General features: G+C 36.8%; 1 protein-coding gene and 1 pseudogene across 1 annotated transcript; both read left to right on the top strand.

The window, feature by feature from the left end:
* Positions 1-24,688: 24,688 nt before the first annotated feature.
* NRPC2 (nuclear RNA polymerase C2) lies at positions 24,689-47,044 on the top strand. The gene is made up of 39 exons (XM_016333461.3): positions 24,689-25,170; positions 26,476-26,627; positions 26,795-26,921; positions 27,090-27,211; positions 27,427-27,519; positions 27,719-27,788; positions 27,860-27,950; positions 28,071-28,123; positions 28,494-28,558; positions 29,164-29,269; positions 29,369-29,479; positions 29,635-29,694; positions 29,894-29,932; positions 30,061-30,111; positions 30,282-30,380; positions 30,991-31,050; positions 31,142-31,234; positions 32,224-32,328; positions 32,492-32,602; positions 32,732-32,848; positions 35,458-35,574; positions 35,676-35,756; positions 36,432-36,536; positions 36,617-36,697; positions 36,793-36,924; positions 37,069-37,113; positions 38,113-38,190; positions 38,259-38,398; positions 38,500-38,587; positions 39,668-39,795; positions 39,892-40,021; positions 40,113-40,243; positions 42,213-42,338; positions 42,420-42,475; positions 43,045-43,115; positions 43,347-43,431; positions 44,017-44,120; positions 45,680-45,808; positions 46,631-47,044. The coding sequence occupies exons 2-39, from the start codon at positions 26,575-26,577 to the stop codon at positions 46,679-46,681; spliced, it is 3,504 nt and encodes a 1,167-aa protein (XP_016188947.1). The 5' UTR covers positions 24,689-25,170; positions 26,476-26,574; the 3' UTR covers positions 46,682-47,044.
* Positions 47,045-57,692: 10,648 nt separating this feature from the next.
* On the top strand, positions 57,693-58,247 carry LOC148570397 (uncharacterized; annotated as a pseudogene).
* The last annotated feature ends 13,842 nt before the right edge of the window (positions 58,248-72,089 follow it).

Below are 72,089 nucleotides of genomic sequence, written 5' to 3'. Positions count from 1 at the left end.
GAGCCTCAGAGCATTTTGGGGCCGGAAACCATTAGTGCAAGGAATGAGTGTATCATTGAGTATTTAGTGGAAGCCATTAATCGGAAGAAATTGATGTCAGTGTTTGATCTTTTGCAATGGGATGAAAATAGGCAGGCAGTAATAGATTATATAGGTGAGCCCCTTAAAAGCTGTTATGTGAGTAAAGTCGAAGAAATTGCGTTAACTATTTGATCTATTTGTTTTCGGGAGGAAAATATCCTGGGGTTTTTGCGACCCTTAGAGCTCGGGTGAAGAGCAAGAATTTGGATAAGGAAGGGTCGACATCTAAAGTCAAGAAAGTCGCTGGTGCTGGCGAGGTAAATCAGCCCAAGCCGAGAAGGGTAAAAGTCATTTTGAAGAAAAGAAAGCATGACGTGGTGGATTTGTCTGGGGAGTCAGAAGATGTCAAGGATGAGGTCCCAATAGAGGAAATTCAAGGGTTTTTGAAAACCAGAGGAAGTTGCATGACGTTGCTGATCAAAGTGATGGTTCGTCACTGTGGGGGAAGGACTTTCCCTACATGGTTGTTGCCGACGAGGTGTGTCAGACGTCAGCTGATGTGAATCTGGTGGACGAGGTTGGTGATGTCGCTATTGATCAATATATGCAGGTATTAGTGTGTGTTATTCTGTGTTAATGCTTTATGCAGCCAAGAGAAAAACATTGGAAAGTAGCTGAGAAAGAATTGGACCCAATATTGAAAGAGGAGTTAGAGGCAAAAAATTCTAGGATTACTGAATTGGAAACCAAGCTGGCCGAGGTTGAAAAACAGTTAAAGTTGACTGAGGAAAATTACGCAAAGGAGGTTGAAGATGTGAAGAAGGAAGCCGACCTATCTAGCATGAGTGCTCGGGTAATTAAGGTTACATCGAAAGTGAAATAGATGGAAAAGAGCAAGGAGACGGCGATTTTGGACTCCTTTATTGAGGATTTTTAGTGAGCTTCTCTTCAGGCTAAGTTCCTAGCTCCTGAGGTTGATTTCTCCTAGATGGATCCAGGAAAGATCATTCGAGATGGAGTGTTGGTGGAGGATGATGGAGCTGTTGAAGAAGCAGATGAAAATGTTGAGTAGTTTGTTATTTTTTAGTAATAGCTGTATGTTTGTTTTGAACTATTTTATTGTATTTAGTTGACAGATGCTTAGCCCTTGTTGTGGCTGTTTGAAACTTGTTTTTTGGGTATCTAAACACAATGTGATGGTTTAGATGTAACATTTAAAAAATGTTATTGGTATCTGTTTGTTTGATAAAGGCGTTTGCATTAGGTGCCTGATAGTAGTATGTTTTGCTATATGTCTGCTTTGACCTTAGTCATTTAGGTGTCTGATAGCTATATCTAAGAAAGATATAATTGAGGAGATAGGATTGTCTGATATAGATCAGTAATTTGGTTATTTGATCAGTGAAGTCCGATTTATTTGATATAGATTGGCAATTGATTTATCTAATTTGTTTGGTTTTGGATAAAGATTGGAAATTGGTTTATCCAATTTGTTTGATTCTAGATAAAGATCGGCAATTGGTTTGTCCGATTTGTTTGATTATAGATCGGCTAGCTGTTTATCCAGTTTGTTCGATTCTGGATAAAGATCGGCAATTTGTTTATCTGATTTGTTTGATAAAGATCGGTAATTTGTAATTTGATCGGTGGAATCTAAAGAGTTTAACTCTGAATAGAAGTCGGCAGAATGATATATTGAATTCGAAAAAAGATTAAAATGCTAAATGAAAGATAGAGTAAAGTAGAAGATATAGAATGTTAAATGTATGGATGGACCTTTGATTACAAAGGTGCAGGTTGGCAAACCTCGTTAAAACTTCTCCAAGCAAAACCCTTGTGGGAAAAATCTTGTGAGCAGGAAAAAGAGTACTTGCCTATCCCTGGCTTTTAACTGTAATATAACTTTAGAGATGATACATTCTAAGTATTTGGGAGAGTGTTACCATCTAAGGTTTGCAGTCTATAGGCACCATTGCCGAGTACTTCAATAACTCGGAAGGTACCTTCCCAGTTTGCTGCTAGTTTACCATGTGTTGGAGGTCTTCTAGCTTGTTCGGTTCGTCTGAGCACCAAGTGATTTTTCTGAAAAGACCTTGCGTGGAGCTTTTGGTTGTATCGGCGGCTATATGCTGTTGCATAGCTCGGTGTGTGATTACTGTCGAAGATCTTATTTCTTCAATAGTTTCTAGGTCGTGTTGACGAGCTGTGTCTGCTGTAGTGTGGTCGGCCATTTGAGTTCGGAGTGAGGCTTGTGAGATTTCAACTGGTATCATTGCATCCGAACCATATACTAGGCGGAAAGACATTTCTTTGGTTGTTGAGTGTATTGTTGTGTTGTAGCCCCATATAACCTCTGGTACTAATTCGGCCCATAGACCCTTGGCATTGTCAAGCTTTTTTCTCAAAGCATGTAAGATAACTTTGTTGGTAGCTTCGGCTAAGCCATTTGTCTGCGGGTGTTCTACTGATAAAAAATATTATCTGATCTTTAAATCCTGCTAGAAGGAGGTGAATTTATGATCGGCAAACTGGTGACCATTATCAGTGATAATGTGTCGAGGTATTCCGAATCGACAGATAATATTTTTCTATACAAAGAAAACCATTTGTTGTGATGTGATCTTTGCTATAGGCTGTGCCTCTATCCATTTGGAGAACTAATTAATTGCTACTATTAAAAATTTTACCTGGCCTACTACTACAGGGAAGGAGCCGAGGATGTCGAGCCCCCATTGATGGAAAGGTCAGCTTAACTCGAAACTGTGAAGGAGTTCGGCCAGTAGGTGTGTGATCGGACCGTGCTTTTGGCAATTCTCACAGCATTTTACCTTTGTTTTACAGTCTTGTTGCAATATCGGCCAATAAAAATCAGCTCGGAGTATCTTTGAAGATAAACTACGAGTTTCGAGGTGTGTGCCACAAATTCCTTTGTCTGCCTCGACAAGCGCAAGTTCAGCCTCCGACCTGGAAAGGCATTTAAGCAAGGGACGAGAGAATCCTCGTCTATAAAGGCAGTTGTTATATATTGTAAAGAAGGAAGCTTATGGGCAAAGATGCCGAGTATTTTCAATGTTGTCTGGTAGTATTCCAGTCCTCAAATAGTTTATATAGGGTACTCTCCAATCTGTATCCTATTCCACACTTAAAATTTCTGTTAGATCTATACTGGGGTTAAGTAGTGTGGATTGGTAAAGAGATGATGTGGTTGTTTGAGTATTGTCGAGCTTAGATAGGATATCAACTCAGTTGTTGTTCTCCCAAGGTATATGTTGAATTTCACATTTAGAGAATTTTGAAATTAAGTTTTGAACAACAGCAAGGTATTTGAATAATTAAGGATCTTTTACCTGGTACAAGTCGTTTACCTATTGAATAACGAGCAAGGAATCACAGTATACCTTTAGTTCGGTAATATTCAGGTTGGCGGCGAGTTTGAGGCCGGCGATGAGAGCTTCGTACTCAATTTGGTTATTACTTGCTTTGAAGGAAAGGTGCAGAGATTGCTCTATGACGTTACCATCCTCATTTTTAAGTAAAACTCCAGCTCCACATCTTTGTGGATTAGAGGAACCATCAATGTACAAAGACCATTAGGTTGAGTCTTCGGTGGAGATTGGGATTGTGAATTTGGCAATGAAGTCGACCAAATACTGATATTTTATGGGACCTCGTCCCTGATATCTGATATCGAACTCGAAGAGCTCAACCGACCATTTGACTAGTTGGCCAGCTAATTCTGGTTTTTGAAGAACTTGTCATAAGGGTTGACATGTGCGAACATTGATGACATGGCTTTGGAAATATGGCCGAAGCCTTTGGGCCGAGAACACCAAGGCTAAGGCAAGCTTCTCGATCTTTCACTACAAGAAAAAGGCGTATTTGTAACAAAAAATTGTTACAAAACGTCAAAATTTTGAAACAAAAGTTTTTTGTAACAAAAAAAGGGGGCCATTGCAGTAAGTCCCATTACAAAAAGTTTTTGTAACAAAAAATGAAACTGTTACAATTCAATACGATATTTTGTAACAATTTTTTCTGATACAAAAAACCAGAAGCCGTTATAAAAGTGGTAACAAATTTTGATCTTGAAGGTATTTTTCGTGACAGTCTATTTTTTTCCTATCAAAAAATTTTGTTACAAAATGTAACATGATTTTGTAACATTTTTTCTTTAGTTACAAAAGTAAATTAATTATTTTGTAACAACTTTTTTATTACAAATTACATGCATAAATTACTAAATTATTTTTTAAATTAACTAATATATTAACGATTTTAATAAGCAAGTTTACATGTGTTTAATATGCAAAAACATACATAAGTCAAGCAAGATCCTTTTAGCTAAAATTGTTTTGAAACAAAATAACATTAGTGAGTACATTGATTAGTTCAACCAAAACATAAAAGTTCTAACATAAAAGTTCAACCAAAACATAAAAGTTCTAACATAGATTAGTGTCTCTATGCATCAAAACATTCTTGAGCCCTCAAGGTAGCATATGGTCACCATTTCAGCACTCCTGTAAATAAGAAAAACCGAAACAAAAAAGTTAGAAACAAGATATAATACTAATTATAATTTTTTCACTAAGTTTTATTCAAAATGTTTAGAAAAATTTCGGCAGAACCTCCCCTAAAACTTGGATATTTCCACCGTCTATGGTTCCAACAAACACAACCAATTCACAACTTATGTCTCAACCAATACCCAACCAAATTTATCAAACCAAATAATAGGACATTTATCATTTTTCAACCATGACACAAGTAAAATGTGATAAATAGATCCATATACAAATTAAAGTATACTAATATAAAATGGGAATCATCTACAAAAATGTATTAAAACCATAAGCAATTTTAGGAGTACCTTTAGAGTCTAGTTTGTTTCATTGTCAAAGTGCACTATGAGAGAGTTCACAACAACTTGTTGAGCTTCCAATTGAGCTTTCATTTGAGCTAATTCTTCCTCTTGCCGTGTTCGTTGCTCTTCAAGGTTTTCTTTGAGCACATCTATTTCCTTTGTTAGCTCCTCACGGTCTTGCATTGCCTCTTGAAATTGTGTTTGAATCCTTAACTTAGACTTTGGAGCCTTTATGCCATAATTTGCACCACTTTTCTCACCTCTCACAAGTAGAAAAGCTTCATTTGGAGTGAGAGAATTTTCCAAATCATAGGATTCATCGACCATACAGCTAATATCATCCTACACAATCCAATTTGTGATTTGAAAATGAAGATAAAATTTAACTTCCATGCAACAGAAAAAAGAAAAGGTTAGTAATGTTACATCAATTTGTTTAGCTTTTTCATTGACCCATTCTCCATTATTCTTTTGATGAGTAATTTGCCACAATTCTTGAATGTCAGGCTTGACACCGGTTCTAGGATGGCGCTACAAATTTTTTGGAAGTTTAAAATATAACATGTAGTTAAGTGCAAACGTGACATAGCAAAAAATATAAGACCAAATTAAAACTTTAAGACTATTTACCCGATCACGTCTAACAACTTGAAATGTCCTTCGACCAACAATATGTGGTACAACATGATGCTTTCTATTATCTTTGTTTCTTAAACTTTTTTCCTATAGAAGACCAAACTCATAAAAGACAAAAGGAGGTAAGGTATAATTATTTGCATTGACCTAAAATAGCAAAACAACTTAAGAACACCTCAATGGTTGTCACAATGAAAAATTCAAACCTGAAAAGAAAGACTTCCAAAGTAGGACACCAAATTCTCCCATGTCTCCGGTAGAACATTGTTTGGTGGATTTTGAAGGCGCTCCTCATCAGTTTGATACAACTCATAGTGCTCACGCAATCTTGAGCGCCAACTTCGATAACATATGTTAGCCTTAGCTAAAATCATTTTGCGCATTACTTGCGTATCTGCTATATCAAACTTTTCCTACATATGATTTGTCAAAGTTAGTTAGCAGAAATAAACTCTATAATATACGTAATAGTAGAAAATATAAATATGTATTACCAAAACAAGGTCGCATATTTTTTGCTTGACTTCATCTCCAACTTGGCTCCATTTCTCTATATCCAAAGGAGCATTTTGTCTTGTAACAATACCCACTTCAGATGCAAACAGATCAGCATGGATGCCATTAGGAGCTAAGTTCTCCAAAGAGATCGGCAATTCCAATTTCTCATTTGTCTTTGTTTTGATAACCCTATTTGTTGCAATCCCACGTGAAGGTCCCCTTTTACCAATACGCCTATCAACAGGGGCAGTGGATGGTGCTGAAGTAGGGTCTGCTGGGGCTGGGGCAGGGGCTGCCAGGTCTGGGGCAGGGGCTGCCAGGTCTGCCGGGGCTGGGGCAAGTGCTCGTGGTGTATAAGTAGATGCAGCAGCCCTTGTCAATCTCCATGTAGCCATTATGTTACGCAATCTACAATAAAGTTAACAGAGATAAAATTAAAGAAATGAAATAATAAAATATCTACATCATTTAATATACAATTACACAAAGGAAAGCACATCAATAAAAGTTGGACATGATTCAAAATATATTATACTTTTCAAAAAAGTTAAACAAATAGAACAAAGAGTGAATAACTTAGCAATTGCAAATATGATGTGAATTCCTAAAGTTTAACTACTTTAAAGTCAATCACCATCCTATACAAAAAGTGGATAAAATCAATCACCATCCTATACAAAAAATGGATAATTTAGCAATTGCAAATATCTTGTAATCCCCAAAATAAAAATACTAAAAAGTCAATCACTATCAACACTTGATCCCTCTATGTCACCTGTACCCAATTCCATCAACAAATTGATATCACTTGAAGATGATACTTGATTAAAGATGATCGGAGCAGACCGGTAGCAGACCAACGAAGCACGGCTGAACCAGAAAGGAAAAAGAACAAACAGAACAACATATTGAATCATTTAGTTTTACATACAGATACAGTTAGGAATTAGCATCAATTTTTCTCTTCTAAACCTACAATAAAACAGCAAGAATGAAGTCCACAAAATTAATATAGAATAACTACATATTAGAAAATAAACTCACCTCTACACTGCAGAATGTCAGAAGCAGAACCAAACTCAGCACTCAGCGACGGATTGGGGCCGTTCCACCGTCGAAGACGCAGGCCACCGGTGAGTAGAGGTGACCGCACGAGCAGAGCTTCGATAGGAACAGAGCACAGCCAGCAGAGGAGTCAACCAACAAGACGACGACAGAAACGGAGGTAGCAGATACAGAAGAGGCACGACGCAGAGGCAGAGAAGGCAGAACGTAGCGGAGCCAAGACGGCCAGGATGACACAGACGGAGGTGAGTAGTGGCGCAGACGAAGCAGATTCGAGGAGCGACTGGAGGCACTTGCGACGGAACAGACACTAAGGAGGACCACGACGCCGCCGGAGACGTTTCCCAGGGGTTACGCCAGTGACTCTTCCTCTGACAGCAGCTCCATCTTCCCTCGCAGATAGGGTATGTAGACGGCGCGATGAGGGTTGAGAGTGACTGAGTGAGGCTTAGAGTGAGGTGGGGGAAACTTAGGGTTTTTTTACAATTTTACATTCACTATCAGCCCTTGGATTTTTACAGATCTGCCTTTAGTTTTTTAATTTTTTTTTGGAATATTTTTAATTATTGTTATTTATATTTATAAATTAATAAAAAAAATTTAAATTTCACAAATTAGTTTTAAGTTACCTTAAAATTCTGATTATTAAAAATTATATACTAATTTTCTAAAGGCATATAAATTAATATTTACATCATTTAAAAATTAATGAATATGTAAAAAATAATATATAAAATATATTTTAAAAGAATTATATGAACAATTTTTTTAATTTCTAAAACAAAATAAAATTATTTTAAAAAATTATATAGACAATTTTTTTAATTCTTAAAGTTTTTAACATTTGGAAAAAAAGTATAAATTATATATTTTGTGACACAAAAAAAACTTGTTACAAACAATGTTAAATTTTGTGACAAATTAATTTTTTGTTACAAAATAATTTGAGATTTTCACACAAAAAGATATTTTGTTACAAAACATTTGGAGTTTTTGAAACAAAAAACTATTTTGTTACAAAATACTACGAATTTTTGAAACTACTTTACTTTTGTTACAAAATATTACAATATTTTGTAACAATACACCAGCGCGTTACAAAAACTACCATAATTTGTAACAAAATAAAATAGATTGTTACAAAATATCTGGATGTTTTGTAACAACTTGTAATGTTGTTACAAAACCTAGTTTTTTTGTAACAATCAGCAATTATTATTACAAAAAAATGGTTTTTTGTAACCATTTTAAATTTGATACAAAATTTTTGTTACAAATGTTCCATTTTCTTGTAGTGTTTGGATATCGAAGTTCGGCATGTTGCAGCGTCTTGCTAGTAAAATAGATCGGCAGTTGCTGAGTTGAAACCCATTTTGGCCCCTGAAATTTTTTATTGGCCTTAATTTCGACCCCTAAATTTATAGTTACCCAATTAACACCCCAAAATATTGAATCATGCCCCACGTTTGCCATTGTCACTAGTTCCGTTAACGGAACTCTGATGTGGCACGTTAAGTCGCTAGAGTGTGTATCCATGTGTCACCCAACTTGCCAGAGTAGATTCGTGATGAGTGAATAATGTGGCAAAATTTGAATGAACTCAATTTAACCCCTCCATAGATGATAAAACCCTAATTTGCAGCCCTCCTTTCCGAATACGTTGAAGATTGTGCTGGAGAAATGATGAGTTCAGGAAGCCAAGCTGCAGTGAGTTCTGCACGATCACGTTCTCATGGGGCTTCCCTAAGGAACCTTAATGGTGGGAGGTTGGGGAAGATTCCTGACTGGTGTGATTGTAGAATGTGTCCAGTGCTTTGATGGTCTGGGACAAATGCCAATCCTGATAGACCCTTTATGGGTGTCCAAATTATAATATAAGTTCTCAATGTCGTCTTCTTCTTCTTCAATGTGTTGCTACTGCTATTTGTGTTTGATGAGTAATATTAAAATTTTTTCTTTTTGTTGGTTGTTGCGAAATTGGCAGAGTTCTGGGAGAATTTAGTGTGGTTTCTTTATGTGGGCAGACGGTGAAGAAGAACAGAGTTTAGTGGGCAAAACATAACCTACAAGCAGTGATGATAGTTGGAAGATGAATTTAGCATGGAGAATTACTTCAATGGAAGTTGAAATTAGGTGTTTGAAAATATGGATTAGTATTTTAAGTTTGGTTATTTGTTTAGTTGTGTTTCTAATTGTTATGTATGGTGTAAGTATGATTAAATTTTGATTAAAAGTGTGGACCTGAAGGTGTGTACTCTGAGGGTGAATGAAAGCATTGTATTCAGATTTCCATGAAAAAGAAGCATGGTGTTAGCTCCTCTGGTACATATGTCATGTTGCAATAGTGAGGAAGGAAAGCTAAATATTAAACATACTGGTACCATTCATAAACCTGAAATAAAGTGTCTACATTTAGTGAATATCCAAAAGCATTACTTGCCAACAACTGAACAAATATCCAAAAAGTCATGAACAAAATACATCTAGAAATTCTTTAAAAAAATAGCCAAGTATTTGGACACACATAACCATGTTCCAGTGACACAAGATAAACATAATTAAGAAAACAACTACCCTAACTATAATAGTCTATCACAACTAAACATCATTCATTTCTTCCTAGGAGGTTTGAATGATGGCTTCCTCCTGGTGTTGGGACAAATTTCATGAATCCAGCCATCCTTGAAGATATTCCAACACTTACTCCTTGCAATGGGTCAACACTTGATGATCCTGGGGCTGGAGATGCTTTCCTCTTAGGTTGTAATTTGTCAGACCTCGTTGCAGAAGTTACCTATAGTTGCATGAGTAGAATACAAGTCCCCGTCAGTCAAAGTAAAAATTAATTAAGAAAACAACTACCCTAACTATAATAGTCTATCACAACTAAACATCATTCATTTCTTCCTAGGAGGTTTGAATGATGGCTTCCTCCTGGTGTTGGGACAAATTTCATGAATCCAGCCATCCTTGAAGATATTCCAACACTTACTCCTTGCAATGGGTCAACACTTGATGATCCTGGGGCTGGAGATGCTTTCCTCTTAGGTTGTAATTTGTCAGACCTCGTTGCAGGAGTTACCTATAGTTGCATGAGTAGAATACAAGTCCCCGTCAGTCAAAGTAAAAATTAAATTAAATAGATATTTAAAATAAACGTTAAAAACACAAATAATAGGACATATTGGATTCCAGGTTATGGCTTCACTCCTATTTTAACAGTTGATCTAGGGTTACTTTTCAATAATGTCTCTGCATAGTCTCTGAGAAGTGTGTATTGTGCTGCCGCATCTCCATATACAATGTTCCTTGCATCACTTAAGGCTCTAGTCAGAGAGGACTTATTCAAGTCAAGATCACACTTCCTCTTGAAGTAATCAGATGCTTCTCCATGTTTCAGGTTAGGGTATTTTCTTATTTTCTTTACCAGCTTTGAGGCTAACCACTTCCTGTTTGCTACCCTATTTTTAGTCCTCCTTGCACATATGTGGTTGTTGTTGAATGTTTTCATTTGCCAACAAGTCTCTTCATGATCCATAGAGGCATATGCAACCCACTTACAACCCTCCTTCTTGTACTTGCAAACAGCTCTTACCCTATAACTCTCATTTCTTCTGAAATTGATTTGCCTCCCCTCTTGTATGGTGAACTCTCTCACTGCCTCAATAAAATCATGTTTGCTATTGAACTTCAAGGGGTGTGTCTGGAATACATGAAGATGGATTTGAGGTGGTGTCAGATACCATGATTTTTGGATTGGGGGTCATAGGGACCAGTTATGGAACCTCATCACCTTCATGTTCAGAATTTCCATGCTCAAGGTACACATGCACTACACCTTCATTATTCTTTGCGTGAAAGCACATCTCCAAGAGCTCCTTGTCATGTGACAGTGCTCTCAATCCAGTCTTCAAGGGCCTCCCAGGAGCTAACCACCAGCACTCCTTCAAGTTGTCATATCCTAGAATCTTGTAATAATTTCTTATTGAGAACACGTCCAATGTATCTTCCTCAAGTCCAAATAACTGTTCAATTTGGTCTCCGACATACACCACTTCTCCATCTTCTTTTGTCTCAAAACTTCCTCTATGGTGGATGACAATTGTTATATCATCATCCATCTACATTGCAAAATAACAAAAATCTCAACAATAATTTTAAAAAAACAAAGCATACTAACTTAACTGACTTCAAACTCCAAACAGGACAATAGGTTATCATTCATTTTAAAACAACAAATTTTTTAAACACAAGCAATAACACACACATAATAACATTTTTCCACAAACAGTAAAAGATAAAATCGACATTCTCTTCTTTAGCAAGGAAAAAAAAACCCTAGCATCATTCACATACAACAATTTCCAATGCCCTAAATATAACCAGCACCTTGCTTCGACAATAACAATGCAATACAAAAACCCATACAAAAGCCAAAAACAGAGTATTAAGAAATTTGTGAAAAAAATAAAACTTCACTTCCTAACCTGATCTTCTTCGTTTCTTTCCGCGCCCATTTTAGTTCGTCAGCAACCTCACCCAGTAGTCCAATACACCACCAATGTTACTCTGATTCTCCTTTTTCACAGTCAAGCATGCGAGAAGAACAAAAACGTGGAGAAGAAGAATAGAAGACAAAGAGAAGGAAGAAGAAGGGTCAAGTTACGTTTGTGTCTTCATCTACATGTTGGCCCAACTTTTTTAACCCAATGAAGCCCTTAAACGACGTCACATTGAGTTAAAACTGGGAGGAAACATAAAACGACGTTGTTTTAGGGTTTCCTACGTGTCAATTTAACGTGCTACGTCAGATCTCTGTTAACGGAGATAGCTACGGGGGCAAACGTGGGTGACGATTCAATATTTGAGGGTTTTAATTGGGTAACTATAAATTTCGAGGTCCAAATTGAGGCCTCTCAAAAATTTTAGGGGCCAAAATGAGTATCAACTCGCAATTGCTGTTTTTTCTTTTTGCAATAAGAACAGAGCTTATAGCCCAGTAAATGATAGATAAATACAAATAGAGTGGTTCCCTTTGAAGAGGTGTTTGTAAAATAGGTGGTTTTGAAAGAGTTTCTTTTATAGTCGTGAAAACTTGTTCACATTCATCAGTCCAATGAAAAGCTTTTTTCTTTTTTTAATGTTTGAAAAAAATAGAAAGATTTTGAAGCTAGGCAAGGTAGGAATCTGGAGAGAGCAGCAAGTCTCCCTATTAATTGTTGGACTTCTTTGATAGTTTGTGCGCTCATCATATCTAACACAGCTCGGCATTTTTCTGGATTGGCCTCAATTCCTCGGTTGGTAAGCATGAAGCCGAGAAATTCCCCCCTTGTACACCAAAGACACACTTCTCGGGGTTTAGCCACATGTTATATTTTCGGATTTAATTGAATATTTCTGCAAGGTCGTCAAGATGGTTGTGACCGAGCTTTGTATTGGCTACCATATTGTCGACATAAACTTCGAGGTTTCTGCCAATCTGTGCGGCAAATACCTTGTCCATAAGGCGTTGGTATATTGCACCTGCATTCTAAAGACCAAATGGCATAACTTTATAACAGTAATTTCCATAGTCAGTAATAAAAGCAGTCTTACTTTGATCGGATGGGTGTATTAAAATCTGATTATAACCAGAATATGCATCCATAAAACTTAAGGTTTTATAACCTAAAGCATTATCTACTAAGGAATCAATAGATGGCAACGGGTAAGAATCTTTTGGGCATGCTTTATTGAGATCAGTGAAATCAACACACATGTTCCATTTACCGTTGTTTTTCTTTACAATGACGACATTCGCCAACCATGTTGTAAATCGGATCTCTTGTATGAGGCCGGCGTTGATTAACTTCTTGGTTTCCTCCAAGGAGGCTTGCTTTCGTTCAAGGCTGAGGTTTCTCTTCTTCTGAGCTATAGGTCAGACAGATGGGTTCAGTGCCAACTTATGAGAAATTACAGAGGGATCAATGCCTGGCATATCTCCAGGGGTCCAATCAAATAAATCGGCATTCTGTTTAATAAGTAATAAATACCTGGTCAGACAGTTTTATTTCAGGATGTAATCTGTTGGGTCTGATTGTAATGTATAATGCCGAGTTATAACATAACTGCCGATTATAATGTAACTACCGAGTTATGGTGGGTAATGCCGAGTTATGACATAGGATTTGTAATGATCGTATCACTATGTATTACCTTTTTGCTTATTAGATATTATATGCCAACCAAATAATATAGATGCCTCCAAATCATCAGCTAGGCAATTCAAAAACCACCTCCAATTATCTGTGTTCTTAGCCCTGGCCACACCATAGGCTATCACAAATACATGATTGTTTGCGTCTTGTGCAACAGTGGACAGTAGCTGACCTCCATAACAACCTTTCAAAAAACATCTATCTAATCCTATAAGTGGCCTGCACTCTGCTTTAAAGCCTCTCTTACATGTATATAATATGATGTACACGTTCTCAAACAATGGTAAACTTTGTGGATGTGGGTTCACTCTCATGTGAGCAGTATTTTCATAGTCTCTACCAAATATAGTTTCATTAGATAGTCCTTCATTTTTTCAAGTTGTTCATTTTCGTTTCCAAGTACAATGTCTCTAGTAGCCTTTAAACGTCTTGTTATTATTTTGCCATTCAGTTGCACGTTGTAATCTTGCTTCATGTGTTCTATGACCTCCTTAGGTGTCAATTTTGGTTGAGTCTTCAACCTCTTCACTAACTTTTCACAAACCCATTTTCTATTAGTCAGATTGCTCCTATAATCTCTACCACATGTATATTCATTGTGGAATGTCTTAATTTAAAAGGCTTTGCTCACAAAATTTTTAGAAACATAAATTAGTCAAAGACAATTCTCCTCTGCACATGGGCTTTAACTCTTTCGGGTTCATTCTTGATATACATGCAATTCTTTCCATCCAAAACAAACACATCCTTCAAATCATTTTTAAACAGTTTCATAGTAGCAAACTGCATCCCAAACTTAAATTTAACATTTCCATAAGCAATATCCTCATTAAATCTAGAGCAAGTGTACCTTTTTTCCTTATCTGAAGATACAAAGGTGTCAAAGTCCTCAAATTTGTAGTCAGACACTTCATCACTGTCAGAGTCCATAGCATCAGCCATTGGATCTCTCATAATAGTCCCTTGAGACCTATTTTCAGCTACATTGTCTTGGACTTAGTCTAATCCATTCCCTTTACTCACATTAATATTGAGTTCATTATCAGCTCCATTGTCATTTCTAGTGCCAACTCCACTTCCATTCTCACCATTTAAAACATGCTTCTTCTTCCTGGCTTCAGGGTATCTCCTTGATAACCTCCTTTTTTCCATGTTTATTGGTGACTTAGATTTTTATTTTTTCTTGCTCTTTTGAGATCTTGAAAATTCTTCACTACTATCACTCTCATACTTAGGAGGAGGAGGCTTAAAAGCTTCATCTTCAGCACTCTCGTAGGAATCATATGAAGATGATGATTAAGTCTCCACCAAAGAATCATCATAAAAAACACACTTTCTCATTCACAAAGTCTTCTTCAGAAATATCTTCTACAACTACATTAGCTTCAAGATTACAAGGCTAATCCACCGGATGCTCAAAGTACAAGTAGAATTCTTTCAGGTTATATCTCAGAGTAAAGTCATACATATCATTTATTTTCTTAGCACTAGCGTAGTTGGATCATGCTAATACATAGCATTATACTCCAAATATTTCAACCTCTGAACAAATCCTCCGCATCCTTTTTATTCACGAAGTCCACATTCATTAGGAGAAATTTCTCTACTTTTTCATCTTTATAGTATAGCTCACCTTTCAAATATCTTTTGAACCTTCCACCATGATTAAACATAGAAATAATAAAAATGGACATCTACAAATATAGTACAAAATTTTATTTAAATTGTCAAAAATAATTTCAACAATGTATAACAACAAACATAAAACACCTAGTATGAGAAACAGAGCATACTAGTTAAATCATATATTTCATTGTAGTTTTTATACATAACAATAGACGAAACCCTAACTTAGCATAGAAATTTGCGAAGACATCATAATCATATAGTTTACTTAGTTTTCAACAAAAAAAGTCATCAAAACAATGCAACAACACTCTCCAGTTGATCAAACAAGTTCATTATAATGCAATAAAAACCAAAATAGGAGAATATGAATGCGGGAAACTAATAACTAAGCTTGTTGATCCTTATCAACTTCTGTCAACGAGTCGTTTTGAGAACTAACACTTACAACGCTGTCACTGTATTTTGGAAGAAAACAAAGGAGGAAAATAATGTTTTAGGATTTTTCTGTGATATATGAGTAAACGAAAAGAGATTAATAAAAAAAGCAAAAAATTCAGAATCTATTAGACAACTTTTTTTGCAATGATATTTTATATTTGGAGAAGAGACTAATTAGTCATTTGAGTAATTCTCCAATATAATGTGACACTAATATTTGTCACCTCACTCAAAATTGACACATCATATGGATAGTTTTTTGTTAACAGATTACAAGAGTCAATTTTTTTAATTCGTCTCTAGGATAAGAGTTATTTGAGGATTTTCGAATGATTGGAGTGTGTCATGTTCTATAAATAAATGATTATGGATTAAAATGAGTATTCACTCAAATGAAGACTTTTTTTAAAACTTTTACATATTTTTTGAATCAAAGGAGTTTGAAGGGAAAGAAAATGTAGGAAAAGAAAATAGATTGGAAAATAATTTTTTCCTTGTTTGAATGAGAAAAGAAATTGAGTGGGAAAAAAAATGATGTGGGACCCATATAAAACTTTTCTCTTCAAAGTTGAGAAGAAAATTAATGAAAAATGTGCAAATAAAGATAAAATTACAAATTTACCCTTTACAATTACATTAATCAATTACAAATTATATATAATGTAGATAAAAATATTAATGTAATTTTATTTTGTTATAATTTTTTTTCTTGTTACTTTTTCTTTCAACCAAATAAAAGAGTATTTTTTATTTTTTTTATCTATTTTCTCTTCATCCAAACAATAAAAAAAATTATTTTTTCTTTTATTTTCTTTCTTCTCATTTTTTTTACTTCTATTTTTTTTCTCTCATTCTCTATCTTATATCCAAATAATGCATTAATAAGTCTAAGATACACGTAAACATTTTTGTTAGATAGACAATGACTTTTGTAAACAATGTGAACAATGATTAATACTTCTTACTAACTACTTTAATAATAAATGATTCATTCGATGGCAAAGCTGTAAGTGATTAAAGCAAGGGCCAGTGGTCATTAATCTCCTCTGATCCAAACCAAACGCCAGGGTCAGTGGTCATTCAACCTGGACGAGGGTGAAGCTCACGCAATTCAATCTTTGGTGATCTTACTCAAAATGCCACAGACAAGGTCGGATCTTCCGGATCGGAGAATGAAGCTCTATGATTCTAGCCTTAGCGCCACAGAAACCTCAATTACCCATGACTAATGAGATTTTATGTCACATATTTCAATTAGCTCATATACTTTATTGGGATCTGATGCATTCTCAAGTTCTAGCTCAATGCTATCCTGCTAGGGATTCGCAAGAACTCATGTATAATAAAAGGTCATACTCCCGTTCTACCCCAGATTCATAAGGATGAAGGACGAAAATGCATCATAGAATAGAATCAAACATATATTAAAGTAGAAAAGTAATGATATTAATCCATAGGAATGAGCAGAGCTCCTATCCTTAACCTAGGAAGTTTAGTTGCTTTCGTTATTGTTTTGTTTATGTGCCTACAACAGCAGGCCATGGATTCCTTACTCCCACTTTTATGAGGGAGTATCATTAGCCAACATTAAAATAATTACAAAAAGAACCCCATTTTTTATTTTTGGAAAAACCAATAATTAGATATTGACCCTTCTAATTATTTTTTTTACACATTTTTCTTTTTTTCTTTAATTTCAGATTCAAAGTAGTGGTGAGACATTTGTTCTGCTAGGATTTTTTCTCTCTTTCAATCACCGTTGTCATTCTCTCTTCCTTTCCCTCCGCAATCTCTCACATTCTTCTGTATTTTCTGAATTTGATAGCAGGTAAACCGTTATTATTCAAGCATTAATTGAAAACAATTTAAAAAGAAAAAAAAGATAAGATTGTATACCGAGCCAAGGTTATTAATCATTCAACTTTTTGTTTTGTGGTATGATGAATGATGGAGCAGCTAGGTGAATTTAGCCAAGTTCTTGACTGGATTCTCAATTATTGGAAGCATTGCCATTCCAAGCATTTTAAAGCATTCTAAAGCATTCTGGTGTTATTGGTTGGGGAGCCTTTGCAATGGAGCTTTCATCTTTCTTTGTATTTGTATTAGCCATATTGTGTTTCATGGGGATGAGTGATGAAGATGACTATTACAGTATGATATGAGATGGAAATATACTAGGCATAATTTCATGTGTAAAAATGGATTTATTCTTTGTGCGCGCTATTGGTTCTCTTGCTTTTATAAGCTTTCACCTAGACATTTCCCCCGTTTCAAACCATTAAAATTGAATGCCATTACCATGTTGCTGAAAATGATTTCCAAATCTCAGCATCTGTAGGGGAGCTTTCGGCCAAAACATACGGGAACTTGACGTACTTTGTATATGTATGTATGATTTACCCGTTTACCGTTAGTGGGAGAATGAGGCAAGTGTTATTATCATAATTGAGTTACACTTGTTTAGATAGTGGATCGCCACTTCAATACAATCGTGCATTAAACTCTTAGGAAAGGAATTTAATCAATTTATCGTAATTACGGTTCCCCAAGTTTTTTCTTACAGAATTGTTAAGGCTAATGATATTTTTGTTGAATTTGATTAAGAAATTGGATTGATATTCTAATAATTGTTTATGAAAGAACTTGTTAATGCGGGATGAAGTAAGGATAAAGATTTTTTTTTTGGGTGTAAGTAAGGATAAAGATTAAGAATGTGTTTAGAAAGCATAAAATTAGAATTTTCTTGAGAATTAAATTCTTTTTCTTGCTTTTAAAACATAAAAATTACATGAATTTAAACTCTTTTGAGAATTTTAATTCTCATCTTCAAGCCCAAAATAAATCACAAATCCAACCTAATAAAATTTGAATTTAAAGTTAAAATATCTAAACTAACTCTAACATAATTTGATTTTTCAAATATTCCTATTTCTCTTTTCTTTTCTCCCTTTCCTCAATATGAAGGTAACATAATAATATTACATATATTTTAACCATTCCTTTTCCATTTAATTCTTTTTATTCCAAATTTAAGAAGTGGGGTGAGAATTGAATTGCAAATCAATTCTTTCTAGAATTCAATTCAATTCCATCTCGTTAAAATTTTCAAACACACTCTAATTAAGTGCAAATTCTGAAACTAAGTAGCATTCGCAATAGCCACCAAAAGGTTCAAGAGGACCGATCATATGAATGTTAGTACAACCAAGGAATTCACTTGCCCATGGCAGCAAATCTCTCTTAAGTCTCTAGACTAAGAAAATCACTACCAAAAACAGAATTTTCTGACCACAACAATCACCTTGGAAAGATATGAGCATAAGCAAACAACTCAGAACATATGCTTAATCCTGTAGTGCCATTTTCTCACTTTCTTCTCTATTCCACATTCTGTAAAACATTTTCAAGTAGCATTCAGAAAATGCAGCATGAAAAGAGTAGGACCTCCACAACTCAAACCACCACAGATTAGAGCCTCTGAATGGATGAACAATTCTAATTATTGACATAAAGATTCACATCAATTGTATTTCCCATTTAAAAAAGCACAATCATTTGTTGTTTGCACACAACCACACCACATAACCATTGCACTGCACATTAATTAGGGAAAGATTAACACATAGCACGCCCAAGTCAATTAAGAACTAAGATATACTGTACAAAGTCAAAAATTGTCTCAGAATCAGAATTTACAGGGTGATAGTGAATAATGCAAAGTATATAGTTCATTCACAGTTACAGTTAAAAAGAACAACAATTAGGAATACTGAAATTCAACATCGAAAGGAGCTAGATTTCGTTTGAAATAGAACCTCTAACACCATAAATCACATAAATTCTCAATCTTTTTTCGAGCTTACGGTGTCAGAAGACAACGCGAAACTGCGGCGCGTTGGATTCAATGGCGGGGAGGAACTCTATCCCTACAGTATTTTCACTACAGTATCATCAGCCAAGGCAAAATCCCTAGGGTCAACAATCAGCTCAATCCCATCCTACCCAAGAGCTTCCTCCGCAGCATAACCATACAGATTTTTGGCACTCTGGTTCCTGCAAAATCATTGCAAATCAAATCCAAGAGAGTGAAGGGGCGGAAAAAACTCTAAATGTAGGTCCCTCACTCCCCACCATTCATGCAATCAACAAGACAAGGACAGAACATATCAAAACCAACATGCACATCCAATTTTAGCTAATACGGGTTGCGCTGCGAAGATGAGCGGACGAGAGAGACGACAGAGGGAGAGGAAAAGAAAAGGCATCCATGAATTGAAAAGGCATAATCATTAACTAAACTCCAAGCGTTGAGGCAGCGTCTTGCACGGCAGCGGCGGAAGCAGAATGCAGCGGCGGCGGAAGCAGGTTGCGCGGCGGTGAAAGCAGGTTGCGGCGTCGTCTGAGGCGTGTTGCGGCAGCGAGGATTGGCGAACGAGAGATACAACAGAGGAAGAGGATGAGAGAATGGCGGTGATTGAAATTGGATGAAAAACCCTAGCAGACATGCTTTTCTTCTCTGAATCTGAAATTAAAAAGAAAAGAAAAAAGTGTAAAAAAACAAAAATTAGAGGGGTCAATATCTAATTAATAATATTTTTTAAAAAATGGTATATTTTATAATTATTTTAATGATGGTTAATCATACTCCTACATAAAAGTAGGAGTAAGGAATCCATGGCCACAACAACAACAATTACTTTTCTATTCGCCTGACTAAGATCTGCAAGACAACCACAATTTGCTCAATCCAATAATTCTCGTGGGATCGACCCTCAGTCACCTGAGGTATTACTTGGATAATCTGGTACACTTGCCGATTGAGTTGTGCGGGCTCTACAATTGATCCAATAAAATAAAAAAACCAATGTTTACCGGACCGGACCGGCCGGTCGAACTGGTTCAACCGGAAATCGGAAAAAAATGGTCCGGTCCAGTATGGAAAACCGGTCAATTTAAAACCGCTCGAGAACCGCTAAACCGGCCGGTAACCGGTCGGTCAGACCGGACCGGAAGCCGGCCGGTTTACAAAAACGACGTGGTTTCCTTTGTTGAAAGGGAAAAGATTGCACGCGTTATCCACTTATCCCCAAGGTTCAGAAAACCGGACCGGTCATCAAACCGCTGTAGTCACCGGTTTACTGGTTCACTGGTCTAACCGGTCCAACCGGTGGTTCAACCGGAAAAACCGTTTTAGAATAGAATAATAAATAAATTATAAATACACATCCTAAAATATAATTATAGTCTAATATAAATCTTAAAATATCTTCAAAATTTAAAACACTACATAAAATATCATCAACCAAATACATATGATCTTATCAAAATCCAAACTCAAAAGTTAAATAGTAATAAAAGCATATCTAAATATTAAAACCAGAAGAAGCAGATGCTTGGCTAAGAACTATATATACTGCAATGTTTCATAAGGCCTAAACATTAAAACCAAGGTAATAATAATAATGCTACAACTTTTAATTACAATATAAAAATTTATATAGACAGTATTCTCTCTATAGGTGACAAAAACATAACTAATCACTACTTTCCTCTTATGTTTTATGCACAGAAGTTGATAGAATACAAGAAAGAAAGAATAGGAACTTGAGATTTGAGAAGGCATATGGGATATAAGAAAAAAGAAGACATAACAAATAAACCCTATGATCATTAAACTAAACAACCAAAAACCAAAAATAATTTGACAATTGCAGGAATAATACTTATGATAAATTGTGTATACTATAAACAAACATTAATAAATTGGTTGTCCTACACAGTTAATAGGAACTATTATTCTACTACCCTAGTTCCAAATGCTTCTCTTTTTAGATCCCCCAACAGTATAACAAAATTATCTTTGTGAGCTATTCACATCCTTGTTGGGATTTAATTACAAAGGTGTGAAATATGGTGTCATTTGCAGCTGCTGAGTTTTGAATCAATAACATTGATTTGTGCCTCTTGGAATGTTTGGATCACTCTTGAAACCGGATGAGAATCAAGAGGGCAACTCACCCTAACAATCACCTCATCCTGTGCTGCTTCAATATCTACATCAGCATTAACAAAACAGAGTAAGAAATTAACAATTACAAAGTAACAAATTAAACAAGGTAACAAATTAACAGTTACAGAGCAGCAAAAGTGCAAAACACTAAATTGAAGACCGAAGAAATTGAACAGAAATCAAAGTTCCCAGAATTGGCTGTTGATCCCAAATTTTCATTGCATTGGCAGCCATTCAACACAACACAATTCTGCCTAGTGCCTATAGTATTCAGCCATTCAACACAACACAAAAACATCAATTGGCTGGAAAACACCAAAACAGCAAGACACATTAGGCGTTCTAAAGCAGCAAAACACCAAAATTGCAAAGCAGCAAAACACCAAAACAATACAACATCAACATTAGGCGTTCTGGAATCAGAACCATACATTCTAACATAGAAGATGAAAGTATGAAACAGAGAAGATGAAACAGAGGATTCACTCACCTGGGTGCTGACGAAGCGAAGACCAGCGACGACGAAGGGAGAGGCCAGCGAAGACGAAGCGGCGGTGCTGAGGAGCAGGCGACGGCGATGGCAGCCTGAGGACCACGGGGACGCTGGGAGCCTGGGAATGCTTCAGAAGGGGCTAGGCTGAGATGAATGAACGGGCGAACTGGGGAAGAGACCACGCAACGGTAGTGGCAGTCACGACCAGCAAACCCCGGCGACGGCGGTGGCGACTGGGCTGGGGTTTTCAAATGCTTCAGAAGGGGCTAGGGTTCACCGTTCACGCCTAGAATCTGGAGTGAGACTGAGATGAATGAACGGAAGAAGAGACCACGCGACGGTGGTGGCGGTCACGACCTGCAAACCCCGGCGATGGCGGTGGCGTCTGGGCTGGGGTTTTCGAATGCTTCAGAGGGCTAGGGTAGGGTGTGAGAGTAACTGAGTAAGAGACAGTGAGAGTGAGACTGCGATTTGGGAATGGGGAAGAAGGGGCCAAGGGGGGTTCCGAGTGGTAACGGGTCGGGCGGGTCGGGTTTCAGTTTTTTTTTTAAAATACCATTAAAAACGGCGCCGTTTAAGTTTTTTAGAAGAACCGGCCGGTCACCGGTTCGGTCCAACCGGCCAGTTTTTAACCGCTTCAGCGGTTTCTTCACGGTTTTCTCCCTGCCGGTTAATACAGGAGGACCGGACCGCATGCATTACCGGTTCGCAGTTAAACCGGTCGAACCGGCCGGTCCGTGGTTAAACCGGTCGAACCGGCCGGTCCGGTCCGGTTTTCAGAACCTTGCTTATCCCCCACTTCTCCAACTCCTTCCTGCAGCAAATGCCCTAGCCTCCACCAAAGAAAGCAAACCCTAGCAGCCTCCACTAATCGTCGTCGCCGTCTGTCGGAGTGGGAGATTGCTGCCGCCGTCCGTCGCACTCAAGAACTACCGTCTTCATGCTCTCGGGCCTCTCGCCGGATCCTCCGCGTCGTGTGCTCGCATCTCGCCTCTCTCCTCTGTGCTCGGCTGCTCGCGCCTCCCTCCGCCAGTGAGTGCTCGAGCTGTGCGCGTTGGTTGCTGCTCGTCGTCCGTGGTTGTCTCTGCTCGATTGTGCCTCCCAGTGTCCCTCGAGTCTCGTCTTAGTCACTGGCATCTCGTGGTTCGCCTGTCTCGTCGCCGGCGGCAGAAGCAACTCGTGGGGTTGTCTCTTGCTTCGTCGCCTTCCGTGGTGTGGTCGCTGACTCGCCGTCGACCGTTGGTGAGTCCCTGCACCATCGCTTCCCTGTTCTCTCTTCTCCATATTTCCCTTCTCCCTGTATTTTTGCATGTTGCTGAAAAAATTGCTAATCAATAAATTTGCCTTGTTGCTGATCTAAATGTTGCTGTAAATCGGGACTTTACTAAGATTTGTTAAATTTGTTGCTGTAACTTGAATTTGTTGCTTCCTAGTCACAGAATCATAACAGAATGCTCAGTCAGTGCTTGGTTGATTGGCTTTGCTCACTGATTGTATTTGATGATAGATTTTAAATTGATAACTTTTAAATTTTAAATTTGCACTGCCCATATTACTGATTCACTGTTCCTTCAGTGTTTTTTGTTGTTGTTAATCATTGTGATGAGCTTTGTTAAAATTGGGTTGAAAAATGTTATTCTTTCTTCATTTTTCATTGTTCTTAACTTCTGTTCTTATTAAAAAAATTGCAATTGGTGATCTTTTGATTTATTATATGCTTCATGTTTTTAATTTCACTCTGCTTCTAGGCTTTGAAATCAGTTTATGATAACTGTGATCCAATTATTTAGTTGGATAACTGATGTAATTATTGAGTTTAAGAGATTGAGTTTTTTTGTTCTCATTATTAGTAAGACATGGATAGTTTAGAATTTTCTATTTCTTTCCCTTACTTCTGAAGTTCGTCATTTCGTGTTGGCTTCAACTTTCAAATGGGAATTAGGAGCTGGTGAGTGGTGAAGATAACAGCATCTTCTGGAACTGAGTCTGTTGTTTCACTGCCTGATGGGAAAGTAAGATATGATCTAGAATTACGATAGTACATAGTGATGTTTTTTCCATTTGGCTGGACTCAGTGAGACAACTGGGAAATATTCTTGTTTGGTCTGATTAACCAACTTCAATATTTAACCTTGTTAATCATATCTTGTACCATTCAGACAAAAGTAGGGCCTATTTTGGTTGCCATAAATTCCTTCAAGAAAGTTCCTCTGTATGATAATGATTATATTAATGATTATATTAAAGCCTACAAGCATAAAAGAATTAAAAGAGCCTGTTTTGTTTTACTTTTTGACTCAATTACGTTAAGGTAATATTGTCTATCTTTAACTTGTGCACTGCAATTATTTTGCATATTTTGATGATTAATTACATTTAGTTGGTGATAGTTTGTGTAGGGATTTAAATTTGAAAGATATTTTATGATGTTTATTTATAATTTACTTATTATTTTATCATGAAACGATTTTTCTGGTTGAACCACGGTTAGACCGGTTGGACTAATAAACCAGTGAACCAGTAAATAGTGCAGTTTGATGACTGGTCCGGTTTTCAGAACCTTGAAAAAAATACTCCAACCTAAATTACTTCCTAAAACCTTAACATTAGATAACTATCTGCACCTAGTGAATTGAACATCCAGCCATTGTTAACTGTGCATGAGTAAATCGAATTAAAAAGAATAAACATCCAATTAAAAATAATGGACATAATCATTTACATATCTATTAAATTGAACATCCAACATATTGATTGTTCACATTGTTCAGTATTCTCGATGTGTCTACCTTTTGTACTTTTCCAATATTTTAACTTCAAAACAAAAAACCCTAACCGTTTCCCTCTCTGCCAAAACCCAACCTCAAGTCTCAACTCACTCTCCTCCCAAGAAGGCAAGAATCATAGATTCACTCACTCGCCTCACTACCTCACTCACCGCAGTTCCGCACGTTCACCGCCAAACACAACGGCAGCCAACGACGGAGGACGCACTTGTCACTCCCCCTCGCCGGCTCCTCTGCCTCGTCGCCGCGCGGCCATTGTCTGTTCGCCTCTGTCTTCTCCGTCTGTGTCGTCCCGGCCGCCTTGGCTCCGCCGTGCCACGCCTTTCTCTGCCTCCGCGTCGTGCCTGTTCTGCCTCTGCTTCCTCCGTTGTCATCGTGTTGGCTCCTCTGCAGGCTCTGCTCTGCTCCTCTTCGAAGCTCTGCTCTCTCTCGCCGCTGGCCTGCTCTGCAATGGTGCAACACTGCAACGGCCCCAACTTGGAAAACTGTCCCTGACTCTTTTTCTGGCTTTCTGCTTCTGCAGTGTAGTGTAGGTTAGTCTTTTTTTGTTTTTTGAAGTTATTTTTATTAATTTTTTATACTGGATTTTTGCTGTTTTAATTTATTGATGCTAATTGTATTCTAATGTAGAACTGATTGATTTAATTTGTAAAAGTTTTAGATGAATTGTATTTTTATCTTAAACTAATTGATTTAATTTATTGTTCTCTTTGTTCCTTTTCCTCACTTGAGGCTTGTATACTAAAGTTGGAGAAACTGAGGGAGATAATAGAGCAGAAGACATTTTCATTAACACTACAAAATTTGTTTCCTAGCTTGATAATCAAATGATGAAGATTCCATAACAGGGTCTTTCTTCTGGTGTTGTGTAGCACTCTTTAATTTCCTCAGTGGACTAATCACTTTGCAATAGTTTGATTTAGAGGTCAGTGTTAATAATAAGAGCTTGTTTTTAAAGGAGAGGAAATGGGAAGGTTCTAGCAGTTTTAAGTTTCAACATTGAATTTTCATTTGCGTTGATAAGGAGTCTTGGAAACGAGGCAGGGAAGACATGATAATTGATCATTGAAGCTGTTTTGTTTCATGCCAGTAGCTAGTGGATATTTTTGTGTTAGAAGTGATTATTAGTTACATTGTTTTGGTTGGTTGACTGCATTTTGTATTCTTATTCTATGTTCTTATTTTTTTAGTTTGACTTATAGAATATGCTTAAAATCAATAAGTATTTTTTACTATGTATGTGACTTAGGCCTTTTTAGATGAATGTTCATCTTCACAAAAAAATATTGGAATTCTGCTATATTAGTTTATTTTCCAATGGAATATATTTCATTGAAAAACAAAAAAAAAGTCATAATTTCAGCCTCTGCATTATAACTTTAATTTTCTGGATGTTTTCTTTTTCTTGGTTAATCTCTGGACAATTAATTGTTTAAGAGATCGGGTCAACCGGTTCAACCTATGACTCACCGGTTGACCCAGTGACCCAATAGTCCGACTGGTTCGATTACCGGTCCGGTTCTGATAAGTATGCTGGTAGGTGTGCCTCTCCTCTTTGATCCTTGCTCTGTTTTGCTGTTGTTCTTGCTGATGGTGTGTTGTTCTTGCCGCTTGTGTGTTGCTCCATTGCTGTGTTTCTGGGTTCTTGCCATGGTTTACGGGCTTTATATAATTTTATTTTATTTTTATATGTAGCCATTAAACAGATATGGAGTAGATTCATTTTGAATTTCTTAATGTTTTTCCTTTTTCCATTTTTTCTTTTTTTCTAAAATAGTTTGTCTTATTGCTGTTTCTTTCCTTTCTTATATACACACACACACATGCACACTATGCAGTCCCATCTCTTCCCAAAGATATTCACAAAGTTGGGGTTCAACCAGCTTGATCAAGTGATCAAAAACCTCACAAAGGAAACTGATTCCATCATCATCATAATGGTTCTCAATCAGGAAGAACTGCAACAACTGCCAGATGACAATTCTCAAAAGTGAGTCTTTGTTCTTTAGATGAAAACGCTTACCACTTTTTTTCTTTGGTGTATGTTTTGTTATTATGGTTTAAATTTCTCTGATATTTTTTTCTTTTTTCTCTTCTCTCTGCTTTCTTTTTTTTTAACAATTTTTATACGTTCTAATGTTTGATCTGTAAATTAAGTTCTGCCATGGGGAACCAATTGCCAAATTGCCCTATCAACAATGCTGGAACCATCAACAAGCAATTACTAACTGCTCCAATCAAATCCGCTACCGATAAGTTTCAGCTTCTTCCTGAGTTCCTCAAGGTATCTCATTCTGTAATCGTATATGGATTATAATGATGGTTTATTATTTATGAATTTTGATGTAATAATTAGTCAAAATGAATACGCATTAGTAATTTGTTGCCACCGCTTAAATGGCTGCGTCTGATTTTCTTAAGTTTTTTTAAATTTATTTTCGAAATCTATTAGATTCGCGGATTGGTGAAGCAACATTTGGATTCCTACAATTATTTCATAGAAACCGAGATGCAGAAAATTCTCGATGCTAACAATATCATTCGGATGACTAAGTTCCCGCATATCTACATCAGGTAAAACCAATTGTCTTGATCTGTACCCTGACTAATTTGCATAATTTATGTTTTGTGAATTGTCATATATGTTCTTATAGTTAGAGCGAACATTACGGCAAGGAATATCATTTGTGGATCACTGGATCTATTGTTCTTTAGTCTTTGTGTGCTCAAGCCATGCCAAGTTGTTTTGATTGGATTTATAGTTAATTTACAATAAGCTTTTCTTGCAGGTTTTTGAAAATTAGAATTGGTAAACCTTCAGTATCAGTAGATACTGCTGTCGAGAATATTACTCCACAGACATGCCGCTTGACTGACCAAACGTAAGATTCTTTTCCCTCAAAAACATGTCAGAGTCTTGATGTTATATTGTGTAGAAATAGATTGTTTTATATTCACTGTAGAGTTGTTTGCCTTGGTGCTTTGTTTTTGTGTGTGTATATAATGGCAGAGACTATAGTTTGACCAAATAGCACTCCTTTTTTTTGAAACATGATTCAATTTACAATGTCCAAATTAAAGGTATGCGGCTCCAATAAATGTTGATATTGAGTACGTGACGAGTCATGATGCAGCAGACAAACGAAGAAAGGTATTTGAACTATACTGTGATGTGAATTTTACAAAGCGAAACTGCATTATGAATTTAGCTTTGTTTTTCAGAATAATTTTTGTATTGGAAGAATGCCTATTATGTTGAGGAGTCATTCTTGTGTCCTGCATGGGAAAGACGAAGCTGAACTTGCAAGGCTTGGTTCGTATGAGTTACAAACACATATTTATTTATTTTTTATGCATTTTCCCTGTTGAATCCTAAGCCTATATGTTGTCCGTTCCTTGTTAAATCTTACTTATTTAAATTTTCTCTGATCAGGTGAATGCCCTCTTGATCCTGGTGGATATTTTGTAATCAAAGGGACTGAGAAGGTGCCATTCTGACTCTTTTCTTCAATGCTTTTCATAGTTAGAGGCACATTTTGGAAGTTTCTGATCAAGACTAGTTGAAACTGATGTTTTCGAATGATACAATTAAAAAGGGTTAATAATCGAAAATGATTGTATAAACGTTGAAATGGACATTGGTAAATAACTGAATATATGTCGAGAATAACTGGAAAAACATTTGATGGAGATAAGTTGTTAAGGTTTCTTTTTTTTATTAACTGTTGTCATAACTTTTTCTTATTATTTTCTTTAACCTCTTCTAATTGCATTTCTTGCGATCTTTGTTATCTCGGTATTATTTATATTTTCTTCCTCTTAATTTATGAATTATGCTGCCACCAATTTATTTCAGGTGATTTTAATACAAGAGCAGCTTTCAAAGAATAGAATAATTTTAGACACTGACAAGAAAGGAAAGTAAGTAATTCTTCTTAGTTTGTCGCTCATCATTTCTCCTTATATATGCGCATTCAATAAATGCACATTCAAAGAGGCATTTATACATGTATGGTTTTGGGAGCTTCCTGATGTCCCTCCCCCCCCCCCCCCCCTCCCTGTCTACTTGGTAGGCTAGTATGATCGCTTTTGAGTGATATGCTTTTCCTAAAATCAGGTACTAATGATGAGATTCATTCATATGGTTTCTCTTTCTTGGAACTATGGGTTGCTCTAGGCACTTGTTCTGGTGGAAAAGTAGCCCAATTTATAAAATGAATGAAGGATTGAAAAATGGATTTGCACAAAAAATCTTTAGACAGGCCACAGGACCCAATCCTTTATTTGGGTTAGAAGCCAAATGAACAGAGCCATGACAGATTACATTCAGAATGTTCCTTATCATTTAAGTTCTGGAAGGTCATAATGACAATAAGAAGACAAAATCTCGAAGTTTGTAAATATTTGTGACATTTAGATGAGCCCATTAATAATCTGTTAATACCTTATATTCACTTCATTAGATTACTAATTATTTTGTTTTGTGTTGTTTCTTAAAGTATAATTTTTTCTTCACTTGCTTTCAGTATTAATGCATCTGTTACAGCCAGCACAGACAAAATAAAAACTAAAACAGTTATCGTGATGGAAAATGAGAAGATGTGGGTACAATTGAATGTGTTTCCTAAAAAGGTGTGCACTTTTCTGATTTCAATTAGACTTATACCTTCTGCTCTCCTATTCCATTGAAATTAGGTTTATCACATTTTGGAATCTTTTAATTCCCTACAGGTTCCTCTTATGGTGGTAATGAAAGGTATGGGGATGGAGAGTGATCAAGAAGTTATACAAATGATTGGAAGAGATCCACGATATAGTTTGTTGCTTATGCCATCAATTGAGGCAAGTGACATATCTATTTGGCTATGTCAGAATATAGAAATTCTTATGGAGATTAGAGAAGCAATGTCTTTTATAACAGTTTTCTGCTTATTGCTTACTTAAATCATTATCTTATTTTGTTGCTTATATTACTATGTTCCCCCCTCCCAAATCAGGAATGCTCAAAAAATGGTGTATATACACAGCAACAAGCACTGGAGTACCTTGACTCAAAGGTATGTTTGTGAGACTCTGCGTATTTTTTTTTTTTTTTTAAATTCTTTTTTCCCCCTCAACATATATAATTTGGACATCCTTTTAGTACATAGACTTTGATGATATTCCTCTTTTATCCAAAAAAGAAAAGAGAGAGAACCTTGATATGCACACTCTATTGTTTATTGCTGATTCTGCTAATTTCTATTGTCTGTTTAGGCAAAAAGTTCCACATATTCGAACAATCCATCTGAAAAGGTTCTTAGCTCTCTCTCTCTACATTACACACACACTGCAGTTTGTTTATATGCTATTGGTTATGCAGTAATATTTGAATTTTCCCTCCTCATTTTTCTAACTTTGTCATTTCAACCTTTTCTATATAGGAAGGAAGGGCATTTCGTATCCTGACAGATGTATTTCTGGCGCATGTGCCAGTAAGTTCTATTTGAATTTTAATTATCGCTTGATAAAGTATGTTTGTTTATGGTCATTTATTTTCATCTTGGTATAAGAACTCAATTTTTCGTAATCGGTATACCTGTTGAGTGTTGATAACCTTAATTGTGTTTCGTTATCACTCACTATTTTCTTTTACTGTCATTAGGTGCATCAAAATAATTTTAGGGCAAAATGTATATATGCTGCTGTTATGATGAGACGCATGATGGATGCAATTCTGAATAAGGATGCAATGGATGACAAGGTAATCTCTTTTTCTAATACATGACTGTGCCAGCTGATGTATCTTGAGAAAAAGACTGGGTTACGTAGTGAAAACTATTGTGAACAAGATTTTCCTATGCGATGGGAAGATTCCATATTTCATTTTTACTTAGTAGCCATAATTTTCTTAGTAGTAGCCTATCCCCATCCAGTACTGATGGAAGGTGCTTCAAATGTCTTAGAAATGAAGTAATCTCGAGCACTTCTGAGAGGATTGTGCTGTCTCTAGACAATTAGAAATTAGCTCCAACTATGTCACAAAATCACGGGAGGAATGCAAGCAAGTTTGTGATAGGAAAGCGGAGTTTTCTGACTGATTGAGAAACTGAGGTGGTCCCTACATAGAATTGTTTTGGCAGCATCTCAGATTTTAGAAAGTAGGGATTTTTTTTTTTTTTGATAAAAAGAAAAATCAAGAGATTTCCTTCTTACTGGACTACAAATCAATGAGTGGGCTATACATACTTGAAAATCTAAAGCAGAACACTAAGGAATGCAATTAAATATGCCTGATCCTATGGGTTCGGTCTGCATTCACAGTGTGTTCCTTTGGCTAGTTGGTTGACTACATAAATTTTTTCCATATGTAGGACTATGTGGGAAACAAGCGGTTGGAGTTATCTGGCCAGATAATATCTTTGCTTTTTGAGGTACTCTCTCATTTAGTTTAATAAACAATTAACTTTTATGGAGATTCTTTGCATGTTTATTATTGCATCTATGTTATTCCTTCTTTTGTAGGATCTTTTCAAGACCATGATACTTGAAGTTAGAACACATATAGACAAACTGTTGGAAAAGGCAGACAAGGCTAAGCATTTTGACATTACTAATGTAAGCGTCTTTATATTTATACTCACTAGTGGATTAATAGGCACACCCCCCTTTTCCTAAAATTCAACGTGTGCAATAATAGTGAATGTGGGATAATCAAGATGACAAATACTTTACTGTTCAATTGAAAAGTCTTGGGTTCAAGCCTTAAGAGTAACAAACTTTTTTTTTTTTTTATGTTTATATAATAATAATGATGATGGTGATGATGATGCTGATGATAGGATAGTCAAGATGACAAATACTTTACTGTTAAATTAAAAAGTCCTAGACTCCTAGGCTCAAGTCTTAAGTCTTAGGTTCAAGTCTTAAGATACATCCACTATATCCCCACTATATAGTGGGGATAGGGAGGGATTTAGTGCACAAATTCTTTTATGAAATACCCTTTTCATATATAGTGGGGATATAGTGGATGTATCTTGCAAATGTAATCAATGCATGCATAAATCAAATCCAAACTTGGTAGTATTATTCAGTAATTTTCAGGTTGTGTGGGTACAGGGTTTATAGGGTGTCCTGTTAAAATTATACGTAATCCAATACCCAAAGGCTAGAGTAAAAAATCTTTGCCATAACTTGGTCATCTACCTCTTTCATTTTCAGCAAGTGAATAATTATTGGAGACAAAAACAGTCGTGATTCGTGAGAAACTTTAACACCTTATGGAGTTGACATCAGTCAACACATTGATGAGGTTGTCATTGTGATATTTTATTCGGATTTCAGTAAGAGATGGTCAGGTTGAGAACATAAAAAATTTGATGTCATCAGAAGTTTACTCATTAATGTCATGAATCTATTATCTTTTACTGTGGTTTGTTTGTACTAAAATAAAGAGAGATACTTGACTGCTTTTACTACTTTATTTGTTTAATATTGTCTTGTTTTGCTTTGTTTAGCCAACCTGATTTTAAAATGTCTGCTATTTGAATAATTTTCTTTTTCTTTTTCTTTTTTATTTTTTTTTCCTCTCCAAACTTCCATAGTGCTTACAAGGAAAACCTACAATCACTAATGGATTGGAAAGGACTCTCTCCACTGGTAATTTTGATATTAAGAGGTTCAAAATGAAGAGGAAAGGAATGACACAGGTTGTATATTGTTTTCCCTCTTCTTCCTTCCAATTACTTGGTATTTAGTATCCAAAATGACTTGGTGTAGTGTAGTTAGTTTAGGAGGTGCCTCATTATCAGGGTGCTTGGAATTGTGTGTCAACACGAAACATTTCTATTGATGAAATTTCTCTATTTACAGGTGTTGCAAAGATTATCATTTATAAGTGCTTTGGGGCAAATGACACGAGTTTCGCCACAATTTGAGAAGTCCAGGAAAGTAAGTGGACCAAGAGCTTTGCAGCCTAGCCAGGTGAGCTGCATTCTGATTGCAAACTTTCATGATATACTATCTTTATGATTCTCAGACATTTTATTCTAAATGTTTGAAATTTTATTTACTGAAAAACTGATATCTTCTTATCTTTTCTATTTGATATAGTGGGGTATGCTTTGTCCTTGTGATACTCCTGAAGGAGAAGCTTGTGGGTTGGTGAAGAACTTGGCTTTGATGACTCATGTTACTACTGATGAAAAGGAGGCCCCCTTAATCTCTTTGGTATGTTGTGTTATATTATAGAGTATAGACTGATGGACGTTTCCTTTATTACTGATTTATTGTTTAACGAGTATGACTGTTTTGTAAATTACAAATAGATGTTTTATTAGGACTATGGGATGATTGAAGTCATCAAATTTTTAAGTGTGGCTGAAAACTATTTTAATTATATTGCACTATTGTAAGTAACCACACAATGAAGGGCAGAGAATATGTAGTGTATTATTCAACTCATTACAAAGCTGGGTCTCAGCTCTACTGCTTGAGAAGAAAAAACAAATCAGAATTAGCAAAGGGAGAAACGAGACACTGTAGCAGCCTCACTCTCCCAGCCAATTCCTACCAATTTCCTGCCTTGCTTCCACACCCTCCTCTCTGCCTATGTATACATTTTCCCCAGAATAGAAAAAAACACGCACCTGCATATTCTATTGCCAGACTAGTAGTCTCATTCCTCACTCGCCCAAGTTAGTTAGGCCTTAAGGTCCCACCCAACCCTCCTATAGTCTGATTTAGAAATCCCTAAACTGCCCCTGAAGTTCTATGCTTATAAACTTGAAGTCCATTGGGAAATTTGTCTCTAATCCTAACAACTGTATTCACTGGTCGAAGGTTGACTCCTGGAGGAAAAATTGGATCTGGCTTGGTTTTATAAGATAGAAAATAGAAAGAAAACTCCTAAGAGAATTTCAGGGACTCCCTAAATCCCCAAGTTCTTTGTCACTCTCACCCCTACTATATTCATTATTCACTCTCTGAATCTTGTGGCATCCTCCTTCCTCTGAATTACATTTTTTTTTTATCTTTTTGTTGGTAGAAAAAGAAACTCTGTGCAGATAGGGAAAAATGTGCAGAAGAGGATGACACATCCTCACATTTACAAAATCTAAGACCTAATGGGTATGACCATGTAATAAAGCTTGACACCCTTAAACATTCCATGTTCTGAGCACCACAGACGGGCTGAAAAGCTAATCCCATATCAAAGATAATTAATAGTTAAACATGAACTGTCATAAACTAGAATTCCTTTCAAACCAAATAAGCACTGCAAGGATTGCAGTTTTCCGCATAGTCTTTGCTTCGTTGTGTGTTCTAAACCTTCTGTTTAGTAGGTAGAACTGATGCAAGTTCTTGGGAAAACCCATGATTCTTGAAAGATACCAAAAATCCTGTTTCAAAGAGATCTTGCTGTAGGACAATGCTTACTAAGTTGAGCCCCTGATTTGGAATCTAAACTGCTCTTTATACTCATATCAGTGGACCAAAGAAAGAGAGCCATGAACTTCTGGACTTTGGAGCATACCACTAGTGTTAATCCTATTAAGATCAGCAATCAAAACAGTAGCGCGATCTTAGATGGAGATTCAAATTCCAAATGAGCTATCCAAGAGGAACGTATCTATCTTAATAGTGGAACTCAATTACATGGACATAATATTTGCATTTGAAAAATACACGTATCTATCTATCTAGCTTCTAGACACTTCCTTCATTCATCCTATTAGGAAAAAAAATATATTTAAAATTCTTAAATGTTAAAAAATTTTCATCATTTATGTTGATCAAGATTGAGACAGAGAGAATTGAGAAATTCACAATAATAAGTTTGAAGAGGTGGGTCTTTGCAGCTCACCCAACAAAAAATGCATCGTCGTTGCAAAGGGAGGAGGTTTTGTAGTCGCTGTTGGGAGGAGAGGTCTATCTCAGATCTGGCTGCCATGGTAATGGTGGACTTGAAGATATGGGAAGTGGTTCACAAAGATGAAGAGCTTCTTGTTGGCGCTAACAACCCCAATAAGCCAGAGTTTGGTGATAGCCTTGTAGAGAACTTGGTGGGAGCACAGGCGGGGTGATGTACGTGTTTTGGAAGGAGAGCTCGGTGTAGTTGTTTTCATTGGAGAAGTCGAGAAGTATGAAGAGAGAGAGAGATGAGATGAGAGAGAAGAATGAGAGCAAGAAATGGAGTTAGGGCTTATGGAGGAAGATTGGAAATTGATTTTTGATTTATTTAGAAAAAATTAGAAACAAATTTGTGTGGAAAGTTGCTGTTGTAGTCACTGCCTTGCTTTGGTTTATGCCTTTGTCTACTGTGGTTTGTGTTTTATGTTTGAAGTTTGAAGCCAGAATAGGAGAAGACATGTGTCCCTCAGTGAGTAGGTGCTGCAGTGACATTGTTTGGGCGGGATCACAGTGGACCTCGTCCACTGGACTGCATGTGTTTTATATTTTTAGATATCCGAAGCTATTTCAATATTGTTTATACTTCTGCAACCAATATTTGAGTCCTGTTCACCGGCAATCTCATTGGCATCAAAACTTCAAAGCCTATAGCAGCAATGTGCTTTCTTGTAGATTCGAGTGAAACAATATGGCCATCGCTCAATGTTAATAGAAGTTAGAACTACACTTATTATGAGTGGTTCCCTCCAGTTTTCTACCTGTACTCTGTGGTCTCATGTGTTGGTTTGTTTTCTCTTCTGTACATTTGGGCAAATCTGGAGATGGTTATGGTTGGCGCATTGATATTTGTCTTATTGAATGTTTGGCCTGTTTACTGTATGTTGCATCACATATATATAATGTAGTGTTCATTATTTCCATGACAGTGTTACTCTTTGGGTGTTGAAGACATGGAGCAGCTCTCTGGTGAGGAGCTTCATGCACCAGATTCCTTTCTAGTTATTTTTAATGGTTTGATTCTTGGGAAGCATAGGAGGCCACAGGTATTGGTTTGTGTGTGTCTTTCGTTAATTATGCAATACATTGCAAATATGCACTCATTTTTAAAATCCATAGCTTGACTTTTCCTCCCTCATTGTTAAAGCATTTTGCTACTGCAATGCGAAAGTTGAGGAGAGCTGGTAAAATGGGTGAGTTTGTGAGCATCTATGTCAATGAAAAGCAGGTGAGTTGTCCTCTTATAATGGATGCCCCCTCCACCTTTCATTTTCTTGCCCTTTTTAAAAAAAAAATTTAATTTTTGAATTCATAACCTCATGCAAACTATAGAAACCAGTATTTGAATTTATGTCCTCATGACATGTTGTACTGCCTTTGTTTTAAGATATAACTTTAGTTTTATGGTTACAAGTTTAGTAGTCCTTATAAGTATACATATTATGTCCATGATTGTGGTTTTGAATTGGTTCTTAGCATATTTCTGAGAATTGGTTGTAGCTTAAAAATAGGCTGCAAGAAATCAGTCAAAAACTGATAAAACAGGTCAACAACCGGTGAACTGGTTGAACCGGTTAAACACATGTTTAACCGGTTCAAAAAATTGATAAAACACAAATCCGTCTTCCAAGAAAATATGTTTTATGCATGGATTTATTATTTTAGGTTATTATTATTTCTGGTTAAACTTCAAATTTCACCAGTTCAATGACTGGTTTTCAGAATTTGGCTTTTAGCCTTTTGCATCAAATCAGAGTTGATGCATGAACATGCTTATGGTTCCAATCTGGTCGGAGTTGCATGTTTTTCCTTCTGTCTGCATTTTATGATTCGATTTAATTATTCTATCTAAACAAGTGTTTTGGTTCTGAGTTAAATTAATGGTAAAAAGACATGTCTCCAGCATTGTGTGTACATAGCTTCTGATGGTGGTAGAGTTTGTCGTCCCCTTGTTATTGCTGACAAGGGAATATCAAGAGTCAAAGATGATCATATGGAAGAGTTGAAGGTAAGCATATCATTTGCTTTTATTGTGGAAATGAAAGGAGAAAAGTTGCTTATGAAAATTCAATTATCATGCTTGTTCAGGATGGAATGCGCACATTTGATGATTTCTTAAGAGATGGATTGATTGAATATCTTGATGTCAACGAGGAAAACAATGCTTTGGTTTGTTCTGCTCTAATTATTTCTAGCTAGGTTTTTCTTCAAAGTCATTCCTGACAAGTAAATATGCCAATTGCCTTATTTCCTTTTCTTTTAAGATTGCTTTATATGAAGGAGATGCCACACCAGATACTACTCATATTGAGATTGAACCTTTCACCATTTTGGGAGTTTGTGCGGGACTAATTCCATATCCTCATCATAATCAGTCACCAAGGAACACGTATCAGGTTGGTTCCCTAATCTCACCTTGCCTTCTCTCTTCCAATCTTTGTAGGTGTCAGAGAAGGTGACAAATATGTAAATAAAAATTATTCTTCTCATGTTCTGATATCTGTATATGCTGATTTTATTTTTGTGGTCACTGAGTGTAGTGTGCTATGGGGAAGCAAGCCATGGGAAATATAGCATACAACCAGGTACGCAACTTTTTGAAGGTTAATTGACATGAGCTCAGCAATGCATGGATTATATTTCAAAGTTTGTTGAATACTAATTTAATGGAATTCTTTTATTTGAACAAATCTAATTTTTAATAGCTTTATTCCTTAACTAGTGTATCAATATTCACTCTCTCAATTATTAAATGTGTATAAAAGTAATAAAATGGAATTAGTTGAGATGACAAGTTGTTTATAATTTAACTAAGAGGTCTTGGGTTTAGGTCTTAGAAATAGCGAAGAATTTTTTTTATGGATTGTATATAATGAAGGCCATTTTAGCAAAGAAAGTTATGCACCAACCCTTTCCATATCCCTATTATATATATAGTACAGATATAGTATAGACATAGATGCCTCTATACAAGTAGAGACATGCAAATTAGTACATGCGATGTGGATCGTGCTCCAAAATTTTAAATATTAGCAGTGCCTAGGAGTATTTTACAACATGCACCAATGTGAAGGAAATATTCTCCAGAAGTGTATGGAAAGAGTTATGATCATGTAGTCTTAAATCTTACCCTGTAAATCAAATGCACAGAGATGTTTCTTTGGCTTGCCTCCACAGGAAGCTGCTTGCAATTGAAGACTAGCTGATATGCAAGTCCATTTATACTTTACCAGTATACTTTATGTTGACTAATTTGATTATAGCGAGACTGGATTTGGTTAGAATGATTTTATGCTTTGTGGTTGTAGAGCCTGAGTGCTTGTTTAGTTGTAAATCAAGCTAAAAGCCTTTATGGTTACATGTGGCCATGTTGGTTTTAGGAATGTGTTTGATCTTGAAAAATATTTGGCATGAAGACTGAGGGCTTGATACTATTTCCTATGTTTTTATTATTGCGCATTGTGTAGTTTTACTGCTGCAATCAGCAGTTTTTATTACTATCATAGATAGAGCAGGGTTGACCAAGGTATAGGAGCTTGCATACTGGGTGCATAATAATGCAGTTTAAATCTTTATTTTTGTAGCTATGCCGGATGGACACCTTGCTTTATTTGCTGGTTTATCCTCAGCGGCCTTTGCTGACAACAAAGTCAATTGAGCTGGTTAGTATTACATTGTTTCATTATATGATTGCTTATGAGTTGAGGTTGTTAATAATATTTGTTCTTAGGTTGGATATGATAAGCTCGGAGCAGGTCAAAACGCTACGGTAGCTGTGATGAGTTACAGTGGTTATGATATAGAGGATGCCATTGTGATGAACAAGTCATCTCTTGATCGTGGCTTTGGTCGTTGTATTGTTATGAAAAAGTATGCAATTTTATTTGGGGTTTTGCTTCTGGTTGCTTTATATTTCATGGTCAGGATTTTTAAGGTAGCAGTGTTGTGTTTTAATGTTTCTTGATGGATAGGTATACTGTCATCTGCCAGAAGTATGCCAATGGCACATCTGATCGAATACTTAGGCCCAATAGAGCTGATAGTTCATCACGTCAGCAGGTTATATGTTTTCTTATTAATTGATCAATTGATTTTACAGTTTTTATTTGCTTAGTAGTCACTATACATATAATCAAGAAGTATTGTTGCTTATTTGCATTGCCTTGTGATACGACCCCTAGCTAGCAGAATTAGGGATCTTTATTGATGAACAGGGGTTGAAAATCACAATCCCCTAGGAATCAATACACGGGAGGAACTACCTCCTCTAGAGAGAATACCTCTCCATAGTTCTAACAAAATAACCAGAAAAGAAAAGCCTAATCCCTTCTAGACACAACACACTATTTATAGGTAGGTAGAAACCCCACTAACTAACTAATTGTCAGCTCTAGTAACTCTCCTGTAGGCTAAGCCAAGCTCAAAATGCCCAGCAATCAACAAGTGAACAGCAACTCAGGCTACTTACCTCTTCTTTTGTAAACTAAACCAAACCTGTTAGACGCCATCCTATCACCTACCTTGCTGACATTTTATGGAATACTTTGTATCTTTGGCTACTATTGAGTGTGCCTTGCAACCATAGACCAGTTTCTCTTGTTTGCTGGTTTTGGTGGTAGTGCAACTCTCACCTTCAATGATGGTTTTTCACAAAAGCGAGTTTTATAGTGTAGGATTAGAAGTTTGACTTCTATTTGGAGTAAAGTGGATCTTTCAGGGATTGGAAAGCTATGTTTTATAGATAATGCTCTGTTTTTCTTGCTTTTGCTTCTGTAAAGAGGATTTCTTTTCTTCTCATCTTGTATTAACCATCAGTTTGTCTTAATTGGATTCTTTTCTTTCTGAAAAAGCTCTTATGATCTCTCTATTTGTTTATTTTGTTTGTTTTTTTTTATCTTTCACCCCATCCAAGAAAAGCTAACTGACTTGTTTGTCATTCTTTTCTTTGAATTTTGTTTTAATCGAAAGGGAAAAAATGTGGTGAAATGTTTTTACTCCTTTTGTGATTGTTGTATAAAATCGGAGTTATTTAATGGTCAGGAAATTTTATTCTTCTATTTGTCTTGTCCTAGTTTGATTTTTTTAGTTCCTGAAAATATGTTTTTCAAATGTCATTTGATGTTTTCAAGCTTCCTTCAGATACTTGATGATGATGGACTTGCTGCACCAGGGGAAATTATTAAGCCAAATGACATCTATGTCAATAGGCAATCACCAATTGATACTAGAAGTAACATTATTGGGTCTGCAGCAAATTTGCCTGATAGGTTTGGTTTTTACTTTTCATATTTTGATTTAGTTGAGTGGGTTTCTCTAGAAATATGTGGTTCAACCTTTTTCTTATATGTTATTCTTATATCCAGTAAATATCGATCTTCTGCGCAATCGTTTAAGGGTCATGGAGGGGAAGTGGTTGACAGGGTGGTTCTTTGCTCGGACAAGAATAACAACATGTGTATCAAATTTATAATCCGTCACAATCGTAGGCCTGAGGTAAAGTCTTGGTTGGTTCATTGTGAATGTTAAGTATCTTACATGGTTTGAGGTAGTGTAGCTAACTCTTTGTTGGAATATGTTGCCTTAGCTTGGTGATAAATTTAGTAGCAGACATGGTCAAAAGGGTGTTTGTGGAACAATTGTCCAGCAGGAAGATTTTCCATTTTCTGAGAAAGGCATTTGTCCTGATCTGATAATGAATCCTCATGGTTTCCCAAGGTAATACAAATTATTTGTATGTCGAACTATTTTTCAATATGCTTCGTTGTTCTCTTATTTGCATTATCACTTTTAAATGAGTTATGCTATTCATGGTTTACTTTGTGTTCAACATTTTCTGTCTTTCCTACTCGTAAAATTTTTATTAGGTGAAACATATGAAGGATTCTTAAACTCAAAACATGAAGCAGGGTCTCTGAATAACAAAATAGATGGTGGATTCTAGACTAAAACTTTGTCATCTTCACCATGCTAATAACGTTTTGACATTTATGTTGTACATGGCATGGCTATTTTTCTAATACGTATGTGAACTCATTAGCATGTTGAGCTATTAATCAAATATAGTTATGAATGAGTTCTGTAAAAAAAAGGAAAAGGTTAACATCTGTTAGTATTACTCATTAATGTGTACTATCATACACATTCTGTGTCAACACTATTACAACAAATGCAGAGAATATAAGGATATGTTGAATTCTTTTAGCTCAATTATAAAGTATAGTTTTCCAATCCTTACACCAAATAAATGCCACACATCTAATCGTGTCTTGTAAAACTTGCTTGTCAAGAAAAATTGTGATAGAAAAGTGCTACCAAGCTTGAGTGAAAGTTTTAGTGGACAACTATTTGATCTGCAGTGTTGGATGGATTGAATCTTGGGTGGTAAAAACCTAACGAGAGAATGTATTTGGGGAAGCTAATAAATGATTATGCCATAATCAATTTGTTTGAGGCTTTACTTGAAAAGTAGTTTTAAAATAATGTGTTTTGTTTAGATTCTATGAAGGGTTAAGTTAGGCCTGCGACAACAACTGTAAGACTTCGTCGCATCCCAATGCTTGGACATGACGCAATGACATCCTTAATCCCTGTAGCCGACCCCAAGGAAAAGAGGCTTTTGTTAACAACTACTTGTATAGTACCCATAGGACGTTCATTATCAAAATTATTTTCTGAAGTAATTTTTATTGTTTTGTTTAAATTAATAAAATAAATAAAAATACTTTTTTCCTAACAATATTTTACTATCTAAGAACTTTAATCCAATGGTTATACACAAAACCAACATGTAGAAAAATGAGGGAAACAAGAGTGTTCAAAGAAATTGTGATGAGAGAGAAGTTTCTTTGAGAGAAAATATTTTAACTAAACTGTGACAGGTAACGTGGGAGAGCTAGGCGGGAGAATGAAAATTGTGAGAACAGTTAGGGATGATATAGCTTTAGCATAGAAAGGGATTACAAGCTAATGCCTGAGTAATGCTCCAATTGGTGCTTTTTGTATCTCTGTTCTAAATATATATTGATGTATTGAAGGTCCAATGAGAAGAATGGACTAGATAGAGGAAAATCTAACGGGTATAGGTAGAAGGATATAGCGAAAACTTTAGATGATAGCATAGAGGAGTTAAATTTAAATTACTAGCCTATTGGCGTGGTTTATGATGCACTACATAGTCAACAGGAAAAAAGGCTGCTTCTTCGAGTGGTTGGGTAAGATTTTTTTATTAGGGCCACATCACTTTTTGTTATTGGGGTTGTGGAAAGTCAATGAGATTTGAGAAGTCACTGAAATATGATGTGGATGCAAATATATGCTGCTTTGCATGTTTCTCTGCACAAAATTATTGTACTTTAACTGTCAGGTGGTAACATTTAGTATTGAGTTTCATTGGTAAAAAGACATGTTCGTTTTGAATGTTTAGCATTAAAATATTTTTTTTTGGATCAAGCTCTTCTAAAGTGAGGGAGTTGGTAAAATGAGAGTCTAATCACCTTTGAATCAAGGTAGTGGGACTCGCATATAATAGAAGTTACAAATTTAATGGTGATTAATCCCTTACGTTATTACTTTACAATTCGCCTCACTTTAGAGGATCTTTTTCCCATTTTTTTGGGATGTAATTAAATGGATAAACAACAATGCATTTTACCTGACGCGAACTAATAATTTTTCATATTATCAGTCGTATGACAGTTGGAAAGATGATTGAGCTTCTTGGAGGCAAGGCAGGGGTTTCATGTGGCAAGTTTCATTATGGAAGTGCTTTTGGAGAAAGAAGTGGTCATGCAGACAAGGTTGAAACTATAAGGTATCTTATTTGTCTCCGGTGTGACATTCTTTATATTGACTTACCTGTATTTATGTTCTTATGGTTTTATTCATCTGGCAGTGAGACACTAGTGAAGCATGGCTTCAATTACAGTGGAAAGGACTTCATTTATTCAGGTTTTCTTTTCCTCTTACAGTTATTAATTCAGATTTGTTTATGGAAATTTTTTCTAAAATATTTTGGGAATGAAATGATCACGTCTCGCCACTATGCATGCATGTATATATGATGACATGGTCAGGTCTCTAGTCAGTTCATGTGGGTATATGAAATATAAGTACGATCAACAGAACTAAACTGTGTCTATATCCCATGTCGTAGAGTCAGCTAATAAAGATTCAGAAACATATTTCATGGGCAATCAATTGAATAAAAGCAACCCATCTTCCCTTATCAGTTATCGGCATGAGTTTTTGGTTATTTATAGAATTGTTAGGCATTTGGTTGACGATGTCCTAAAGGTTGTTACCGTACCCAGGTGGGAAAGTTTTGTTCTATGATTTAGTTTTGGCTGTTGCTTGGTGTTAGCAAAGTGCATGCTTTTAATGGAACCTCTTTGCATTTGCATATTGCACTGATGAATTATTTCGTGCTCCGCTTTTTGGGTTGTTATTCCAGCAATATAGTTTAACATTCCTTTGTTCATGTATACAAGTGGCATCCACATTCTCCTTTTTGATTTCAGGTATCACAGGCTGCCCATTGCAAGCATATATATTTATGGGTCCAATTTACTATCAGAAGTTAAAACATATGGTGAGTGAAGTCTTTTTAATATGATTTTCTATTTGTGTTGATTACTAGAAGGGGTACCATAATTTTGGCTTTTATAGTCTTCCTATATAGGCACCAACCATAATTTCGGTTTCAGTTGACTATTCAAAAAATATTGTAATGTTCATGGTTGAATGATATTTTTCTATTAGATTTAACTTGCTCGTATATTCATGTCATAAGTTCATAAGCAAATGCTTTGTCTATGACCAGGTGCTCGACAAGATGCATGCTCGAGGCAATGGCCCTCGCGTTATGCTTACTAGACAGCCTACAGAAGGGAAAGCTAGAAATGGAGGTTTTCATTTTAGACACTCTTCATTTGTTGTTGAATTTATATAGAATAGTAAAAGTTAATATGGAACACTGCTGTTTTCCCACTCCTCTTGGGGGCAATAGTTTACAACTTTTATTTGTCATTTTTTTTTGGTGGTCATGTATGTTCTGTTCAGCAGCATTCTTAATAGTTTGTCAATTTATAGCCTAAGCATTATTTAATTATTAAAGTATTTTTCAAATTAGCCTACCAGGCCAACAAATTACCCTAAAGTGTATATTCATTTTGGTCCTTGAAGTTATATGAATGCCTTGCTTTAGTGTATTATATTGGAAAAAGTGATTCCGACCAGTTCTTTTTGGTGATTAAAGTTAGTCGCTAGGAAACATCACCTTAAGGGATAAACTGAGTCGGTTTCCAATTTCAGAGATAACAAACCCAAGGGATTAAAATGAATGTCCATTCATTCCAAATACCGAGTTGCAATATATTTCATCACGGTATTTATTCTAGATTTGGATTGGCAGAACCTAACCTTTTTCCTGGTAACTAATTTATAGATATATGTTATAGAGTGGTTAAATGATAACAACTCCTTATGTTCAGGTCTACGTGTTGGAGAAATGGAGCGTGATTGCTTAATTGCATATGGTGCTAGTATGTTGATTTATGAGCGACTCATGTTATCTAGTGATCCTTTCGAAGTTCAGGTAAATAATTTAGACTTTTATGTTGATTGCATTCATTGCATTCATTACAGTATTGTATGCATTTCAAGTACAGAATAATTTATAGTAATATTAAAAGGTCAAATGAGGGTTTTCTGCAGAGTGCAGATAACCAAGTCCCAATACGCATACTATTTTATCATTTTGGATAAAGTAAACCCCCTTTCCAGGTTAAACAATTTATGTGCAAGACTTTATATTGAAGTTGCTGAATTCTGTTTTAATTCTGGCAAACAAGGATTTCCTGCATGGATTAGATTGAAGCTCTTCCATGAAATCTATTGATATTTGCATAATAAATCTAAAAATTCTCTCATTCAAATCTTTCCTCAACCTTCAAAGCCTCATATCATACTGGTTTGGTTATGTATTATACTTTACAATGACGGAGAAAAGCTCTTTGGAATGGGGTAAAGAGAAAAGTGGAAATATTGGAAGTAACGGTCAAGACATTTCTTTGATGCAGAGGTTAAAATTTGAGAAAAAAAAAGTTAGCCGTAAAGTGAAAAATCACTTCACTTCAAATTTCAAGATCACTTATAATTAAAATTCAGGTATTTTGAGGATTACACAATGTCTGCCCAATTTTTTAAAAGTCTTGTTTATATTCAAACCACCAAAACCACCAATGGCAGTACTCTATCATGTTTATCTCAAGAGGCTATGTAGTACCTATACTTCAAAATACTCACCGTATCTATATCCATTATGCATCATGTCGGATGCTATACACATACTTTCATCTACTTTTAATTATATTTTAGAAAATCTTTCTTTAAGTTTTTAAACTTTTCATATGTATAAAATTAGAAATTTCATAACATTAAATAGAATGACTAACTTTTAGTTTGTGTATGTTAATCTATGTTAATATAAATTCATAACTCCTTTCTTTTAACTTAAGCTTTATGTTTTTTCTTAATTTTATAGTACTTTTCACATACTATTATATAGTCTGACTCCACAAAGCATGGACTTTTAGCTGGCCTCGCCACACCAGTGCCCTATGTTTAATGCAATTACATACTTCCTTTATTCCAGAATATCTATTATTTGAAATTCTGTATAATGGCAACTCAGTCTATTTGGAAATAATTTGTATTTAGATATAGAGTTTTTAATGCACCAAAATTTTGAAGTGATAGGTATTTGAAGCAAGGAAGTATCTTTTATATGCGTAGTCTCTTTTTTTGTGTTTAATAAATATATTATTTTTATATTTGATTTTAATTCTTGTATTGATTGTGCCGTGTCCTATACTTTTACAAAATTGCCGAGTCCCCTTATCCGTGTTGTATCATATGTGTCGCTTGTCGATTCCATGCTTCCTACATATCTAGCTTGCCCACTACTGTAACAATTCATCATCTCTGCAATATTAAGCAAAATCAATTTTGACGAAATAGTTATTGTCTGGAATAAAGTGTTCAAACATGAAACCAAAGACACTTTTTATTTTTTGTTCGCATGGTACATTAAAAGTTAAAACCGTTATATTCTTTACAATCAAGTTGACTCATGATACTTTCATTTCTACACAGGTCTGCAGAGAATGCGGTTTGTTAGGATATTACAACCATAAGCTGAAAACTGGCATTTGTTCATCTTGTAAAAATGGAGATAAGATTTCTACCATGAAGCTACCATATGCATGCAAGCTCTTGATTCAGGTATGATATGCTCTTCTCGATAACTTCAATTTATATATTCTGGAAGTTCAGTTATCTGATTGAGATCCTATTCATTTATATGAAAAATTATTGTACCAACTGATAAGTGATCAACTCCTTTGTGTCTCCATTTATATGAAGTTGATTAATCTATCAATTATTTATTTTGAGCAAGAATTAATCCTATTTCACTGTTAAGTTAGAAAATGATAGATCTTACTAACCATTCCAAGAATAGAAAAATGCTTTGAAAAGAATCAATTTTATTACTGTATGGAGTTATTAGAACAAGGATAGATGCATTTAGTTCCAAAATAGTTTCATATCTATGTGCATTTTAATCTAGGAAATGAAATTTCTCATTTTCTCTATTACACATTACACTGAAAATAGCACAAACCGAGATCTTGATAATAACGAATTAATTTGAGATGGTTTCAGCTTTCAGCAGCCAGTGAAAGAGGGACATTGCATTGATCTAATGTGGTGCAAATAAGCACTTTAGTTGCTTCTCTTATACTTATTTTGAGAATCTAGAAGGAATAGAAGGAAAAAACTGCAAAGTGGAATCATTGGAATTTGGAAATGGCTATATTTAGCCATATTAGTCTGCTTCCTCAGAACTCAAGCAAACAAAAATAAAATAACCAAGCGTTTACCAGTGTGTGGGGCTGTTATGCGAATCAAAGTATTAAACTAGAATAGTCAAGTGTATATGAAATTTTAAATTGGTCTATTATTTGAATTGAAAAGATCATGCCCATCGGCTTTTAAAATTGCTGTTTGTTGATTGATTTTTGATTTGGTTCTCAAAATTTTCAGGAACTCCAATCAATGAATATTGTTCCTCGCTTGAAATTGGCAGAAGCGTAAAGTCTTTTCAGATAAAGTTGAGAGGAAAACTGATTTGCTGCTTGGGACAAATCAAAGGCAAAACGTTGCCATTGACTACCAACTATTCCTTCTTTGTATAGGCGTTAGGCACAAGTGATTTGCAAAGCTGAAGATTAGTTTTCTTTTTATATTTCTAGGTGTTTTCTGTCTTTGTCAAAGGTAGTTATCGACGGTTAAGGAAACTCCTTTTTCATGATGTGGTTTCTGAGAGTAGAACAAACTCTTAAACATACCAATCAAAGCAGCACATCAACCAATGAGCATCTGAATGTACATAAACTTCATGTTATTAGAAATAGAGTGATGTTAACACTTCATAGAATAACGAAAGTGTTACAAGCTTCGAAGACTCCAGGTTGTAATTTGCATGAACTTGGTATATAATATGAGACGTCGAAAATAAAATAGGACTGCAATAAAACTAGCAGAAACAAAGGAAAAGTAAATTTGACAATTAAAGAAATCCTACTCATCAGTGTTATCAGAATCGTAACGAACAAGAAAATGGGTGAACCTATCGTTTTTGCATTTTCAAATTCGTTGAAAACTGGCTGGTTTAACGTGAACCACGTGATAAAAAGAGCTCGAGTGATTCACAGCACATTAATTCTCTTGTTCTAAGTTCGGCACTTCGGCCATCATTCTTTTTTTCGTTGGAGCATTATAAACACCTTTTTCTATTGTGAAAAAATATAGGTAACCAGCATTTTTTCCTGCTAACTATCTTCACTCCAAAAAAGATGATTTAATTAACAAAATGCTTTACCATTATGGTAAATCAGCGTTTTGTTAATTTAAATCAGTGTATTATGGTTAGTATTTTGTTCACTAAATTACCTTTTTTGAAAGAATGTTAGAGGATTAGCAGAATTTCTTATTTTTTTTTTAGGATAAACTATTAAAAATAAATTCGAATAATTTTGTTGCTGATGAAAATGCACCAAAATTTTGTTATTGACAAAAAATATTCTCAAATAATTTAAAAACGCGACAAAAATATCTAACATTAAATACGTATTTTTCAAAAAATAATTTAGAGATTGAATTTTGATGCGATTTATTGCAAGTATGATTAGAAAAATGAGATATTATTATTCTTAAAATTTAGTGATTTTTTTGTTAAGTATATATATTTTTGTGATTTTTTAAAAGTATTATTGGTTGTTGACAAAAATTACAAAAACAATATATACTTAGTGAAAAATAACTAAATTTTGAGGATAAAAATATTTCGTTTTTCTAATCATACTTGCAAAAAATTGTATCAAAATTCAATCACTAAATCATTTTTTGATAATACATTTTTAATGTTGAGTATTTTTGTCACGTTTTTAAATTATTTCAGGACATTTTTGTCGATAACAAAATTTGAGTACATTTTTATCAGCGACAAAATTATTCGGGTGCATTTTTTGGTGGTTTACCCATTTTTTACTAGCAATGTTTAAAACTGTAGGTTAAAAGTTAAAAGTATGCTTATGGAGTTATTAGACTAAGAATTAAGCTAATAACTAAAAATATTAGTCAAAAATAATAAATTTTGTTGGTGGTATTAGTTATCTAAACTTTTTCTTTCACATATAATACCATAATTTCCTAGACAATAGTCCTTGGCCTAAAGAATTTGAATTCTCTAAATTTTAAATTTTTATTTGAGAAGATAAAGTGTGATTTCTCATTCTTAAATAATTTTTTTTCATATTTTTTTTATTCTACTTATAAAATAAATAATAAAAACTCATATTTTATTCTCTAAAATAAAAATTCAAAATTGAAAGAATCCAAATCCTAATTAGATGTGGCATATTTGAACAAGATGAAATCCATCCAAAGTCCAAACTATGTTGTGTAACAAATAATGGGTTTTAGCTACGTATTTCATATTTTGAATACGTAATCTAATCTTATTGATTAGTCGTAGATTCAAATCTAATCTTATTGTTTACTTTATGGGCAATGTTATAGGTAAAGAAATGCGTTGGCGATTATAGCTGATGGACACGTGTTCGTGTTGGCGCTACACGCGCTGACCGAATATGACGCTTTGCAGTGATTGCAGACAGTGCTCCACCTAATAATATTTAATGGTGAATTTTAGCCTACGCCCATTCGAAAAAGGGCTTGTGGGACGCCTCGTACGGACACAATCCGACGTCGGTGTACTGGTGTATCATGGAATTACGTTGGAGCCATGAAAGTTTGGAAATGGATCATCTCTAGTTTTTTTAACACTTGATAAGATATAGTGTGATTTTTCACTTTTAATGCTATAAGTAAGACCAGAAATAAATAAGAGAAAAAATAATGAATGGTTAGATTAAGCACTGGATATTAACCAGTTTTTTTTCACTGGAGAGAATTCAAAAAAAAAATTTATGACATTTTGAAAAGTGACCCATAGTTGTAATAAATTATTGGGCTTACCCTGCAGAAATTGCGGCCCAAAATGTGGAACTAAGCTCAATTTGAATGTTTACTGTTTGGAGGGGCCAATTCATGGTTAACAAGAGTGTTTGTTAAACCCTTTTTATTGTCGACCAAAACCCATGATAGAGGAAAAATTGGTGAAAATTTAAAAAAAAAAATGATTAAAGGTTTGTAAGATAATAGTCCGTTAGATAGAAAAATAATAGACTTCCCCTTCCCTTTCTCTGACAGAAACTTTCCTGTTCCTTTTCCCTTCCCCCACAACAATAGGTATTTGTAGTGGGGTTTGAATTAGTTTTGAATCAAAACTCTTGCTGTATAATTTAAATTGAATGAATGTTTTCAAATAATATCCAATTTCAAGTGGTTTGAATTGGATTGGATTTACAGTTTTATAAATTAAAAAATTAAATATATCTAATAAGTTTTAACATTAAATTTAGATAACTAACAATAGTATAATAAGTCTCAACAATATCTTAAAAAAATTGACGGTAACATAACAATAAAAATAAAATTATAGGTTAGTTAAAATAAATAAATAAATCTCATTTTAAACATTAATATTAAATAATAATACATGAATAATATAAAAAAATATATAACAAAATTGAATATATTATAAGTAAAATTGTAAATATAATAATAAAATAATAATATTATAGCACATTATACTGTTTGGATTGGATTAGATTGATTTTAAAAAGTACATTCGAAATCCGATCCGATCCGATCCGAGGTGCTGCTTGTCCGAGTTCCTTCTGAGGAGGTTGGGGATGGTACCTGCAAAAGACTTCGATGTTTAAGTTAGCAAGGGCTTTAGGCAGGTTTTTAGTAGATAGAACGTGAATTATATCTGGGAGTTCCAGTATATTTATAGTAGAGCTGCTAACCACCTTTGTTAGAGTAGTTCTATCTTTTCTTATAGATAACTATTCCTTTTATCTTGGGAGTTTGTTAAGATCTCCCTTCTAGACGTAGCGGAGAAATATTCGGAGGCAGTTACTCGTTTAGATCAAGTAGAGCTGGACCTCTTTGTTGATGTCCGACCTCCTTGAGAGGTCGGGATTATCGTGAAGGGCCTACACCATTAATGGTCCTTTTTGTCTTATTGGGCCTGGCTTTTATTTATTGGGTCAGGGTATGAACAGTGCCCCTACTTGAGTCCGGATCCTTTTATGGGTCGGGGTCAAGCATTTTGCGGCTTCTGTTGTGGACGTCGGGTTCTAGCACTTCGGTTTACCCGACGTGTTTAAAATTTTGAACATTGATGGTGCTTTAATGATGCGCGAACATTGCACGGCAGTTGTTCTTTGGAATCCACGCACATTTAAAGAGGAGTAAAGGGGCCGTTTTTAGTTCACTGTCTCTTATAAGGGGACTTTTCGGCTCTCCTTCTCCTTTTTGTTGTTTCTGAAAAGACTGCTTTACTTTCTTCTTCACAAAAGAACTCCTCTATGTTACTTCAAGATTTCTCTATCTTGATCTTTAAAGATTTTTTTACTTTCGCCGCCATGGAGGAGATCATTCGTATTTTGCTATTTTTAGACGTGTTCTCCCCCTTTTTTCACGATCTTCTTCAAGGTTGGTTTTCGTTTTCTCTTTCCTTCAAACTCTCCTTTTTGATTGTCCGAGACTTGCTTTTTATTGAGTTTGATTTTACTGTCCTTGCACTTTCCTTTGGAAAAATCTGTTTTAATTTCTTTATGAGTTTGATGTGGAACGTTTTAGGAAGTAAAAAACGTTTGTCACCAAAAGATTTTTTGAAAGACTCTCTTCTTTCTTAAAAGAATCTTCATTTGTATTTTCATGTATTACCGTAGCTATTACCCTTTGTGTTTATGCACTGTATTGCCCCTAATGGTGCCGTTTTGATATGACGATGTTGTATAAGAGAGGCTCTATTTGGTTGTGCTGTAGGGATATTTTTGAAAAGACTAGCTTTCTTTTTGATTTTGATATTCTGCTCAACTTATATTGGATGAGTTCTGACCTCTTTTAGTAATGGTATGCTTTACTTTTGCTTTTGTAGGTATAGCATTTATGTCACGCCGTGTTATCTTGAATATGTCGACTAAGGTCCCTTCTGCTCTTCGGGTTTAGGTAGATAGTAATGTTCTTAGTTGTGTCCCCATGACCGATAAAGAGTATTGTGATGAGTTTCATAGGCACCATAGTATATGTGAAAATATGGAGGATGGGAGAAGCTATGTTTTAGAACCGTCCGACCCAGAGAGAGTGTGTTTTTCCCCTTTAGAGGAATCTGAACAACCTTTCTTTTACGCCTATGATTGTTTCTTCACCAAGCTAGGTGTCCGACTTCCATTTACAAAATTTGAGATGGAGGTGTTACGGTTTTCTAACCTTGCCCCTTCTTAGTTACACTCGAACTCTTGGGCTTTTATGAAAATGTATCAGCTCTTGTGTCGGGAGTTGGATGTCCGACCCACTTTAAATGTCTTTTTCTATATCTTTGTTGCAACAAAACCCTATAGTTCCATAAAGAAGTTGGAGTGGATATCCTTCCAAGCTGTACAAGGTCAGAAGGTTTTTTCTATCTTCGACGATTCTTTTCATGATTTCAAAAATTACTTTTTTAAGGTCTGGGGTGCTGAGGGTGTCCTTTCTTTTTGCCCGAAAACCAAGAACCTCCTTTTTCCCTATACTGGCAAGATACCCTTATAATCGTTAGGTGTGATCTAGACAAGTTATACGACCTAGAGAGGGGTGTTGTAAATTTTTTTTAGGTACATGGGGCCAAGCCCCCAATTTGGATACAAAAAGATATTTGGGAGATCCCAGCCTTCTGAAGTCCGATCTCAGTAGTTCTCTCTTCCTTTACTTGTTGAATTCTATTATTTGTAAGTGTTGTTTCTGAGTGCGTTTGTTTTGTTTTGCAAAAAGTATGGCTCCGAAATTAGCTATGAAATTTCATCGGAACACCAAGAAGACAGTCGTTGATAAGAATCTCCAGCAGCAAAAAGAGGTTGGGGCCGAATCTTCTGTCCAATCTTCCCCTAGGAAGTCGGGATCGGGTCTGTCTGATCAGAAGGACGTCATTCCTACTCCCCTCTCCAGGCTTATCCCTTCTAAGCCTTCCCCTCTGTCTCTTTCTTCCACTGAACCTCCCTTTAAGAAACAAAAGGTGGATGACGATGAGAGAATTTACTCAAAGAGCTTCGATACCCTGGCTTGGGGGGGGGGGGAATGTCCTCCCTTACCACCACCTAAGCACGGATGATGTGACTTTTCAAAACCACCTCCAACACTTGGCACGTGGTGGGCTTCGTACGGTTGGAGTGTGTACTACTCTAGCCAGGGAGTTGAGGAACTCTTCCATTCAAGCGACGGCCAGTGCTTTGGTGTCGGCCCGTGCTGATGTGGAAAGACTGAATGAGCTAAAGAAGGACTTGCAACGGGAGTGAGAGGCCTTGAGGTCCGACCTTGAGAGAGCTCAAGAAAGAGCGAGCAAGTCGGAGGCCGCTGCCGCTCTGGCCGAGGAGAAGGCGAAGAAGTTCCAAGAGAGCTATACTCATGTATTTGGGGAGATATTGACACTGGAGGAGGAGTTGGAAAAAATGAAAGAGCAGCTTGCTGGGTCTCAAGTTAAGGTCTTGGCTTCCGACCTTGACCTTTCCCTCTTCAGCGTGGACAACATAGTAGTAGATGGCAAGATAGTTCCGACACTTGAGGACGATGATGAGGAGGAGCCTCCAGTGAATCCAAAGACCTCGGGGCCTCAGGTCGGGCAGACCTCCACCTCGGGAGCCAAACCTGAAGCTACTACTGTGGAGACCTCTCCCACGGCCTCTGTTGTCGTGTCGGCCGAGCCAGTCTTTGTGCTTTGTCCTTCTCCTGAAAAAGATGATGTTACTTGCGAGAACCTCAAGCCTCTTTAGGCCTTTTATATTTTGTTTCATATAACTGGTATGGCCTGACTTGTGGGTCTTATGACTTTAAGCCTCTTTAGGCCTTTTATATTTTGTTTCATATAACTGGTATGGCCCGACTTGTGGGTCTTATGACTTAGCTTTCTTGTAATAGCTCGTAGTTTTTGAACACTTTACTTTCTGTTTAGTTGTTTTTCACAACTTTTTGTGAAATGATGTTCAAAACTCTTTACTTTATACTGCAAAGTGCTTTTACGTCCTTTTGGAACGAAGTCGTGTTTTTGTAGAAGGTTTCTGTTTGCTTTTGACCTTTTGAGTCTTTAGCCAATTTTGTGGTTTTCTTAGTTTCCTTACATAGATCCAACTTCGAGTAGTCATACTTTGTTAAGTTACTTTTACAACTTTGATAAGGATTAATTATAAGAATTATGTTGGGCATTAAGGGTTTAATGCATTCAAAGTAATAAAATCCTAATGGGAGGGGACAAAAAAAGAATGACATCAAGAAGATGAATTTATTGGCCTAAAGAGACACAGCGGAAACATAAAAGATAGATAAAGGAAAAACAAAGGATAGATAAGGTTTTCCTACTAGACCTCTAAGATACCTGTTCTTAGCAACCTAGGTCACCGGAAAGGATTCCCTACTAGACCTTCAAAGAACCTGTCCTTGACAACCTAGATCAGAGGTATGAAAATTGAATCACTCAATCTTCTCCATACAACAAGCGAAGCAAATCACTCACCTCACTCCTCACACAATAAAAACGTGCTTAAAAGCAACTGAAAATTTATTCATCAAAAGTTATGTAAATTGTCTCACCAGAAGGTCTTTAAATAGACCCCAAACAAACTAGCTAAAAGATAAGATAAGATAACTAATTTAAATCAGATTTGATCTTATTGGATTAGATCAAATTTGATTTAAATTTTAAAATCCTAAAGATATGATAACTAATTTAAATCAGATTTGATCTTATTAGATTAGATCAGATTTGATTTAAATTTAAAATCCCTAAAAATACTACTAAGCAAATCAGGAGTAGTTCAAATCTTTCAACAAACTCTAACAACAAAACAAACTAACATAAATGCCTAAAAATTCGAAAATTAATAATAAATTATGCCTCTCATTGAATTTAAAAAGCTTTATTGGGCTTCTTGTTGTCTTGCCTTAGCCCAACGGGCCTTATGAATTGTTGCCCTTTCAGCACCATTGTTTTTGAGACGGACTCTTGGTCTTCTAGATGTCCAAGACTGGCATGACACAATTCGTCTAGAATTCAGATCCTTGAATATGACAAGATTATCGTTCTGTCCCTTAGCTCTAAGATGACGAAAATGCCCTCCTGACCACGTATCATTCTCTCCCTCTTCAAAAAGATTCGTCCTCGAATCTTGCATGAGATGCTCTTCGTCCCTCCAAGGAATCCAAACCCAATCTCCAGGTTTAAATACCATAGTTTGATGACTCTTCTCTACCCACTAAATTGTGACTATGTCCTTCATGTGTGCCAGTTCAATCTTTCCAACCATACGTTCACTATCTTGTCCAAAGTGTGCAATTTGTCTTCCTTTCTTTTCATCCATATTAATGCTTCCATAATTGATCAGTAAATCTACAAAGCCTGGAAAAGTTGATATAAAAACACTAGAAATTTCATGGTTAGATGTATGAGAAACTAAGGATTCCGTGAAATTCAATGATACTAATGCACTTTTGTCTAAGCTAGAACTTTCTAGATTTCTCTCACAAGTGTGTTTATTGCTTTCAGTTTCTTTGTCACTCATTGACTCCTCTCTCTCACTATTCTCATATTTTCTCTCGAAACTCTCACTTTCAATTAAACATTGATCCTTTTCACTCAAACACTCACCTTCTTTCTCTGTTTCTTTTCTCTCTGGATGTTTAAATTTCTCACATCCCAAGAACCCAGTTGAGAAAGTCTGCACTTTTGAGTCTTCCAAGGACACATCACCCTCTACAGTATACTCAACAAATTCTTCCATCTCTGGCTTTGAAGAAGAGTGAAAGATAGGCGTAGAAGAAATCCTCTTGTTATGGCGATCTATCATTTGTTGCACCTGCTCCCAGCCAATGGCCAATTTGACCAAATCCTCCATGGTTGCGTAACGGTACGTTGGATTGTATCTGCAAGTGCTTCACGTAATCCAAACAAAAATCATTCCATAAGAACCTCAGGACTCATTTTAATATTAGCTTTGCCCATTAAATATAAAAATTCCGTGTGGTACTCCATTACTGATTGTGAACCTTGTTGCAACTTACAAAATTTTCCAAAAAATTTATTGTGGTATGATGATGGCACAACTCGATTCCTCATGTGGTATGATGATGGCACAAACTGACTCCTCATGATTTTCTTCATCTTCTCCCAGCTGCAAATTGGGCTCTTTCCGTACCGTCTTCTAGATCTTCCTAATTCAGTCCACCATATACGGGCAGCATCGGAAAAATTGGCTTGTACCAGTTGAACCTTCTTTTCCTCTGAAAGGATGCAATTTGTAAAAATTGATTCTACCTTCCTTTTCCATCTGAAATACGCTTCAGGATCATTCCTCCCTTTGAATGCAGGGATTTGCAACTGAGAACCCTTTTTCGCATATGAGCTTCCTTCATCATCACTATCTAATACGCAAACATTTTTTTTTTGCGACTCTTTTTTTTGGGAACTCTAAGGTGAATTAAAGAAAAAAAAACTAAGAGATTAAACAAGACCCATGGAACGTGTAGATAAATAAGAATTTACCTACGACCTGTAACTGATACCAGATGATAAGGATTTATTAAAAAAGATAAATAAAGATTTTTCCTACTAGACCTCTAAGATACCTGTTCTTAGCAACCTAGGTCACCGGAAAGGATTCCCTACTAGATCTTCAAAGAACCTGTCCTTGACAACCTAGATCAGAGGTATGAAAATTGAATCACTCAATCTTCTCCATGCAACAAGCGAAGCAAATCACTCACCTCACTCCTTACACAATAAAAATGTGCTTAAAAGCAACTGAAAATTTATTCATCAAAAGTTATGTAAATTGTCTCACCAGAAGGTCTTTAAATAGACCCCAAACAAACTAGCTAAAAGATAAGATAAGATAAGATAACTAATTTAAATTAGATTTGATCTTATTGGATTAGATCAAATTTGATTTAAATTTTAAAATCCTAAAGATATGATAACTAATTTAAATCAGATTTGATCTTATTAGATTAGATCAGAATTGATTTAAATTTAAAATCCCTAAAAATACTACTAAGCAAATCAGGAGTAATTCAAATCTTTCAACAAACTCTAACAACAAAACAAACTAACATAAATGCCTAAAAATTTGAAAATTAATAATAAATTATGCCTCTCATTGAATTTGAAAAGCCTTATTGGGCTTCTTGTTGTCTTGCCTTAGCCCAATGGACCTTATGAATTGTTGCCTTTTCAGCACCACTGTTTTTTAGACGGACTCTTGGTCTTCTAGATGTTCAAGACTGGCATGACACAATTCGTCTAGAATTCAGATCCTTGAATATGACAAGATTATCGTTCCGTCCCTTAGCTCTAAGATGACAAAAATGCCCTCTTGATCACGTATCAAACTTGTTTTTTATCCGTCCTTCTTGAGGTCTCTTTGTACAAGTTGTTTGCATAACTTCCTACATTAACTTGTACCTCGTCGCTTCATCTTGCCGACCACTTTAGGTCGGGTAATGATTTTTACGGTTTGTCGAGCTTAAATTAATACGTTTAAGATATGACACTTTTTTAAAGAAATGGTTTAGGAATCTTTATTGATATTTCAGAAATTCCTTTACAAAGCATACTAGGAATTTGGTTATCTCTAGCCCTCGTATTGGTGCTTCGTTAAAACACCCTTAAAATCAGAAAAAAGAGTGCACCCATTAAACGAGGTTGACTACTTAAACGGAGTCTTTCTTTAGATTACAAGCGTGTCAAGACCTCGACAGCTACCGCCCTTGGAGGTCGGACACCTTGTAGTAACCTTTGCCTAAGACCTCTACTATCTTGTAAGGTCCTTTCCAATTTGCAGCCATCTTTCTTTCTCCTGACTTTTGTACTCCGATGTAATTCCGCATCAGGATGAGGTCGTTGGTAGTGAAGTTCCTCTTGATCACCTTCTGGTTATATCTTAGAGCCATCCTTTGTTTCAGAGCTTCCTCCCTAATCCAAGCTCTTTCTAGGACTTCAAAGAGGAGGTCGAGCTCTTCCTTTTATGCCTGGGTGTTAACTCTTTCATTATAAAATATGACTCTAGGTCTTCATCTATTTCTATGGGCATCATTGCTTCCATTCCATAAGCAAGCCGGAAGGGTGATTCTCCTATTGTGGAATGTGGAGTGGTCTGATATGCCCATAAGACTTGAGAAAGCTCGTCCGTCCAAGCTCCTTTCGCATCTTGCAATCGGCGCTTTAACCTGGTCAATATGACTTTGTTGGCAGCTTCAGCCTATCCATTGGCCTAGAGGTGCTCCACGGATGTGAACTGGTGTGTAATAACTCAAAAAAAAATTGTGGGCCACTCTTCTTTTTCTTTTTCCCTAACCCTAATCACAAACAAACACTAGCCGTCACCCTCCCCAAACCCCCCTTCCTCACTCAACACACACACAAATCACATGAACAAAGAAGAGAAGAATGGAGGGAGAGCTGCGCTGCGAGGGAGAAGAGAGAACCGCCGCTGCGTGTCCTGCCGCTGCCCTCCCCACTGAGCCGTCGAACCCGCCACACCTTGCTGCCAGTTGCCGTTGTCATCAACAACAATTGAGGAGAGAGAAAGAGGCAAACGCGAGGAGAGAGAGGAAAGTCGTTGTGTTGTTGTTGTTGTGATGGAGGGCTGGCTGTCGGGGGAGTTGCTGCGTCGAGCTCACCGCCACCGAAGGCCCGCCGCTGTCCGTGGAGAGTCTCGCCATCTGGGTCGCTGCCAGAGGAAGAGAGCTTGCACAAGGGGTTGCTGGAGTGGCTCGCCGCTTCCGCAAGCGCCACTGCACCTCTGGCCACCGGGAGGTCACATTGAGGTCACCGTTCTTCTGCCGCCGCCGCTGCCGGGGTTTCTGGTCAATGGGTATGGCACTGTTGTTGCCGGAACCACCACCGGTGCTGTTGCTACTTATTTCCCTTAAGTTCGAGTTGTTGTGGTTACTGAGAAAGTGGTTTGAAGCTGAGGTTGCGGCTGCCACAGTTTCGGATTGAGAGGAAAGGTCCTGTCGACGCGTTTGGATTATAGTTTCAACAATCGAGAACTATCGCCAGCTCCATCTTGTCGCTACTCCGGTCCAAATTCTACGCTCATTCATTCCATTCCACTGCAATCCTCCTTACCTTGAATTTGGCACTCTGGGTTTGGTATCTTCGGTCCCTTGGGACTACGTTGTGAGTAGACTTTACATTTATAATTGTTTGATTGTGCATCTATAATTATTTTGACCTATAACTAGTATGATATTTGAACTATACTCACTATATTTGCCTTGAATGGTTTTAAATTGATTAGTATAATTGATTAGTATAATAAATTAATATCTAAATAAACTCTTGGCAAGGTATGAAAATTCGGAAGTCCTATCCTAGTTATCCTTATCGATGGTGATGAGAATTTAGTTTTAATCCCACTTAGTTAACCTTTTCTAAAGCAAAGAAAAGTCAAGTGGACTGATGAGCGGATAATTTATACGCTTTTTGGCATTGTTTTTAGTATATTTTAGTTAGTTTTTATTATGTTTTTATTAGTTTTTAAATAAAAATCACATTTCTGGACTTTACTATGAGTTTGTGTGTTTTTCTGTGATTTCAGGTATTTTCTGGCTGAAATTGAGGGACCTGAGCAAAATCTGATTCAAAGGCTGAAAAAGGACTGCAGATGCTATTGGATTCTGATCTCCTTGCACTCGAAGTAGATTTTCTGGAGCTAAAAAAGCCCAATTGGTGCGCTCTCAATTGCGTTGGAAAGTAGACATCCTGGGCTTTTTAGAAATATATAATAGTCCATACTTTGCCTAAGATTTGATGGCCCAAACCGGCGTTCCAAGTCAGCTTAAGAATTCTGGCGTCAAAACGCCAGAACTGGCACAAAAGCTGGAGTTAAACGCCCAAACTGGCACAAAAGCTGGCGTTTAACTCCAAGAAAAGTCTCTACACATGGAAGCTTCAATGCTCAGCCCAAGCACACACCAAGTGGGCCCAGAAGAAGATTTCTGCATTAATTACTTATTTCTGTAAACCTTAGGCTACTAGTTCTCTATAAATAGGACCTTTTACTATTGTATTTTCATCTTTGATAAGTCTTATGCTATCTTAGACACTTTTGGAGGCTGGCCTCACGGCCATGCCTAGACCTTGTTCTTATGTATTTTAACGGTGGAGTTTCTACACACCATAGATTAAGGTGTGGAGCTCTGCTGTTCTTCATGAATTAATGCAAAGTACTGTTGTTTTTCTATTCAACTCAAGTCTATTTCTTCTCCAAGATATTCATTCGCACCCAAGAACATGATGAATGTGATGATTATGTGACACTCATCACCATTCTCACCTATGAACGCGTGCCTGACAACCACTTCCGTTCTACATACAAACAAGCTTGAATGTGTATCTCTTGGGTTTCTAATCTAAGATTAGAACCTTCGTGGTATAGGCTAGAATTATTGGCGGCCATTCCTGAGATCCGGAACATCTAAACCTCGTCTGTGGTATTCTGAGTAGGATCTGGGAAGGGATGACTGTGACGAGCTTCAAACTCACGAGTGTTGGGCATGTGACAGACGCAAAAGGATCAATGGATCATATTCCAACATGATCGAGAATCGACAGATGATTAGCCGTGCGGTGACAGCGTGCGTAGAACATTTTCACTGAGAGGACGGAAAGTAGCCATTGACAACGGTGATGCCCAACATAAAGCTTGCCATGGAAAGGAGTATGAATGATTGGAAGAAGGCAATAGGAAATCAGAGGTTCAGGAGGAACAAAGCATCTTCATACGCTTATCTGAAATTCCTACCAATGAATTACATAAGTATCTCTATCTCTATCTTTATTTTATGTTTTATTTATCTTTAATTATCAATCCTCTATAACCATTTAAATCTGCCTGACTGAGATTTACAAGATGACCATAGCTTGCTTCAAGCCGACAGTCTCCGTGGGATCTACCCTTACTCACGTAAGGTATTACTTGGACGACCCAGTACACTTGCTGGTTAGTTGTGCGGAATTGTGACAAAGTGTGATTCACGTTTGAGAGCTCCAAGTCTTTGGCACCATTGTTGATGATCACAATTTCGTGCACCAAGTTTTTGGCGCCGTTGCCGGGGATTGTTCGAGTTTGGACAACTAACGGTTCATCTTGTTGCTTAGATTAGGTACTTTTCTTTTTATTTTTCAGAATTTTTAAGAATGAATTCTAGAGTTTCAAGGTGATGTTCCTATCATCACAAAAGCTGATTGATTCTCATCAATTTAGCTGCTGAATATAATGTCCTGCTGAAGCTTGGCTAGCCATGTCTAATCTTTTTAGACTGAAGCTTTAGACTAACATTGCATGATTCCTGGAATTCTTATTAAAAGTTTTGAATCTCTTTATTCTCTTTTCCATATGATTTTCGAAAAATCACAAAAAAATTTATAAAATCATAAAAATAAAAAATATTTTATGTATCTTAGTGTCAATTTTTAAGTTTGGTGTCTTGCATGCATTGTTTATTTGATCTTAGTTGCATTTTTTATTGTTTCTCATCATTAAAAATTCAAAAATATGTTCAAAATTGTGTCTTTTCAAGTCAATAATACAGAGAATTGAAGATTCAGAATATTCAGTAGAGGAATTAAACAGAAAAAGCTGGGCGTTCAAAACGCCCAGTGAAAAAGGAAAACTGGCGTTTAAACGCCAGCCAGGGTACCTGGCTGGGCGTTTAATGCCCAAAAAGGTAGTATTTTGGGCGTTAAACGCCAGAATGGATACCATTATGGGCATTTAACGCCAGGAGGACACTAGAGGGAAGATTTTGTTTTTAATTCAAATTTTTTTCAAATCTTCATAATTTTTCAAAATCAAATCTTTTTTAAATCATATCTTTTCAATCATATATCTTCAAAATCAATTTCTTTTCATTTTTTTATTTATTATTATTTTCGAAAATCCTTGCTACAATTAATGATTTACTTCAAAATTTTCAAGTTGTTACTTGCCTATTAAGAAAGGATCAAATTTTAAATTTTAGAATCATATCTTTTAATTTATTGTTAGTCAAGTAATCAACTTTAATTTTAAAACTTTTTTTTTAATTTGATTTTCAATCATATCTTCTTAATCATATCTTTTCAATCACATCTTTTTCAAAATTAATTTTCAATCATATCTTTTTAATTTCTAATTTCAAAATCTTTTTCAAAATTACTTAATTTCTTTTCCAATCTTAATTTTCGAAAATATCAATCAAATTTTAAAATTTCTTTTTATTATTTTAAAAAACTTTTACATTAATTTCGAAAATTCTTCCCCTCTTCTCACATCCTTCTATTTAAGGGACTAACACTCCTCCTCAAGGTGCAATTTGAACGCTATCCTTCTTGATAACTTCGAATTCTCTTTTATCTACCTTCTCCTTCTAGTCTTCTTTTCCTCTGACACTTCAAGGAATCTCTATACTGTAACATAGAGGATTCCATACTTTCTTATTCTCTTCTCTTTCATATGAGTAGGAGCAAGGACAAAAGCATTCTTGTTGAGGCTGATCCTGAACCTGAAAGGACCTTGAAGCGAAAGCTAAGAGAAGCTAAAGTACAACTCTCTGTAGAGGACCTAACAGAGCTTTTCAAACAAGAAGAAGCCATGGCAGCCGAAAACAACAACAATGCCAACAATGCAAGGAAGGTGCTTGGTGACTTTACTGCACCTACTCCCGACTTCTATGGGAGAAGCATCTCAATCCCTGCCATTAGAGCAAATAACTTTGAGCTTAAGCCTCAATTAGTTTCTCTAATGCAACAGAATTGCAAGTTTCATGGACTTCCATTGGAAGATCCTCATCAGTTCTTAGCTGAATTCTTGCAAATCTGTGACACTGTCAAGACCAATGGGCTTGATCCTGAGGTCTACAAACTTATGCTCTTCCCTTTTGCTATAAAAGACAGAGCTAGGACATGGTTGGACTCACAACCTAAAGAAAGCCTGAACTCTTGGGAAAAGCTAGTTAATGCCTTCTTGGCAAAGTTCTTTCCACCTCAAAAATTGAGTAAGCTTAGAGTGGAAGTCCAAACCTTCAGGTAGAAGGAAGGTGAATCCCTCTATGAAGCTTGGGAAAGATACAAGCAATTGATCAGAAGGTGTCCTTCTGACATGCTTTCAGAATGGAGCATCATAGGTATCTTCTATGATGGTCTGTCTGAACTGTCCAAGATGTCATTGGACAGCTCTGCTGGAGGATCTCTTCATCTGAAGAAGACGCCTGCAGAAGCTCAGGAACTCATTAAAATGGTTGCAAATAACCAATTCATGTACACCTCTGAAAGGAATCCTGTGAATAATGGGACAAATCGGAAGAAAGGAGTTCTTGAAATTGATACTCTGAATGTCATACTAGCTCAGAATAAAATATTGACTCAACAAGTCAATATGATTTCTCAGAGTCTGTCTGGAATGTAAGCAGCAACAGGCAGTACCAAAGAAGCTTCATCTAAAAAAGAAGTTTATGATCCTGAGAACCCAGCAATGGAAGAGGTGAATTACATGGGAGAACCCTATGGAAACACCTATAATCCTTCATGGAAAAATCATCCAAATCTCTCATGGAAGGATCAACAGAGACCTCAACAAGGTTTCAACAACAGTAATGGTGGAAGAAACAGGTTTAGCAATAGCAAGCCTTTTCCATCATCTTCTCAGCAACAGACAGAGGATTCTAAACAGAGCCGCTCTGACTTAGCAACTATAGTCTCTGATCTAATTAAAACCACTCAAAGTTTCATGACTGAAACAAGGTCCTCCATTAGAAATTTGGAGGCACAAGTAGGTCAGCTGAGCAAGAAAGTTACTAAACTCCCTCTGGTGCACGAATTGTGAATCACACTTTTCACAACGCGTACCACTAACCAGCAAGTGCACTGGGTCGTCCAAGTAATACCTTACGTGAGTAAGGGTCGAATCCCACGGAGATTGTTGGTTTGAAGCAATCTATGGTTATCTTGTAATTCTTAGTCAGGAGGTCAAGTATATTTATCAGTTGAATTGCGAATAAACAAGAGAGAATGGATTAAAGGTTACTTGTTGTGCAGTAATGGAGGATATGTTGGGGTTTTGGAGATGCTTTGTGTTCTGAATCTCTGCTTTTCTCTGTCTTCTGATTCATGCATGCACGTCCTCCTATGGCAAGCTGTGTGTTGGTGGATCACCGTTGTCAATGGCTACCATCCATCCTTCCAGTGAAAATGGTCCAGGTGCGCTGTCACCGCACGGCTAATCATCTGTAGGTTTTTAATCGTACCGGAATAGGATTTACTATCCTTTTGCATCTGTCACTACGCCCAGCACTCACGAGTTTGAAGCACGTCACAGTCATTCAATCCCAGAGTCCTACTCGGAATACCACAGACAAGGTTTAGACTTTCCAGACTCTCATGAATGCCGCCATCAATCTAGCTTATACCACGAAGATTCTGATTAAGAGATCTAAGAGATACTCATTCAGTCTAAAGTAGAACGGAAGTGGTTGTCAGGCACGCGTTCATAGGGAATGATGATGATTGTCACGTTCATCACATTCAGGTTGAAGTGCGAATGAATATCTTAGATAGGAACACGCATGTTGAATAGAAAACAGAATTACTTGCATTAATTCATCGAGACACAGCAGAGCTCCTCACCCCCAACAATGGGGTTTAGAGACTCATGCCATCAAAGAGTACAAAGTTTTGATCTAAATGTCATGAGATACAAAATAAGTCTCTAAAAGTTGTTTAAATACTAAATTAGTAGCCTAGGTTTACAAAAAGTGAGTAGACTATGACAGATGGTGCAGAGATCCACTTCTGGGGCCCACTTGGTGTGTGTTGGGGCTGAGACTTAAGCAATTCACGTGCATAAGGCCATTTTGGGCATTCAACGCCAGGTTTGGATCCATTTCTGGCGTTGAACTCCAACTTTTAATCCTTTTCTGGCGCTGGACGCCAGATTTGGGCAGAGAACTGGTGTTGAACGCCAGTTTACGTCATCTATCCTTGAGCAAAGTATGAACTATTATATATTTCTGGAAAGCCCTGGATGTCTACTTTCCAACGCAATTAGAAGCACGCTATTTCGAGTTCTGTAGCTCCAGAAAATCCACTTTGAGTGCAGGGAGGTCAGAATCCAACAGCATCAGCAGTCCTTTTTCAGCCTGAATCAGATTTTTGCTCAGCTCCCTCAATTTCAGCCAGAAAAATACCTGAAATTACAGAAAAACACACAACTCATAGTAAAGTCCAGAAATATGAATTTTTCATAAAAACTAATGGAAATAAACTAAAAACTAACTAGAATATACTAAAAACTATATGAAATTAACCCCAAAAAGCGTATAAAATATCCGCTCATCACAACACCAAACTTAAACTGTTGCTTGTCCTCAAGCAACTAGACAAATAAAATAGAAGACTAATAGGTTGAGAAGCAATAATATCTCAGAGTTTTTGAGTGAAGCTCAGATTCTAATTAGATGAGCCGGACTAGTAGCTTTTTGCTTCCGAACAGTTTTGGCATCTCACTTTATCCATTAAAGCTCAGAGTGATTGGCATCTATAGGAACTTAGAATTCAGATAGTGTTATTGATTCTCCTATTTCAGTATGATAATTCTTGAACACAGCTACTTTATGAGTCTTGGCCGTGGCCCTAAGCACTTTATTTTCCAGTATTACCACCGGATACATAAATGCCACAGACACATAATTGGGTGAACCTTTTCAGATTGTGGCTCAGCTTTGCTAAAGCCCCCAATTAGAGGTGTCCAGAGTTCTTAAGCACACTCTTCTTTTTGCTTTGGACCTTGACTTTAACCGCTCAGTCTCAAGTTCTCACTTGACACCTTCACGCCACAAGCACATGGTTAGGGACAACTTGATTTAGCCGCTTAGGCCAGGATTTCATTTCTTTAGACCCTCCTATCCACTGATGCTCAAAGTCTTGGGATCCTTTTTATTTGCCCCTTTCCTTTTGGTTTTAAGGGTTATTGGCTTTTTCTGCTTGCTCTCTTCTCTCTTTTTTTTTTGCAAGCTTTGTTCTTTGCTGCTTTTTCTTGCTTCAAGAATCATTTTTATGATTTTTCAGATTATCAATAACCTGTCTCATGTTCATCATTCTTTCAAGAGCCAACATATTTAACAGTCTTAAACAACAAATTCAAAAGACATATGCACTGTTCAAGCATTCATTCAGAAGACAGAAAGCATTGCCACCACATGTTACTAATTAGAATTTTTCTTATTAAAAACTCGAAATTTTATTGCCTCTTATTCAAAAGATCTACTATTTTATTCATGTTTGCTGATGATGAGAAAAATAAACTATGACTTAATTGGAGATAAAATCAAAATAGATATTAATTACTACTATATGACTCCTAAGGTGAACTTCTATAACGACACTATCACAGAGTTAAAGCAGAAATTAGAATTTAACAACCTTTGTTCTGGGAAATGGGTGTTCCTCTGATCCGTGGGGTGCTTGATTCTTCAAGAGAAAACTTCTGGCGCTTCAATTCCCTTAAGTCACGCCCTTGCTCCTCTTGTTCTTTAAACATATAGGTCAGCATTTGACTGTGTTCCTTCTGTTCTTTTATTATTTGCTCCATAGCCTCCCGGATCTTGGTGACAGACGTCTCAAGATACTCCCAGTATTCAGATTGAGGGATTTCTGGGAGAAATTCCTGTGTTTTCTTCTTGGTGGGATCCTCCTGCGCTTGTTGTTTTTCCATTGATTCTTTGGTGATTGGTTTCTCAACTGAGATGTACTCAGTTATTCCCATTCTTACTCCGGCGTCCTTGCAGAGCAGAGAAATAACGCTTGGATAAGCCAACCTGGCCTCTTTAAAATTTTTGTTAGCAATTTTGTAGAATTCAGCTGAGATCAGCTGATGAACCTCCACTTCCTTTCCCATCATGATGCAATGGATCATCACTGCTCTTTTAACTGTGACTTCAGAATGGTTGCTAGAGGGCAACAGAGAATGCCCAATGAAGTCCAGCCATCCTCTGGCGACTGGTTTGAGATCCTCTCTCTTAAGTTGATTTGGGACACCCTTTGTTTTGGTGGTCCACCTGGCTCCAGGGATACATATGTCCTCTAGAATCTTATCCAGGCCCTTGTCTGTTCTCATCATTCTCCTGTTGAAGGAGTCTGGATCATCTTTCAGCTGGGGTAGCTTTAAGATCTCTCTGATCTTATCAGGGATGGTATGAACAATCTTTCCTCTGACCATGGTCCGATATTCATAGAAAGCAGTTCCAGATAGTTTTTGCTTGTCAGTCTGCCACATATTAGCATAGAACTCCTGGACCATATTCCTTCCCACTTTCGTTTCAGGATTAGCTAGGACTTCCCAGTTCCTGATTCGAATTTGCTCCTGGATCTCCGGATATTCATCTTCTTTCAGATCGAATTTAACTTTCGGGATCACTGATCTCAGACCCATTATTTTGTTATAATGGTCCGAATGTTCTTTAGATAAGAACTTCCCTTGATTCCAAAGTGGTTTTGGAACGCTCTCTTTCTTGCCTCTTGGAGTGGGTTGTTTTCTTTTGGGAGCCATGATCTTAGTGATCGCAGATAAACACACCAAACTTAGAGGTTTGCTTGTCCTCAAGCAAAAGAAAAGAAAGGAGAGGGATAGAAGGAGAGCTAGGTGCAATTGTTGATGGGAGGGGAGGGAGGCCGAACTCAAATTTATAGGGAGGGAGGGTGGGTTTTCGAAAAAAGGAGATAAAGATATGATAAAAAGATTTATTTGGAAAAGATAAGATAGAAGATATGATAAGAGAAGATATAGTTTAAAATTGAGAGGATATGAAAGATTTTTGAAAAAGATAGATTTAGTTTTTGAAAAAGATAAAGTGGAGGTTTTGAAAAAGATATTGATGAGTTGAAAAGATAGATTTGTAAAAAAAGTTTTGAAAAGAGTTGGATTGAATTTGCAATGAGGCCTAGTGCTTTATGGATTAAAATACATTTGATATTTTTAAGGTAGGGTTTTTAGAAATTAGGGATTTTTAAAAATCAGGGTTCTTAACATGTTTATGTAAGAAATCATGTATTGAAGTATGAAAATCAAGATTTAGAATGAAAAAATTTGAATAAAAATGAGTTTTGTCTCCTCCCTGCCATCCTGGCGTTTGAACGCCCAAACACTGCCTGTTTTGGGTGATCAACGTCCAAATGCTGCTCTCCTGAGCGTTCAACGCCCAGCTGCTGCCATTACTGGCGTTCAACGCCCAGTGGGTGCCCATTTCTGGCGTTGAACGCCCAGATTGCTACCATTACTGGCGTTTTCTTGCCAGTGAGCTCTTTTTCTCTGTTTTGTGCGCCGAGTCCTTCTGTAACTCTGTGGACTTATACAAATGATTCCTCACCTTAGTGTCAGTGAACTTTATATAAACAAATAAAAATAAAAATAAAAATAGGGAAAAATGCTTAGAGGATTGTTGCCCCATGGCTGGGTTGCCTCCCAGCAAGCGCTTCTTTATTGTCTTTAGCTGGACCTTGCTGAGCTTTTAATCTAGCTTCAACCTTGAGCATTCTTGCTCAATGTTGCCTTCAAGATAGTGCTTGATTCTCTGTCCATTGACAATGAACTTCTTATTAGAATCAATATCTTGAAGCTCCACATAACCATATGGTGATACACTTGTAATCACGTATGGTCCCCTCCACCGGGATTTCAGTTTCCCGGGGAATAGCCTGAGTCTAGAGTTAAACAACAGAACCTTCTGTCCTGGTTCAAAGATTCTAGATGACAGCTTTCTGCCATGCCACTTTTTTTATTTCTCTTTATAAAGCTTGGCATTTTCGAAAGCTGTGAATCTGAATTCCTCTAGCTCATTTAGCTGGAGCAATCGTTTTTCTCCTGCTAATTTGGCATCAAAGTTTAGGAATCTGGTTGCCCAGTAGGCCTTATGTTCCAGTTCCACGGGCAGGTGACATGCCTTACCATACACGAGTTGGTATGGAGAGGTCCCTATAGGGGTCTTGAATGCTGTTCTGTAAGCCCACAGAGCATCATCCAAGCTCCGTGCCCAATCCTTTCTACGGGTATTTACTGTCCGTTCCAGGATTCTCTTTAATTCTCTGTTAGAGACTTCAGCTTGCCCATTAGTTTGTTGATGATATGGAGTAGCCACCTTGTGGCGAATCCCATACCGAACCATGGCAGAGTAAAGCTGTTTATTGCAGAGTGGGTGCCCCCATCTGATTAGTACTCTAGGGACCCCGAACCTGCTAAAGATATGTTTCTGGAGGAACTTTAGCACTGTTTTAGTATCATTGGTGGGTGTGGCAATGGCCTCAACCCATTTTGATACATAATCAACTGCCACCAGAATATAAGTGTTTGAGTATGATGGTGGGAAAGGTCCCATGAAGTCAATTTCCCATACGTCAAACAACTCAATCTCCAAGATTCCTTGTTGAGGCATGGCGTAACCATGAGGCAGATTGCCAGCTCTTTGGCAACTGTCACAGTTACGTACAAACTCTCGGGAATCTTTATAGAGTGTGGACCAATAGAAGCCATATTGGAGGACCTTGGTGGCTGTTTGCTCACCTCCGAAATGGCCTCCATATTGTGATCCATGGCAGTGCCATAGGATCCTCTGTGCTTCTTCTCTAGGCACACACCTACGGATTATTCCGTCTGCACATCTCTTAAAGAGATAGGGTTCATCCCACAAGTAGTACTTTGCATCAGTAATTAATTTCTTCTTTTGTATCCTGTTGTACTCCTTGGGTATGAACCTTGCAGCTTTATAGTTTGCAATATCGGCAAACCATAGTGTTTCCTGAATGGCAAATAAATGCTCATCCGGGAAAGTCTCAGAGATCTCAAGAGAGGGGAGGGGCGTCCCTTCTACTGGCTCTATCCGGGACAGATGATCAGCTACTTGGTTCTCTGTCCCTTTTCTGTCTTTTATTTCTATATCAAACTCTTACAGAAGCAACACCCATCTGATGAGCCTGGGTTTTGAATCCTGCTTTGTGAGTAGATATTTAAGAGCAGCATGATCAGTATACACAATCACTTTTGATCCTACTAAGTATGATCTGAACTTGTCAATGGCGTAAACCACTGCAAGTAATTCTTTTTCTGTGGTTGTGTAATTTTTCTGGGCATCATTTAGAACGCGAATAGCATAATAAATGACATGCAGAAGCTTGTCATGCCTCTGTCCCAATACTGCACCAATGGCGTGATCACTGGCATCACACATTAGCTCAAATGGTAACGTCCAGTCTGGTGCAGAAATGACTGGTGCTGTGACCAGCTTAGCTTTCAGCGTTTCAAACGCCTGCAGGCACTTTGTGTCAAACACAAATGGCGTGTCAGCAGCTAGCAGATTGCTTAGAGGTTTTGCAATTTTTGAAAAATCCTTTATAAACCTCCTATAGAATCTTGCATGCCCCAGAAAGCTTCTTATTGCCTTAACATTGGCAGGTGGTGGTAATTTTTCAATTACCTCTATTTTTGCTTGATCTACCTCTATTCCCTTGTTTGAGATTTTATGCCCAAGGACAATCCCCTCAGTCACCATGAAGTGACATTTTTCCCAGTTTAAAACTAGGTTAGTCTCTTGGCATCTTTTCAGAACAAGTTTCAGGTGATCAAGACAGGAGCTGAATGAGTCTCCATATACTGAGAAGTCATCCATGAAGACTTCCAGAAATTTTTCCACCATATCAGAGAAAATAGAGAGCATGCATCTCTGGAAGGTTGCAGGCGCATTACATAGCCCAAATGGCATCCTTCTATAAGCAAACACTCCAGATGGACATGTGAATGCTGTTTTCTCTTGATCCTGGGGATCTACTACAATCTGGTTATAGCCTGAGTAGCCATCCAAAAAGCAGTAATAATCATGACCTGCTAGTCTTTCTAGCATCTGGTCTATGAATGGTAAAGGAAAATGATCCTTTCTGGTGGCTGTATTGAGCCTTCTGTAGTCAATACACATGCGCCACCCTGTAACTGTTCTTGTAGGAACCAGTTCATTTTTTTCATTATGAATCACTGTCATGCCTCCCTTTTTTGGGACGACTTGGACAGGGCTCACCCAGGGGCTATCAGAAATAGGATAAATAATCCCAGCCTCTAGTAATTTGGTGACCTCTTTCTGCACCACTTCTTTCATGGCTGGATTTAGCCGCCTCTGTGGTTGAACCACTGGTTTGGCATTATCCTCCAATAAGATTTTGTGCATGCATCTAGCTGGGCTTATGCCCTTAAGGTCACCTATGGACCACTCAAGAGCTGTCTTGTGTGTCCTTAGCACTTGAATAAGTGCCTCCTCTTCCTGTGAATTTAAAGCAGAGCTTATGATCACTGGAAAAGTGTCACCTTCTCCCAGAAATGCATATTTCAAAGATGGTGGTAATGGCTTGAGCTCGGGTTTAGGAGGTTTTTCCTCTTCCAGAAGAAATTTCAGAGGCTCTTTCATGTCCTCTAAATCCTCTAAATCAGGCTAAACATCTTTAAAGATGTTTTCCAACTCTGATTCAAGACTTTCAGCCATGTTGATCTCTTCTACCAAAAAATCAATAAGATCAACTTTCATACAGTCTTTTGATGTGTCTGGATGCTGCATGGCTTTGACAGCGTTCAACTTGAATTCATCATCATTGACTCTCAGGGTTATTTCTCCCTGTTGGACGTCAATGAGGGATCGTCCAGTTGCTAGGAAGGGTCTTCCTAGAATGAGAGTAGCACTCTTGTGCTCCTCCATTTTCAACACAACAAAGTCAGTGGAAAAGGCGAATGGCCCAACTCTGACAATCATGTCTTCAATCACGCCTGATGGGTATTTAGTGGAGCCATCAGCAAGTTGGAGACATATCCTGGTTGGTTTAACTTCTTCAGTTAAGCCAAGCTTTCTGATAGTGGATGCAGGTATTAGGTTGATGCTTGCCCCAAGATCGCATAAAGTTGTCTTGGTGCATTGACCTTCTAATATGCATGGTATCAGAAAACTCCCAGGATCTTTGAGCTTCTCAGGAAAGCTTTTCAGAATGACTGCACTGCATTCTTCAGTGAGGAGAACTCTTTCTGTTTCTCTCCAATCCTTTTTATGACTCAAGATCTCTTTCATGAACTTGGCATAAGAAGGTATTTGCTCAAGTGCTTCTGCAAATAGAATCTTTATTTCAAGAGTCCTGAGGTAATCTGCAAAGCGAGCAAATTGCTTATCCTGCTCCTCTTTCCAGAGTTTTTGAGGATAAGGTATCTTGGCTTTATATTCTTCAACCTTAGTTGCTGTAGGTTTATTGCCTATAGAAGTGGTTGAAGAAGCCTTTTTAGAGGGGTTGTCATCAGCACGTGTGTGTGTCTGATCCCTCACTGGCAATTGAGTGCCAGAGTTAGAAGCTGGAGTGACGTGAGATGCCAACTCATTGTCTGTTTCTGGCGTCTGAACGCCAGAACTGTGCCCATTTTGGGCGTTCAGCGCCAGGTCTTCCCCATTTTAGGCGTTCAACGCCAGATTCTTGCCTATTTCTGGCGTTGAACGCCAGTCCTGCCTTGTTTTTGGCGTTGAACGCCAGTCCTGAGCATGGTCTGGGCGTTCAGCGCCAGCCTTCCACCAAATTTCTGGCGTTTTAGTTCCAGAATTACTTTTCCCTGGGCTCTTACTATCCTCAGGTGAATTTTGGGTGATTTGCTCATTTCTTAGCTTTTTGCTGCTTTGAGGTGGGGTATTTAATATTTTCCCACTTCTTAGTTGAACTGCTTGGCATTCTTCTGTTATTTGCCTTGACAGCTGCTGCTTTGTTTGCTTAAACTGTTCGTCCATATGTATATTTGCC

Source organism: Arachis ipaensis, chromosome B3, assembly GCF_059453495.1.
Source record: "Arachis ipaensis isolate K30076 ecotype BB chromosome B3, ASM5945349v1, whole genome shotgun sequence".
Classification (NCBI taxonomy): domain Eukaryota; kingdom Viridiplantae; phylum Streptophyta; class Magnoliopsida; order Fabales; family Fabaceae; genus Arachis; species Arachis ipaensis.
This window is presented reverse-complemented; position numbering and strand designations above follow the sequence as displayed.

Bases quoted from the DNA above. Each gene is read 5' to 3' on its own strand.
- NRPC2 (XM_016333461.3), top strand. From the start codon at position 26,575: ATGGTTCTCAATCAGGAAGAACTGCAACAACTGCCAGATGACAATTCT. The intron at 36,698-36,792 runs GTTTGTTCTGCT...TTTTCTTTTAAG, and splicing joins ACGAGGAAAACAATGCTTTG to ATTGCTTTATATGAAGGAGA. The intron at 43,432-44,016 runs GTTTTCATTTTA...CCTTATGTTCAG, and splicing joins AGGGAAAGCTAGAAATGGAG to GTCTACGTGTTGGAGAAATG.